Here is a 72,089-nt window from a genome sequence, read left to right as displayed (position 1 = left end):
TCTTTCCTGCTCTTTGCAAATATTGTGTGCTATAATATCTTTCTCTTAATAAATCTTGTTTTAGCCACAAGAACCGAGATTTCATTGTCATAAGGGAAAGTTAGCTAAAGTAACCCTCAACCTACATATTCTCTAGGAAGATGTTCTAAATGACCGTTATCACACAAAACCAGATGACCATCAAGATTCTTAATTGTGAGTGCCATTTTATCCCCTGTTATAATATCACCCCAACAATACCCAGGTAGCACTAGTGGGCCAAGGAATGGTCTTTCCTTCTCTGTGAAAAAATTGTTTGCACGCATCACATACTTTTTCAAACAAAATAATAATACACAAGAACAGAGCAATAAGATACCTCTTGGTCAGGTTGCAACCGACCCTAGCGCCATAAATAGTCTCGCGTATGCATTTATAAACTGACAGTTTGAAAATAACCACTTAGTAAATGCTGGATTATTTAGTTGTCGTTAATTTTTAGCGCATTTTCTCATATAACCCCAACAAAACCCAGGTAGCACTACTGGGCCAAGGAATGGTCTTTTCTGCTCTGTGCAAAAATTGTTTGCACGCATCACATACTTTTTCAAACACAATAATAATACCCGAGAAGAGAGCAATAAGATACCTCTTGGTCAAGTTGCAACCGACCCACGCGCCATAAATATTCTCTAGGACGCAGTTCTCCACTGACAGTTCGCAAAAAACCACAAATGAAATGCTGGATTATTTAGTTGTCGGTAAATTTTAGCCCATTTTCTCATATCACCCCAACAAAACCCAGGTAGCACTAGTGGGCCAAGAAAGGGTCTTTCCAGCTCTGTGCAAAAATTGTTAGAACTCATCACATACTTTTTAAAAAAAAATAAAAATACCCAAGAACAGAGCAATAAGATACCTCTTGGTCAGGTTGCAACCAACCCAAGCGCCATAAATATTATCTAGGACGCAGTTCTCACTGACAGTTTGCAAAAAAACAAAAATGAAATGCTAGATTATTTAGTGGTCGGTAAATTTTAGCCCATTTTCTCATATCACCCCAACAAAACCCAGGTAGCACTAGTGGTAGCTCGATTATTAGGTCGCGCTTAATGCCAAATAGCATTATTTTATCGTATCAAAAAATTAAAAGGAAACTGACCTTATTCATTTTCATGAACTTGCTGCTGTTCGAGAAAGGAAAGAGCAACTAGCTGCTTTGGATTGAAAGATGTCACATTTGAAGCAAAATTTGAAACAAAATTTGGCTTGTCAGGAGTGTCAAAATGTTGATGTTTGGCCAAGAAATGGCCTTTCAAATGAAGTTTCAAAAGTATTCTACTTTCGATAAGGGCAAGTCCACCTTTTTTATATTTTAAAACAGCTTTGTCACGAAGTTGATTATATTGCGCCCAATTTTGTTTGGCATCGATGGTATATGAACCGTCTTCTGAGCTTATAGGATCACTGTTTCCATTTGGTCACCCTTGGGGAAGAAATTAAAGAAACAAAGTAACATGTATTCGAGATCTTTCTTGTTGTAAAAATTTAAAATTCCTTATTTTTGTGTTTAGTGTCTTGAAACTTATAAAAGATGTTTATCAAATTTTAGTATTTTGAGTTTGTATATGTCACTGCTATGTCCAGGTTATGTGTTATAGGTTTTACTAAGAATATTTTTTTTTTTGCTTCAATTACTATGTTTTTATATAGTTTTTTTTATTTTTATAATTATTTATTCAAATAAATATACAGTCTGTTAATTCCAGATTACCAATTTCATTTTTAAAATATTAATAGATTATCAGTCAATTGGAAATCCAGGTCTGTATATAGGTATTTTTTAAGTTTGTTTCACAGACTGGAAAGGTTGAACTGATAAGATCAATCAGTCCCTGTGTAAAACCATTTGTGGCTAAATTAACATCCTGAAAATCCAAAACCTTTGACCAGTCAAATTATGTCAAACGATCAGTGAACCGGTTCATATTCACAATATTATATATACTTTTAGACGTAGGTATATTAGTTCTAGGGTGTTTAATAGTTGGTTGGACTGGTCGGGAGGGATAGATTAGAAAGTGGTCTGACATTTCAGAGAATATTATTTTGGAGGACAGGTAGTTTCCCAAGGAAGTGGCTACAAAAATGTTATCAATTACAGTAGTGGTAGACCTCATAGGATCAACTCTAGTAGGAAAAAGCATTGTCGGAAGAAGACCACTTGAGGTAAATGTTTCAAAGAAGGTATCACAATCATTATTACTGCTAACATTTAGTAAATTACAATTGAAGTTCCCAAAAACTATTGCCTTCTTTTGTGGTAAATTAATAAAACTAGAAAAGTCATCAAAAGATTACAAAAGAAAGGTGTCGGAAATGGGGGTGGTTTATAAAACAATGAAAAAATAAAAGAATTGTCGTCAACACTTATATCAACAATTATTGAATAAATGCATCTATTATTTATAGGTTGTGAGAATAAGGATTCACAGTGTAATAGCCTGGTGGATGTAAAGAGAAATGCCAAAAGAGGACTTGGTTAATTTTCTTTCAATATGAATAGCTTGAAAGCCAGGGAGGGAAAATTCATTAGTATCATCAATTTCTGAAAGCCACGTGTACGTTATTCCAATTACGTCGAAAGGGCAGTAACCGTTAATTAAAATTAAATCTTTAAAATTAGTCCACTTATCTCTTATGCTTTTGATGTTAAAGTAGATTATATTAAGTTTTGTCTCTTCCATTACCTTAGGTTTTACATTTTTTACAAAATCTAGTGTCGAGATATTCACAGTTAAAACGGCTTAAGGGGCTATCAGGGCTAGCTAAGGGGTTGTTGCGCAAATTATTTTGGTCATCGTAATAGTTAAAACAACATTATTGCACAGTGATAATTTTGTGAGAAACGTAAAATCTTGCATAGTATACATTTAAACATCCATTGTGGTCGAAGTTTCATCATTTGCTTGATTTGAATACTGAAATTCTTCTTAAGCCGACGAATTATCATTGGTGGTAATTTTGGACTGGGATGGAAAGTTTGCCGTTTTTTCTTAGATTTCTTGCCTTTGACTCGGGCAATGGCGTCGATTTGATTAGCAGTTGAGTCAACAGGCTTAACTAGCTTCGATGTGGAATCTATGTCCTTTTTGATGGAGGATAGTTGAGCTATAGCTGTTTGTAATATGTCATCACATAGGAGTTTGGTGATAGCTTTCTTCTTGAGAATATTTTTGGTTTCTCCTGGTTCATTACAAACCTCAATTAAGTGACTGACTGTGAGATAAGATGCAAATCTTTGCCATTCTTGGCAAAGACCTAGGATTGGCTGAAAAAATTAATTTACCACCCCGTACCCCATGTCGCAGTTACCCGTCTAGCGGAGCGGGCTGGGAGAAAGAGTCTTTTTTTAAATCAGTTCTTATACAGCGTGAAGTGAATACAGTAAGACCTTTTTTTATACTATGTACTCTTTTAACTTTTCAGCCTAGGTTGAGTCTAAAGAGATAGTTAGAAATCTTATAGGTAAATCTTGGCTTTTAAAAGTGGCCCTGGACCATCCGATCACGCTAGTATGAACGGAACCGTTGGAGTAACCACGGAAATCCCACTATTTTGGCCGACGAGGGATCTCCCCTCCAGTAAGTGGCATAGCAACCCCTTTGCGCCACTTTTGCCTTTAAAAGTGGTGAACCCCTTATGTTAATCCTCCAAGACCACGGGACAACTTTTTCCTAAGTCCTAAATATAGAAAATCCTTCACAGCTCAATGAGTTGATGTCATTTTAACTTTCTACTATCAATTCTAAGGGAAAAAAACATGTACATCTGATGTTTGTTTGTTTTCAGGCTTAGTCCTATCTTTGTTCGTTTTTTTACCATGTCAGGATTATATTTTAATAAGTAATAGATTCTAAGGAGCTTCCTTTAAGCATTATTTATCCAGTTCTTTTCTTCATAATTAACTACAGCAATGAAACAATAGATCCCGCGATGCTTTCAAAAGCGTGTGTCCACTTAATGAACTTTTTGGAATAAGCAGATTTAATTAATGTTGCCATATTAAGAGTTATTTGTTAACATTTAAAAATGCGTATGTTTTATCTTCTATAAAATTTGACTATAATAAATACATATCAACTTTATAATATTGCTGTTTCTTCGCTCCAATTTCTTTACTGTTTAAGTTCCACTGTTTTATTAGTCTTTAAGCTTCAATTTCTTTGTAAATGAATGAATTATAACGTACCAAGAGGTAGTTGTAATGCTAGTAATACTATTCCTTTATCTGTGCCATAAAACATAGTAAATAAAGCGAGACACTCAACCCAATTTGATTAGATTTAAATTATTTTGATGAATGCATCTACGGGCATAGGCAAACTGCCTTTTTTTAGATTCACGAATTTTTCTATTGATTATATAGCAATTCAATAAGAGCCATCTATTTTGTCAACTGTTATCGTCTTGCAAAGGGTCAAAAAGCAATATTGTATATGTTTTTTGTAGTAGGTCAACAGTAAGTGGCTTATTGACGTCAAACAATACAACCTAAATGTATTGTAAGGTATATTCAATTATGGTTAACCTTTGCAGCAATTATAATTTTGAAGTCGCACCGTCCCCAAAACAAAGTTAATATTAACTTTGGGACTCTTATAAATACGAGTTTTTCTGTGCCAAATATATCTGATAGGTCAAGAACTCATTCAGATTCAATACTAGCTGTAAGGATACTTACTTATTCAAGTTAATGCTCTCTAAATTGTTCACATAATTGCCCTAATTCTAAAAGTTGGTTGTCAAACATGTACAATACATAGCCATATTCAAAGATTCAATTTCTAGTTTGTGCTTATTTTTATTCTATGAACTGTCCATTCTTTTTTGTGTAAATTAAATTAAAAAAAAGTTTTTTCAATTGAAAATTAGGACCAGGATTAAAACTAAAATAGAAAAGGATTTATTCCATGAATAAGGGGGGTGAAACTTTGCTCTTTACCTTGCTCCTCGATACTTCTCTATTTATGAGAGTTATTTTTGGTCCTTTTAAAAGAGCTTTTTATCCTAATTAGATACGCTTTGGGTTCCTAGTCGAGTGGATTGGTGCGCTATATTTAGAATGCCTTGTCCAAAAGGGTGAGGGTTCGAATCCTAGTCTATCCAATTATTTGGTTTGGGACGGGGTTTAGTGTGGCGTGAGTCAGTAAGCTCAGTCAGAGTTGACCAAGCTCCAAAGGGGTACCTGGAGAAATCTGGGGAAGGTAAACAGGAAAGGTGTCCGAAAGCTTAGGGTGGCTGGCTTCCATCCCCCCTTGCACTTTCTGGCTGAAAGGCCTTGAGACGGAGATCAGCACCACCGGGATGGACCTTAAGGATCTAGTGCAGCATCCTTTATCTTAATTTACGTTACCCTTTGGGTTTCAGGAGTCGCTCTTAAAAAGTTGGGACAAATAGTCAAACTCACTTATATATGAAGTAATTTCCCGTTGCTTTCAGTTTAGAGCTGGTCCTTACTTTTTTTATTAAGTTTCTGATCATTTTTCAAATAATGACGGTAAATCTGGTTTTCTCTCCATGACCAATTCCCGTCATTCATAGGACCTTTGTTCTGTACCCGGGAGCTCCTGGCCACTACCCCCCCCCCCCCCCGTAAAATTCTCTCCAGACAATAATATCCTTTCAGAAAATCCCCCCTTAAAATATTTTTGGACGAGTCCCCTTGAAAAATTGTCCTAATAATGCTTTCATTTGAAAGACTTAATTTACTTAAAAATAATTTGTTTTGTGAAGCTTTAAGCAGGGATTCTAACCTTGAGAATGTTATAACAACCCAAAGCAAACCGTAGAAACAATTATAATATATCCAGGAAAGTTGACTAAGACCCAATGAACCACCCAAGGAAAAAACTGATTATACATAAGATGTAATAGGGGAGGACAAAAAGCTTTAAGTTAGATGTAGGTCGTACTTTAAGATTGGATCAGATATAGCCCTTTGATTCAGACATAGTCATCCACACTCTTATAATGTTAAACATTAAGGAATACTTTTTTTGGCATGAAAATTTGAAAGGGAGGCAACGAGATTAAACACAATTTTACAACAGAAAAAAGTGGATAAAACACGGTTTTTGAGTTACTCCAACTGTCCTTGTCATTGGTACAATAACTAAGTGTAGTTTTGCGTTATCCACCACAATGAAATCCGTCGAAGATTACGGAAACATATGATGCAGTATTAAAACATTTTTGAATTAGAAACTTCGATAGAAAGATAGAAATAAATAGCGATAAGAAAAAAATGTTTTATTTTGCTTATTAGTTAGAGTATTTAATTTGTTTATGACATTATACCATCTCAGAATGCGACAGTTTTTGCTGCGTCTCCTTTATTTTACTTTCTTAAATTTAAAATTATTTTTATTTTTATTTAAAAAGAAATAAAATGATAATATTGATTATGAGAATTTCTGTCTATACGCAGCCATTATGCCAAAATACATCTTAGTATAAAAAAAAAAAAAAAAAAAGAAACCATTTATATCTATGGGTTACTTCAGAAACATTCTGCTAAATAAAATGTATATTTTGGGGAGAGAGGGTTTTGGTTTCCATTAAAGCTCCCGTCTTTGCCTAAGTAAAAGTATATGAAAACATCAGTAGTTAATTTTTTGGAGATAGTTATAGATTCGTTGCTTAGGCTAAAGAGCAATAGAAAATTTGAGAATAATTATGATTAAGAATGTTCTGGTAATTGATTCTCCTTCAAAACGAACCACAAATTTTATTGTTTAAAACATACGAATAACAAAAAGTCCTATTGGAAAAAACAAACTACCATAATTAGGTTAGAGGTTTGTAACCATGACCCTTTTCATTTACAGTACAATCACTGTTCATTTATGTTTTGATGACCGTCGTTTATTTCATTCAAAAATCCACTCCGTTATATTGCATTCAGACTTTTACCTTATGCTATATTTAGTTTCTTATACTATTGAAGCGATTAATTAATTAATAACAATATTTTCAGGACATATGGATTCAGAAAGATCCTAGAAGAATACTGGAAAGAATGAATGAAGAACGAAATAATGCATAATAATGGATGAAGGTTTTGAATGATTGTAGTGAAATTTTATAAGTTGCACATTTTTTTAATAATGTCCTTTGCTTAGCAAAGGACTTTAAAGAAGCTGTGGCGTTTTTTTGGCCTTTTTATTTTGTGTAAATCTCTATTTTAGTTTTGACTTATTAGGTTAAAGATGAACTTTCAAAACGGATAATCAAATTAGGTAATTATAGGTTCAAAATAAATATATTTTTCATCTTAAGAAAAGTAAATTCGTTCAATGGAATAGGTTGGTTTCATGCTTTGTAAAAGATGCCATCTATAAGGGTTATTTTTCAAATATAAATACTTTTTTGGAACACATTCAGATTAGGAATCATAGGTTGAAACAAAGCAATTTAGTCCATATTTTTGCGTTTTAATTCTTGTCACATTGTGGGAATTAAAAAGAAAATATATTTTTGTATATCCCCAGTATTTAATAAAATTTACATGTGACAAAAAATTTGTTGCATTCAATAAAAATAGCCTTTTTATAAGGTAATGACGTTGAATGCCAAATTAAATGTTCCAAAATAGGTGTTCCAAAAAAAAAAACAGAATATTTTTTTTGTCACGTACTTAATTTCTCTTAATATTATTCCTTTAAATTAAAAATACATAGTTGTGACTTATTAGGCAAAGCAGAGACAAATTTTATCGTAATATTACTACTCCAATCGATATTTTCCGACTTACAAATATTCTCCGCACAATTTTTCTATAATTTTGTATTAAATAAATAAATTATTTATGAAGAAAATGAACAAGCAAGGACATGCTCTTTGGATGAAATTAACTTTAGAAACTAGTTGATAACAGCAACAACTAGCCATAAATCAGCTAAAACAGTATAATGATTCGAACCTACTGTTTTTATCTTATAAAATACCAAATTGCTAAAGATAGCTTTAAAACAGCTGTGGCAAAGGATAAGTGAGGTTTTAGCTTCACAATTAAAATTTATAAATGACTCGTTTTTATTTTTATAAATTATTTTTACATTTTATTAACTATCAGAATAAAAGAGCAAAAATTATTTAACGAAGCTAGTGCAAGAACTTCAACAATTGAAAACCATCTAAGATATTAAATGCCAAAAATGTGTTGAGAAGATTATAGTTGTAACGTTGAGAATTTGAGAATAATTACGATGACAAATGTTCTGATAATTGAATCTCCTCCAAACAAACCACGAATTTTATTGTTTAAAACCGATACGAATAACGAAAAGTCTTAATGGAAAAAAAAACTAGCATAAAAAACTTAGAGGTTTGTAAATATGACCCTTTTTATTTGCAGGACAATTCCGGTTCATTTATGTTTTGATAACCGTTGTTTATTTCATTCAAAAATCCACTTCGTTATATTCTATTCAGACTTTTACCTTATATTATATTTAGGTTTTTTTTTTACTTTATTGTAAAAAAAAATGACAAATATTTTGGTTGTAAAGAAGCTTATTACTTCCACTTAAAAACTCAGTTTTCCCCTTTTATATAATTTAATTATTTGAAAAAAACTACGTTTTCTAAAGAGTTAAAGAGGCTGAGTTACAAGGTTGAACCTTAAAACGTACAGGGATTAGGAGGCACAGTTGGGGGGCTGCCGCCCCCAAACCCTCCGCTTTCGCAGCCTTTAAATAAAAAAAAGTTTTTTAAACTCAAAATAAGGAGCGACATTAAATCTTAAAACGAAAAGAAATTATTCCGTATATGAAAGGGGCTGTGCCCTCCTCAACGCCTCGCTCTTTACGCTAAGGTTTGACGTTCTCACAACTCTTTTTTTAAACAATAAAAACTTTAGCGTAAAGAGCGAGGCGTTGAGGAGGGCACAGCCCCTTTCATATACGGAATAATTTCTGTTCGTCAACAAATGAAACAAATGTCTTTTCAACAAATGAAAAGACAACTTTTTTCAACTGAAAGTAAAGAGCAAGGTTTAAACTTAAAATGATCAGAAGTTTTGCCGTTACAGTCGCATTCTCAATCCTCGCTCTTTACTCTAATTAAATAAAAAAAACAAGTTTTTTAAACTGAAAGTAAGGAGCGACATTAAAACTTAAAACGAACAGAAATTATTCCGTATATGAAAGGGGCTGTGCCCTCCTCAACGCCTCACTCTTCACGCTAAAGTTTGACGTTCTCACAACTTTTTTTTTTAAACAATAAAAACTTTAGCGTAAAGAGCGAGGCGTTGAGGAGGGGACAACCCCTTTCATATACGGAATAATTTCTGTTCGTTTTAAGTTTTAATGTCGCTCCTTACTTTCAGTTTAAAAAACTTGTTTTTTTATTTAATTTCTGATCGTTTTTTAGTTAATGCAGCTTTGATTTTGGCTCGCCGGCATTGAATAAGTAAGCAAAATTTGCATAAAAAATTTACTTTTCTTTTGCTAAATGGCTCTCTAAATTTGGTTCTGACGTAATTTACAAATTAATTTACGTAACGAACTTCTATATTCGTATATTTTTCTTCTGGCAAAAAATACACAGTTGCAGATTTTTGCAGATATGAGCTCGAAACCTAAGTTATAGGTTTTTCTGATATGCTGAATCTAACAGTGTAATTTTCATCAAATTGTTTTTACTTTTAGGAGATATTTCACCCCTCTGTAGAAAATCAGGTAAGTTTTCTCAGGCTCGTAGCCTTTGATGAGTAATACTAAACTTAATAAAATTCATATATTTAGAATCAGCATTATAAGCCCATTCTTTTGATACATTTATTGACATCAAAGTTCCGTTTTTAAAAGTTTCGATTACTATTGAGCCGTATCGCTTCTTTTTTTTTATTGTTTTTTTTTTTATTACGTATATGATGGGGTTCTCCCCTTAGTCAATACCACGCTCTCTACGTTAAAAGTTAAAAATTTTTTAATTCACAAACCCCTGAATCACAAAGGCCGTTTAATTAGAATAGATAGCCCCTCCTCCCGCCCCCCCCCACCCGAACAAAATTCTTCCTGAAAATGTCTGTATACGTCCCAATAACCAAAAAAATATGTAAGCAATGGGCAAAGTTCATAACTTGCAGCCCTTCCCCTGGGAACTGTGGGGGATTAAGTCATCGTAAAAGACATATTTATTAGATTTTCGACTATGCTGAACAAAATGGCTATCTCAAAATTTTAAGTGGGTGACTTTGAGAAAAAAAAGAGCGTGGGAGGGGGCCTAGCTGCCCTCCCATTTTTTTTGGTCACTTAAAAAGGGGACTATAACTTTTAATTTCCATTCCAATGAGCCCTCTCACGATATTCTAGGACCACTGGGTCAATACGATCACCCCTGGAAAAAAAAAACAAATAAACACGCACCCGTGATCCTTCTTCTGGAAATAAACGAAAAATTCCACATTTTTGTAGATAGGAGCTTTAAACCTCTAAAGTAGGGTTTTCTGATACGCTAAATATGATGGTGTGAATTTCATTAAGGTTCAATTACTTTTAGGGGATCTTTCCCCGTTTTTTCGAAAACCAGCCAAATTTTCTCAGGCGCGTAACTTTTGATGAGTAATATTAAACTTGATGAAACTTATATATTTGAAATCAGAATTAAAATCTGATTCTTTTGATGTATCTACTGATACCCAAAATTCCGTTTTTCAGAGTTTCGGTTACTATTGAGCCGCGTCGCTCCTTACTTACAGTTCGTGACCACGAACTGTTTGAAAAGCAAGTTATGTAAAAATACTTCAAATTCAACAGCCCTTGTGTTCTATGACTCATTCCTAAAGGAACGAGTCATAGAACGATAAAAAAAACTGACTAGCTTAAAGAGCAAGGGTTGAGAAAGGAGCCGCTCCACTCATATTTAAAATGGCTCTTGTTTCTCTTAAGCTTAAAACTTGGTTTTATAAATGGAATTTCTGATTGTTTTTCAAATTTTGACAAGAAATCCTTTCCTGCTTTCTGTGTAAAATTTGGCTCAGAAATTTCCCTGAATCTTACCATGAAAAATTATTCCCCCGGAAGGGCGTTATACCACTCAAGGACCCCCTTCCCACCAAAAAATACCACTTCCCATTATAATTTTTTTCCTATTCTGCAATGAGAAATACTATATGTGAACGGTGGGCAAACTGCGTAACTTGTAGTTCCTTCTTCTTGGACTATAAGGGATCATTTCCTCCCCAAAGATAAATTATTGGACCTTTCTACTGTTTAAAACAAATTAATAATGCCAAATTTTGATATGTCATTATATGGGTAAAAAGAGGCGTGGAACAATTGCTAGCTACCCTCCAATTTTTGGTTATTCTCAAAGGTCAGTAATATTTGTGATTCACGATCAAATAAGCCCTCTTCTAATCTTCTAGGTTTGGTTTGCTACAATTGGGCATGGGGAACGAAACATATAAAACCGTATCTCTTCAAGGAAAAAGTACAAAATTCAAGATTTTAGATAGAAAATAGGAGTTAAAACTTCAACACTTAGGCTCTCTAATCAGAAAATAATAAAATGAAAAATAAAGTCAAAACAGGTGAGAAAACAAGGATTTTGTCAGCCAGTGGCAAACCATGATGACGAAGAAACAAGCAAATATTTCTACAAGGACCTCCCTCAAGCTGTCCTCAGTGCTAAACAAAAAAGAAAGAAGAAAGAAAACAACGAAAATTTAACCTTTCGAAGTTTACCCGACACCGACAAAACAGACACTCAAAGTGTATATGGATTTGACAGTGGAAGAAGACACAACCATGTATTTTATAAGATAATATCTTATCTAAAATAAAGTGTTTATCGATTCACCGTTACAGGCAATTTTTTTTCTATATGAATGAATACTAGATAGAACAGATACTAAAGGCTTAGCAGAAACAGAGATGAAGGTATAGAGTGAAAGGATATAAGGATAAAACAATATCTCAAGAGGGAGCTATTTAGAGGGTTAGAATCACCCTTTTCCAGTGAACATGGCCATTTAAATCCGTTTTAACAAGAGTCCCACTTGATATGAAACCAGTGATAAACAAAATTTCTTATTTGAACGAAAACCATCAAAAATTTTTAACTAAATGTTTTATACAATCTCCTTCCAAAAAATTTAATTTATACATAAAGGAAACAAATATATTTACAAATAAAATGTCTACTTTTATTTTTGTACATTCTACACCTTAGAAGTATGTATTTATAAATCCTAAGTTGAAAAGACATCCATTTTTTAAAAAGGGGTTTATCTCTCACTGCCATCTTTATTTCAAAGTACTTACTCTACCACTGAATTCCAGCAAACCCTTAATTATTCAATGCAAATGAACTTTTGCCATTGGTTTCATATTAGCTTATAGAACAAAAACCAGTTTTTTGACATGATGCCTATACGTGCCACATTTCGATAGAGTCGTGGTTGGTTTTGAATTGGCATGTCATCACCTTCGTATTAGCTTAAGAAACAAAACAAGTCTTGTGACGTCAGCTCTTAAACATGCCCCTTTTCGACAAGAATTCATTTTTGTTTCTATGGGGCATGGCCGCATAAAACCTGTTTCAAACATGCCACAAAGGTAGCACCTCCCTCTCTACTCCTATTGCATGTTTATTTGCTATGATCGTTTATTTAAATTATGTTTGTTTTGGGCTCCATTTATACTTCAATAGTAAAATATTTTTGTCAGTTTTAACCTTGATTTGCGTATTCAAGTCAAGGTTTAGTCGTTTTAAGATTTGTTTATTCATTTTAGTACCTATTGTATGTTTTTTGCTATGATTGTTTATTTAATTTCTGTCAGTTTGGGTTTCATTTATTCTTTAAAAGTATTTCGGGTCGTTATGAGTTTGAATTTTAACAGGCATTTGTATCTGCTGATCTTAAGTTTAACGTGACCTTTACTTTTCTTCGAAAAACTCCATTTTAGGAAGGTTTTCCTAATTAATATTTGTTTGTTTTTTTACTGCAAAGTTTCAATTTAAAAAAAATTCTTTAGTTCAAAATAAGATTTTTTTTTCAATATCAAAATTTCATCAAAGTATCAAAACTAGTATCAAAGTAACAATATCAAAGTACCAAAGTAAGAAAGTACAGAATGTATCTTAGAAAACAAGGTATTAATGTAAACAAAGTATCAAAGTAACAACAAGCAACTTGCATAACTTACAGCCCTTACACCGTAAATCGAAGTTACCACTTAAATCACTAAATGCATGTATCAAAATAGCAATAATTAAGTTCCTTAACTCAGAGCCATTTTCCCAAGATCGAGGTTGGAGGGCAACCCCTGAGGCATGGTTATTTGGCCTTTGATCTACTTTGAACAACAAGGCTATGTCAAAATTGTGACTGGATGCTCTTTGGGAAAGTGAGGCATGGCCTAGTTGTCCATTTATCACTTTTGACTCTTAAGAATAAGCTAGAAGTTTCAATTTCCAATTGAATGAGATCCCTCTAAATTCAAAATTACCACCCCTTCCGACTAGACATTATAAGTAGTATCCCCTTTTTGGATTTAAAATGACCGATAGGGGTTTTTTAAGTGGAGCTAATAGTCCCTCAAGACATTATTACGCGCACATGTACAATAAAAGTGCAGCCCATGGATTTTAAATGATCAAGTACCCATATAGCCTACAACTGGCCAGCTGGCAAGATTCCTACGTCACACTACTTTTTCTATGACCAAGTGTAATATGGATGACACAATCTTGTTTCCCTATTAGACAACCCTTACTTTTCCATTAAAAACCTAAGATTCTCCTTAGAACCTATATTAGCCTAATATTCCCAAATATATCAGGGCGGCCATTTTATTTGTCACAGTTCGTATCCATTTTTTTTATAGGGTGAACCGTTATAGAGTCTATTGAATTTTTGTAAGACACCCAGACCCCCTGTATGATCTTTACCTTGTCCCAAGGGCATCATAAATAGAAGTACCAAGCAATGCCTTCGAGCTCCGGGGCACTGCCAATAGAAGTCCTCATACAATTCCTTTGTGTCCGTGGGGTACTATAAATAGAAGTCCCCATGTAATTCCTTAGTGTCCAGGGCACTATAAATAGATACCGGAAATTAGATTCTACATCAGTCCTATTTCAAATTTTGAAAGTGACACATCTCTCTAAAAAAGTGAATATGTCTCGTTACCAGGAAGTAAGTTTCTTTCTACATTACTATTATTTCGAGAGTAACCCTAATTTTTCGTACCCCCTCCTCCTTCACACTTTATGATGATTATACTCATTTTTTCAGCTCATATTATCCCCTATTTAGTATATAAATACCCCAATCCTCCTTTCAGCATCTGTAAAATCAATCTATTCAGAAAAATTTATCTTTTCTCTAATAAATATCGTTATTAGAAAAAGGTGCCTTTTTGTACCACGCCTAAAGACAGTCGTTTAAACCTTAGCATAGAATCCATTAATTTTGTCAAAGCCAATTGCTTCTGTCTATAATTAACAAAACATCTGTTGTGAACAAGAGGGTGTTATTCCTAGCCGTAATTACATGGAAAAGGTCTTTTGCCTGCAAAATTGGCGCGTGATAAATCTTTTGATTAGCCTGAAGAGATGACATATTTTTTATTTGAGAGGAGGTGGATCGAAATTGAGCGTAAGGGGTGTTTCTAACAACAGCATACTAAGGTGAAGTGTAACTTATTAATGAAAGGATTTATTAAGCAAAAAATAATATATACACCTCCCCCCAAAGTTTAGTGATTGTCGGGTTTATTTCTCAAAAATTCTACTCTTTGCTTTCTTGGAAAGGGATATGGGGGATGAATTTACTGGATTGGTATTTTTAAGACACGTATTAGGCCTGTTTTATAACCATTTAAATAATTCCCTATTCTCAATTGTGGCATGAACTTCAATTTCTTGGCTTGGATTTTATCGGCTCTTTAGATGATTAATAGCATATTTTCAAAAGCTTAAGATACCTACATATAAGACTGGAGAGGGTTTTTGGCAATCTGAAAACACCAGTTCTGGCTGGGTATTTCCAAAGCACGTACCACGCCTATTTTATCCACTATTTAGATATAAAAATTCTCGGGTTTGGGTAAAAGGATTTTCTTTGGAAAAACATGTTGCTGGAGAGGGGGAAGAATTTCCGGGCAATGGCAAACGTGTTTAAATATTTATACCAAAAAAGGATCTTGCTTTTCTGTGGCTGTTGTAGGTGGTTTCTAGAAGGGAGTGAGTTAGACTCAAGAGGGGCTATTTCTAACCATATATTTCCAATAAATAATGTTTTTGTTTTATACTAAATTTTGTTTTCTTTTCTGGGATTTCCCAGCCTTTTTACCCCCAATAAAAAGGGTTAAGGTCAATGGTGCGAACCCTGTGAGGCTTTCGATCATTATGTCTACTCAAGCTCCCCCCCCCTCATCGAGCTCCCACGCTGCCTAAACAAGATCCCACTCATCGAGCTGCCGTGCTGACTATGCAAGCTCCCACCCATCGAGCTGCCGGGCTGCCTACACAAGCTCCCACAGATTAAGCTATCGTGCTGCCTAAACAAGCTCCCACCCGCCAAGCTACAAACCCCTCTGATGCCGCTGGTCTCTCAGCACAACGCTGATAATATCCTAAAACATAATCCATTCTTTTCTAGCGCTTATTCCTTAGTTCTGGATTAAAAGTTACACCCCCTTAATTATAACTCTTAACAAACAAATCTACCCTGGCGAACCAGAATTTTTACTTTCCGTGTACAACCAAGCCACAAATAAACCTTATGGATACATTTTATTGGAACTTAATTAAAACACGCCCGAAGAATTACGTGTAGTCACTGATATTTTTGATAATAAAAATATTGTATATATACCCGTGAATAGTAAAAAAGGTCGTCAGTTGCCATCTTGACGCCCAAGAAGATACATGAAAACAAACATTTATTTTCCGTCCTAGTTAATTCTAAAACAGCGGCTTAGGAAAGCTATACTCAAACATGATATTGACAATGAATTCATCAACCTCTTATCTGAACTTTGTTTAAATTTAACTGAAGGCAATGTTCAACTGTCAGAAGGTGTTAGACAACAGACAAAACAACATCGTTCACTTGTACATGCCCTAGCTTGCAAAAAGAAAAGAATAGCAAAAGAAAACCACTTGTTCAAGCAGGTGGTAGTTTCATTTTATTGTTACTACCGATAATCGCCGAACTTGTAAACACTATTCTCTAGAACTGACGAAACCCTAAAACTGACTTCAATTAAACTTGCTCTTTTACCAAAAGAGCTCTTTGAAGATAATCTTGATAAATATATTTACAATGAAACAATTGCCGATGATGAATAATTAATGTGGCTTCAAAATGCCCTTCGACCTGTCAATAAACATAAAAATTACCGTGAAAGACCGCTCAAACTAAATGTCATTAATCAACCTTCTGAAAGTTTTGAAACTTTGAAAAAGCCAAAAAAAAAAAAAAGAAGAAGAAAATTTTTTAACAAGTGCTGTAGACTTATTTCAAAGTAAAAGACTCTTGACTTATCTCGCTGAAAATGAACAAATTGACAAGAAAAAGAATGAGGTTATAATCTAGGGTAAATATTAGAATTTAATTGATTTGTTATCAGATTTCATTGCAAATCGTAAAAGACTTGAATCTTTTGATAGTCATTTATATAAACTTTTAAAATCGTCAAATTTTTCTAAAAGTCTTATTGGGAATAAATATAATATAAAACCATCAAGGGTATTTGAAGAAATATCACGAGATATATCGTTGGATAACACGCCAAGTCGGCCTAGTAAGGATGTTAAACAAATGCGTCTTTCCCCATCATTTAGTATGGAAAAGGGAAGTGGGCGCTTCATACCACTATTAAATTCAAAATTAATCAAGTTTTGGAAGGTATTTATGAAAATATTTGAGAAGTGAGAAATTTAAGTTCTCCCACTACGCTTGCTCAAGTTGTCAGAGTTGGAAAGAAACTAGCAAATGAGTATTTACAGAAGGAACCCAGTTACTCTCTTCATCAAAATCATAGGACCAGAGGTCAGGACTATTGAAGAACTAAAGCCCTTTTCCCCTTGTATATATTACAAGCAGATCTTTTGACTCTAGACGAGATTCAAAGACGTCATAGTAGACCGTCCAGATATATTTTTTTGAAGTAATTGTTTTTAGTCACTATGTTTATGCAGTTCCAATGCAGTCAAAGAAAGGTGATGAAGTTGCTAAAGCTCTTGAAAGCATTCTTGAACAAGATTCATATAGAAAAATTCAAGCAGATCGCGAAAGTGAATTTGTTAGTCAGTATATAAAAAAGGTTTTATTGAAATCTAATGCAGTACTCTATCATAGTCATAGTCCGATAAAGGTAGCATTGGCTGAACGTTTGATAAGAACCATTTGACTTTTAACTTCAAGTTATTGTACATTCAAAAATACAGCTGCTTTTATTCAATATTTAGGTAAAATCATGTTGATTTATAATCAACATCCTCATTGATCATTGTCCAATGTTAGTCCTCTTGAAGTTCATCATAGTGGCAATAAACTTAACATCTTTCTTAAACAGTATCTTAATGAAAGGCTGGGAAGTAAAAATTTAATGTTGGTGATGCTGTTCGTATCAATCGAACAAGAAATATTTTTGAAAGGGGGATTACTTGGGGTCCACTAAAAGTTTTAAAGGGTCAAAGGTCTTAGACACTAAGCCTGTAACGTGTTGTCTTTGTGATATGAAAGATGACGAGATTCTTGGCAGTTCTTATGGTTATGAATTTCAGAAAGTTAGAAGTAGTTGAATGTATCATATGAAAAAGGTATTAAAGACTCGTACTCGCAAGGGTAAGAGATAGTTGCTTGTTTGATGGCTAGGATACAACTCTGATTCTGATTTTGAAATTGCCGCTGAAGACATTCATAGTGTCTAATGATTTTTATGTGACATTAACGTCCAATGTCACTGATCGTCTTTATGACGATTCGAATAAGACGAGCAATTTTTGGACAAAACTCAGCCCCCCGACATTAAATTTTAGGGAAGGTATGAAGTTGCTCTTGTTGATTGTATTCTTAGAAATTTAATATCCTAAGAAAGGATCGTACGTTTAATACAAAAGTAAGACCCTTTGACTTCTCGGATGAGGGCGCAGTGGCAAATTTTAACTCTGATGATTAACCCTATGAAATTATATCCTATGGGGAATACAGCTACATGAGTGATTTATTTCGAGTTATAAACTAAAACATTGCATGTTGAAAAAATGGCAGATTCACATTCAACTATTCACCGGAACAGAGGAAAATTTACATTACCAATCATTTTGAGAATGAAAAATTTTCCTCAATGAGAATTTAAGTGAGTATCTTGGTTTTAAATATTTTATTAAAAAGTAGAGAATTTCAGTGGTAAACAGAATGTTATCTATGCAGACTATGCAGCCGCCTTCTCATCTTACAATTGTATATTTCTTTATGCATTCGTTGTCGAGAGATTGATAGTCGGTAAAAGCAATGTCCCCCTCCTACGTCTTCTTGAACGAAAAACTTCTACTGAACACATTCACCACTACCATAAAGAAAGAAAGATTTGAAAGAAAGAAAGATTTATTTAAAAAAAACATATCAACAAACAATTATTACGTCTTCCCCTAACAGGAAAAGCTTTTCTATAGTGGAGGTAGAGAAAATAAAATTCTTATAACAAAAAGAACACTTATGCACCAACACTACTCATACCACCATGCTAAGCAATAAACACAAATAATATCATATATTATGTTTCTCCTGGGGCTATAATATAAACAAAACCGCCACAATCAATAAATCAATCAATCAATCAAAACTCATATTCAGCAAAAAGTTCATATTCATATTCACTATTCAAACTATTCCATTTCCGTGTATCTCTATAAAAAACGGAAAAACATGAACGAGAAGATATACCTCTAGGTACACAGAAGTCGGCGCTACCCCTTGTATCACGGGAATGAACAGTAGACCTAATGGACAATAAATCATCAAAACAACGAGGCTGAACATCCTGCTGCAGTACAAAAATAAACCACAATACGTAGAACACACGAATGCCTGCAGCCTGCAAAATTTTTAAAGTTGGGTAAATTTCTCGAACAGACATACGTGGAGATATACCGGCTAAAATTCTTACGGCATGATTTTGTAGAACTCTTATTGGTTTTAGGATAGAGGAAGAAGTAGAGAGCCAAATACTCGAACAGTAAAGTATATGCGGGTGCATTAAAGAAAAACAAAGATGGCGAGGGACAGACTTGGGAAAACAATGTTTGAGTTTCTTCATTATACCGAGATTTCTTACCAGAATTTTGCTAGTTAAAGTTACATGTTCCTTAAAAGATAGAGTTTCATCTATTACAATCCCAAGGTGTTTAAAAGACGCAGTCCGTTTTATAACGCCATTGGGCATATCTAATTCCTTGATCCACGGATAAAAAATTGATGATCACGAGAAAATAATCAAATTAGACTTAGCCATGTTAATCCTTAATTGGTTTACCGTCAGCCATGCTATAATTCTATTAGCTGATTCCTTCATGGAAATCTGCAGCAGCTCCGCTGTCTTAGCTGTGCTAATGGCTGTCGTGTCATCAGCAAAAAGTGAAACTGTTTCATTAGTCAGATTTATCGTTAGTTCATTTATTCTATAGCAAAAATTATTCAGACAATTTGGTAAATCATTAATAAATATCAAGAATAATATAGGACCGCGAACTGATCCTTGCGGAACACCTATTTCAATACGATTTTTTTCGGAAGAAGAATCATATAGTTGGACATACTGATAACGATTACTTAAAAAACTTCTTAGAAAATTTAATGATTTACCCCTCAAACCATACACCTCACACTTCTTAAGTAGAAGTTCATGATCCACAGTGTCGAAAGCTTTCATCAGTCTACAAAATATAGCACCTATTTTAAAACCTTTATTTAATACCTCATTAATAATAGTTGTCAAATAAATCATCGCCTGTTCCGTTGTCCTTTTTCTACGGAACCCAAATTGTGTCTCTACCAGTAACTTATGATCCTCCAAAAAACTCATCATTCTAATACTAAAACACTTCTCTAGAACACGGGAAATAATGGGTAAAACAGATATCGGTCTATAGTTTCCTGGATCATTTTGAATACCACCCTTATGAATTGGGGTTATACGGGCAACTTTAAAACAGTCTGGGAATTTTCCTTGACGAAAACACTCATTAATTAACCCACATAAAACTTCAGCTATAACAGGAAAAATACATTTAAGTGTTTTTAGAGTATTATGATCACTACTAGATGAATTACTACGTAACCCATAAATAATTTTTTTAATTTCATCAACTGTTAGAAGTCTAAGGTGAAGAGATACAACAATTGGGTCCCTCAGTAGGGACTCGAACGTTGGATCACCACTATCAGGTACAACTGACATAGCTAAATTCAGACCAATATTCGAAAAATAACTCTGAAATTCTTTGCATATGTCCTTTTCAGAATTCAAAGTCTTTCCCATTACACTAACTAATTCATCAGGTACACTATTTATTTTTAATCCAATCACTTCTTTTATTAGTCCCCAGGTTTTCTTAGGGCATCCTTCGACCTCCTTAAACTTTTTCTCAAAATATTTCTTTTTTTCATTTCTTAAAATTGTTTTCAACCTATTTCGATAAATTTTATATAATTACTTATTTTCTTGTGTCGGGTTAATTATTTGAGCTCTAAACAATTTATCTCTTACATTTATTTGCTTCAAAATCACAGGACTAATCCAAGGTTTTTTACTTGAGTGCTTTCTATTAAACGGTTTCAATATGATTGCTTGACTTAACAAACTCTGCAACTTTTCATAAAATAAAACAAACTTTGAATTTGCGTCCTGAACTTCGCCTAGAACCTCGTACCAACTCACCTTTTCTATATCATTTTTAAGTTTTACCATCGCATTTTTACTTATCACTGGAATCCTTGATTTTTTGCCTTTAACCACCTTCATGACAGTTCTAAAGCTAGCTGAAACTCCAATGTGGTCAGATACATCATTGATAAGGACCCTGGGAAGACTCAAGGGGACATTAGAAAGGATGTAATCCAGAAGCTTAGCTGATGTTCCCGTAATTCTTGTAGGGATATTTATACAAGGATGAAACCCATTAGATAATCTTCTATTAATAAATTCAGTGCTAGCAGATGACTGATCTATAAGGTCAATATTAAAATCCCCCATAATAAAAAATGGCATAGAGTTAATAGGAAGTTCATTAATTTTTCTTCAAATAGATCCATAAAGTCTTGGAGCAGGCTCTGTGGAGGTCTATATACTACAACAATGCAAAAATTCAAATTCTCTCTAGTTATATGTAAAACAAAACACTCGCAAACTTTCTCTCTTTATATTGTAAGATCTTCTCTTATTGAAACCTTATAATCAGCCTGAACATAAGCTGCGAGGCCTCCATGTTGGTAATACTCGCGATTCCTTACATATAAATTATAACCAGGGATATGCAGTAATTACGAGTTATTATTATTTAACCACGTTTCAGTTAAAGCGATCACCTGAAAGACCCTAGTATTTGTTAATTAAGATAAAAAATTATGAACAGAATTAAATGTTTGACAATCAAAAGAAAAAATGTCTAGGGCAAAATCGTTTCAACACAATACATGTATAGTATCCATTCTGCAAAAACCCACCTTGAAGGCTCATTTGTGAAAATCTCAGTAGCATTAATATCTAAAATTCTATCTATTCTTTCATTAAACTGGCTGGAAAAATCAACCCTTCGACTTTCAAGTTGCAGGACATTGCTGTTCCCAGGAGGTAAAACGATATCTCTAACCATCGTCAATAAAAGTTAATGTATGTGACGGTAGAGGGTGGTGGTGGCGAAAAATATCATCATCTACTAAACATATATCTAGACCGAGGTAAATACAAAAAAAAATAACAAAATATATTCCGTCAAAGCGGACATAAGAAAAAAAAAATTAAACAAAACAAATAAACAAACCGGTCGATATGTATACGCATATCGACTCCCAAAATAAAATTCAGTGGGCTTAATATGGCTCACAACTTCATTTATAAGCAAACCAAAATTTAATAACCTTCATAATTAATAACTTTTTATATATTCTCTAAAAAAAACAATTTCCAAACACTATAAATAACTAGTTCAAAACCACTATTTACATTTTTAACGCTTTGAACCATTCAATCTTTTCAACGTTAACTGCAGATTTAACAGAAAGAACCGGTGGTACTACGGGTGGTATCCAGCATTCAACACCTATCTCCATCAAATATTTTATTTTCAACACCAATTCCTTTCTAATCATCACTAATAAAAACTGGTTTTCCAAACTGCAAGTCTTTTCCTCTTAATTTCTTTGCATTTTTCATTATGCCGTATTGGTCCTTATAATCAGTAATTTAGATTTTGATAAAGTCACTCGCTTCATGTACCACTGAAAACGGAGGACTATCCTTCACTTCCATTTCTCATCCCTCATTCAGCACTCTTTTAATGGTATTTTTTGCATCTGACAATGAACCAGTCCTCCCATTCCAAAACAATATGTTGTTTTTTCTTTCCGTATGCTGCAACACAAGAGACTGATTTTTAATCATGTAACTTGTGTAAATAAATCATTCACGAGTTTATCCTAATTTTCCATCTTAGACTTCAAACTATCTACCCTATTATTTGTTTCTCTTGCATCACCTTCCACACACGGGCATCTTTCTCCCAATACACGAACAGTTTTTTGTATATTTTGCGCATCAGTCTTCACATTATGAAGGGACTCTCTAATTTCTTTTATGTCTGATTGTAAAGTTTCCAACAACTCCAAAATTCTTAAAATTTTTTCTGCATTTGTTTTCTCACATTCCTGTCGTAAGCATTCTCCACTCGAATCCAGAATAGAATCTTCCGGCGAAGGCTTTTTCTTCCCTGTTAGAGTTTTTGGGGTTGACGTTAGGCTTTCATTTGATTTATAACCACTCTCATTACCACCATCAGTTTTTAATTTCTGATCATTTCTCTTTCTCCCCATTCTAATGATCGATTCCGGCAAAATAAATTTCCAAAAAAGGTAATCGTCAATCAATATATGCCACACGGTTCAAAAGTTCTTTATATTTTCATATTTACTGTGGCATTTGGTTATTATCTATCTGTTCATTTCATTGGCCACTAATAGCCCACTTCATTAACAATGTTAACAGAATGATTGCATAACCACAACCTTCAAAATACAGGTACACTCTTTTTCAAGGTCTTTCATTACTTGTGTAATCATATATAAGCTTAACATATTTCTTTCATTCCACGCAAAAATCAATAGGCTCCTGGTCGAGGTTTATCACAGGTAAACAGGTTATCCGTGAGATGTACTTTTTATTTAAGAAGTTTTTATTTAAGATGTATTAGGAGCTCTGTCAGTTAACATTAAGAAGTGAACTGGGCAAACTTCTAGGAATAACAAAAGGTTTGGCTGTGATTACACATCGTTTTTTACCCATTCTGTGAGATAGCTAATAGAACTCATTTTGTATGTCCTGATATTAATTTCTATGTTGCTGCTCCTGGACCACGACAGTTGGGTAATAGAATGGACTTTTACAAGGGTTGTTCGTCAATGTCCGTTTATGGTTTTGGCAGTTGGTTTGCTAAGCTTTTTCGCTCTACACTACCCCTGGATAAAAATGTATTACACCGGTATCCGTGGTTTTCGGCCTCTACACTACATGACTGAGGCTATGAGAAGGATTTTCAAGAAACTGTTACACAAAATCTCAGGTCCAGTGCCCGATCTCTCGTTGAGTGATTAAAATTGCGAAAAAGCGGAAAAGGCTTAAAAAGGGCAAACATGACCCCATCAGTCGTCAGCCTCAAGTAAGCCCCAAAGCGTCAAGCATCAAACAAGAAAGTAAAGATTGTTAGATCAAAAAAGGATTTCTTTTCCTAGAAATGGCATATCTACCCCACTAAGAATCTCATTCCACAGTTGATTCATATCTAAATCTTTTCAATGCAGAAGAGTAGATGTCAATATAAAACATGGTAACTATGAGCAATTCTACCCGCAACAGCCACTCTCTCGAAACATTCACTTTCAAGTTTATTCCAGTGAAGATTATTTCATAGATTTGAATTCTAAATTTTTAGGTCTGCATGTCATTGTCAGAAAATCTAATAATGAAAACCCAATTGCGGTCGATGGGTTATCCTATTAAAATTTTTTACTATACAATTCATTTAGACAAATGATTGTCTACATAAATGGAATATTGGTCAACTCGAGCAACAATATTTCAAACTATGCGAGCTATATACAATTCATGTTGATGACTCCAATGTCCTGTAAGAAATTGAGAGGTATGGCTATTGGATATAAATATCAAACGGGCACTGACACTACCAGTATACTTAAAGACGTCACAAGTGCATATTTAAACTTAATTGGTAAATTGAATCACAAGATATTTAATATACCTCAATGGTTACCTCCCAAAGTAAAAATTGATATAAAGCTACAACTCGCATCGTCCAATTTTATTTTGCGTAAAGTATATGGCACTGCACCCGATTTAATAGTCTATCTGACGTCGGCGATACTTCACTCCCAAAAACAGAAAGCTAGAAGTTCTTTTACCTTGGCACTAGAAAAATCAAGAGCCTCTGAAAATAATATAAAATTACTCGTTCCTCATGCAATCACGAATAAACGACATATTGCTACGGGTACACGTATCTGTACTGATTCATCATTTATCAATGGTGAAATCCTTTGATAAATCGTACAGGACCTTATATGAATTGACAATGCAATCCCTAGATTAAGATTCACAATTATATGAAAATGGTATAACCAAAGAAATTTTTGCGAAAACTCATGGTATTGTTGTATTGGATTTGTCCGGTACTCAAGATATGACTATTGTCCGAACGGGTACTGTACGTTTAGAGTGTACCTTTGCTGAACCGTTGACAGAGAGTATTGCATTAGTCTCGCTAAATCAATTTGAGACTAATTTGGAAATTACACCTGATGGCAGTGTTCTATTAGACTTGGCACCATGAACATGAATCAAATAATCAACGTCTTCAGTTTGGATCCTTACATGTCCAAATACAAATCCCATTGCTTGCCTTCAAATATCCTGAAGCACATTGAACACGTTAACAACACAATTATTATTGTTAACAATAGCCCATCAAGTGCAAAGACGGAGCACTGGCTATGCATCTTTTCAACAAGAAAGAATACTAAAGTTTTGGATCCCCTTGGCCTAAAGTATACGTTCTGCACGCTACACATTAACTATTTTCTTGAGCAAAGTGGGAAATCTATTATTCAAAATTGGAAGCGAGTACAAAGTTTATCAACCAAAAACTGTGATTTTCATGCACTATTATATTTTGTTTTTCGATGTTGCGGAGACACTCACAGTGAGTTAATCAACATTTATGGTGACAAACCTCGATGGAACGACTTTTTTGTTGAAAATACCCTTTCCTACCTATTTAATATAAATTTTAGTGCCCTAAGAGTGAAATGCTTGAGAAATGTATGTAAATTTGTTTATTAATAACATTTATAAGTACAAAAAAAATTTATCCTTTTAGATTTCTTCTTCTATGTATAGGTAGACATCAGAAACGATAAATAGTAGCAGATCGTCAGGATATAACTTGTATTTATCTTTGCATGCAAAGTAGGGGTTAAATTTCCAGCAGTGTATTGCAACTTCATTTTTATTGAATCTCTTTGTAAAGTTATTAATACTATTCTGATTCATATTATAAAATTCACCTTTTTCAATTTGCTTATTTGAAGCAATGTCACACAAAAAAATCTCATTTGAAGGATCACTTTCTGTTACAGCCAAACAAAAGTCTGTAGGTTTATAATCATAGTATCCGGTATCTTCAAGGCTATGATGTAAAAAATAGACTCTTTTAGTATTCCAGCAAATTAAGCGTAGACCATTTGCTTCTTCCCAAAACTGTTTAAAACCATGACGATACCAGTCTCTTAACAGTAAACTGAAATCACGTTTAGGGTTTTTTGCAATCATGCCAGGGTAAGTATTTTCTCATTGATCACATCTAACATAGTGAAAATTGAAGCATAGAAAACCTTTAGTAGAAGAGTCATAAATCCCTTCAAGACAGGTTTTACAGTCTTTAATTTGCACAGCATATACTTTATTTAATTTACATAGATTACATAATCTAAACTTTTCATTATAGTCACCAGCAAAGGTACAATTCTCACAAGATGACCAATTGCCCAATGTATACAAGCATAATAGACATGTGTAAAACATTTTTTAATGTTGACTGTCTTACTTTCAAAATGAAATTGACTCACGGTCAATAAAATGAATGTCTTCTTAGAGATGGGATGTCAGAAAACATGCTTAGACATGGTTTTATGTTGCCTTACAAAATGGCCGTCTAAGTAGTGGTTAAAAGCAAAATCACAATATTGTTTTGTCTTGTCTCAATTAATACATCTATAAATTGGGTAAATGCAGCTGGGCCACGATTTAAAACATTCATGCAATAGTCCAAAGATGGGGAATCAGTTCCCATTATATCATTAAGCATTTCCTGAGAAAATATTTTTCTTTGAAGAGATAACTTTAGAAAATCATCATCTAAAATTAAAAACTTTTCCAATTTTACTAGATTTTGTAAGATTTTTTATTTCTCAAATCCCGCCATTTTCAACCCTAACACTACCAATTATAGACTAAAAATTCTGCTGGTAACAAACTAACTTCTTTTTTATAGATTGATTCAGATTATTCTCTTCAATATATTTCTCTATTGCGTTTAATACGTTTTGCAATCTCTGCATATGCATTATATTCACTTTAGCCGCAAAACATAATTTTTCTTCTGACTTGAATTTGCTTAATGATATAACATAGCCCTGAGACATCTTATTTCATTCTAGGGTTAGTCAGCAACCCCTTGGAATTTCTACTGCTACTTTAGGAACTCTAGGTTCCATTTCGCTATTGCTGACGCTTTCAATATCCAGTAGTGCATAAGCACCCACTACAATATCTTTGATGCTGACACACTGAACTCTTTTTTAATACTGAAACAAGATTGCGTAATCCATATTACACCTTGTCATAGAAACACTGGTGTGACGTGGGAGTCTTGCCAGTTGGCCGGCTGTACAGAGTCACCTGACCATTTAAAATCCGTGGGCTGCGCTTGTATTGCGCAGCTACACGTAATAATGTCTTGAGGGACTAGTAGCTCTAATTTTCAGCCCCTATTGGCCATTTTAAATCCAAAAAGGGGATACTACTCTTATATTTTAATAATATTCAACTTACGTATATTACAATCCTTGCTCCGTGGGTTACTTACTTTACATAACTTTCGGCGGGAGCCACACGATGATCCATCCTACCCGGCACCATTAGACGATGGGATGACTGACCTAGTCCAACGTGATCTGTCAGCAGCAGCATCTCCTGCAATCTTCAGCCAGTTTTTATCCCAACGACGTCTGTGTCGTCGGAAGCCACTTCAAGGATCCAGGTCATTCTTGAATGTCTGCCAGAGATTCTTTTTTTGGCCGCCTGGTCTCCGTTTCCAAGTTGGAAGGGGCTCACGGGTGAGGACATCGCGAGATATAGTTCCAGCTGGCCGTCGTAGTGTGTGTCCCAGGAATTTCAGTCGTCGTTGTTTTATAATTACCGAGAGGGGGGCCTTCTGGGCACAACGATTTCGAACCTCAGTGTTTGAGATATGAAACCATCGGCCGACCCGTAGTATGTGTCTCATGCAGCGATCGTCGAATATTTCTAGTGAACGTGTTTCTTCGGTCTTAAAAGGTCAAGTTTCACAGGCGTACAGCAGGATCGTTTGAACAGTTGCCTTGTAGACGTTCATCTTCGTTTTGATGCCGATTTCACGTCTATTCCAAAGCGACTTTTTCATGCTTGTGATGACACCCGATGCCTTTCCTATTTGAGCTCTAACGGTAACTTCTGCACCTCCGTTCGGTGTTAGGATAGAACCAAGGTAGCAGGACTCTTCAACAGTCTCGATGGTTTTGCCCTCTAGTTGGATATCTGGGTGGTTTGGAGTGTTAGCTCATAGGCTCCTTTGAGTATCTCGGTCAGTTCTGCAGGGATACCGTCTTCCACCATGATCTTCCAAAGCTCTTTCCTGATAAGGGAGTCAAAAGTGGAAACAAAGTCGATGAAGGCGACGGAAGCAGACAGTTGAAATCTCTCGTCCTGCTGTAGGATGAGGTGGAGGGTAAGAATATGTTCTTGACAGCCCTTGCCAGGTCTGAAACCTGCTTGTTCTGGTCTGGTCAACTTGTGTCAGGCGTCCTTAAAACGATTGAGGACGATTATGCAAAAGACCTTCTCCCAAATTCGCCCATCATTCTCCCAAACGCATCCATTCAAAATTTTGAGATAGCCATTTTGTTCAGCGTAGTTGATTTTCAGATAGGAAATATGTTTTTGAGGAGGACACTCCCCCACAGCCCTCAGGAAAGGGTTTTAAGTTATGCCCTGGGGGCATATAAGGTTTTTTTAGAAGGCGTTATCGTAGAAACTTGAAAAAAGGCTCATTCAATTTGAAATTCTAAGGGCTAGTGCCCTTTTTAATAGTAGAAAGTGATTTGAGGGCAACTAGCCCCCCTCTCACGGCCACCTTTTCCCCCAAAACACCTAGTCAAAATTTGTAAATAGCCATTTTATTCAACGTAGTTGTAAGTTTTGGAAATTAGGTCTTTAAGGATGAAATCCCCTCCCCTAACAGCCCTCAGGGCAGGGTTGTAAGTTATGCCCTGGGAGCATATAAAATTTTTATTGAAAGCGTTGTCGTAGAAACTTCAAAAGGGCTCATTCAATTGGAAATTGAAAGGGCTAGTGCCTTTTTTAATAGTTGAAAGTGATTGGATAGCGACTAACGCCTTTATCACGCCCACCATTTTCCCAAACACATCCAATCTACATTTTGAGATATCCATTTTGTTCAACGTAGTTGAAAGTTCTAGAAATTAGGTCTTTTAGGATGATAACCTCCTCAGAGCCCTCAGTACAAGGGTGGCAAGTTATGCCCTGGGGGCATATAAGGTTTATATAGAAAGTTGTTATAGAAATTCAAATAAGCCTCATTTGATTGGAAATAGAAATTGCCCTTTTTAATAGTCAAAAGTGAGTGGAGAGTAATTAACCCTCCTCTTACGCCCACCATTTCCCCAAAAACATTCAATCAAGGTTTAGAGATAGCCATTTTGTTCAACGTAGTTGAAAGTTCTTAAAATTATGTACTTAAGGATGACAAATCCCCCAGAGCCCCAAGGGCAAAGGTTGTAAGTTCTGCCCTGGGGGCATATAAGGTTTTTATAGATAGAGTTGTCGTATAACTTCAAAAGGGGATCATTCAATTAGAAATTGAGAGGGCTAGTGCCTTTTGTAATAGTCAAAAATGATTGGAGGGTAACTAGCCCCCCTCTAACGCCCACCATGCCTCCAAACACATCCAATCAAAACTTTCAGATAGCCATTTTGTTCAACGAAGTTGAAATTTCTGGAAATTAGCTCTTTGACAATGACACCCCCCCCAGCACTCAAGGCAAGGGTTTAAGTTATGCCCTGGGGACATATAAGATTTTTATTGAAAATTTTGTGGTAGAAAATTCAAAAGGGCTCATTTTATTTGAAATTAGGAGGGCTAGGGCCATTTTTAATAGTTGAAAGTGATTGGAGAGCGACTACCGCCCCTCTCACGCCCATAATTTCCCAAAACACATCCAATCAAAATTTTGAGATATCCATTTTGTTTAACGTAGTTGATAGTTCTGGAAATACGGTCTTAGAGGAAGACAACCACCATAACAGACCTTAGGGTAAGTGTTGTAATTTATGCCCTGGGGGCATATAAGGTGTTTATAGAAAGCGTTGTCGTTTCCAAAAGGGCTCATTCGATTGGAAATCGAAAGGCCTAGTGCCCTTTTTGAAAGTCGAAAGTCGTTGGAATGCTTTGCATTTTAATAATAAAGATCCATGTGGGCATAATGTATTATTTTTTGTTGTTGTTGTTGTTTAGACCAGGGCACGTTGTATCGAAGGAATTGTCGTGGGAACTTCGTAAAGAGCTCATTCGATTGAAAATAGAAAGTGTTAATATTATTTGATTTATTAAAGTTATAAAAGTAAAAACATTTATATTTTTTCAGTAAAGTGCAAATTTTGTTCTGGCCTTAAGAAGGCATAGGGGTTTTGCGCCCAAATTATGTTAATTTCTGCTCGTTTTGAGTTTGACTCGGTTATTTTTTGTAATTTCTGTTCGTTTTGGGTTTCATTTATTTATCGATGCTGATTTGTGGTAGTTTCACTCTTGGTAGATTATTTGATTTTATTTTTGCTCATTTTTTGTTTAATGGAGTTCTTTACTTTTCTTTGAAAAACTTATTTTGTGGAAAAAGTTTTTTAAATTAATTCCCATAAAACACCAATAGATACAGAAGACTCAAAAATAGCGATCAATACTACGGCGTCCACGGTAGCTGACGTGGATCAGGTTCAGATGATGCCTGATTAGAGAAGTGGGCTAATCATCCCCAATAAGAAACTTAAAGTTGGTTCTTGGAATGTAAGAAATTGCAAAAACGAGTCAACTCAGATGCTCCTTGCTAATGAAATGAAAAAGTATGGTCTCAATATATGTTGCCTTTCTGAGACTAGATTGAACGACATACTGACGAAATCAATTGACCTTACGGATTCAGAAACATTTAAATTCTACAATTCTTGACCGACTGATGGGAGCGGTCCCCACGGAGTCAGATTCTTTCTGGACCCAATTGCTGCTTCATCTGTCATCTCTTGGCAACCAGTGTCAGCAAGAATCTCTACCCTAAGACTGAAACGCCGGATTAGTAACGTGACTATCTTATCCGCTAACGCACCTATCAGAGATAGCCCTGATAATGCCAAAGAGGCATTCTACTTTGAGCTGCAGATAATACTCGACTCTGTCCCAGGACGTGGCATACTAATTTTCGCTGGAGACTTTAACGCAAGGGTTAGTAAACCAGATGCAAACATCGAAGGATTGATTGGACGCCATACCATAGGAGATAGATGCTCAAAGGGCAAGAGGTTGCTACAGCTTGCCAAATACAATAACTTATGTCTAGTTAACATCCAGTTTGAGCAAATGAAGCACCATCTCGTGACCTGGAGATCTAACGACGGGGTCACCAAAGCCCAGATCGATCACTTCCTCGTCAGAAGACGTTGGAGGAGCTCATGTCTGGATGAAAGAGTCTACAGAGGCGCAGATACAGGCTCAACAAACGGCTTCCGATCACTTTCTTCTCATCTGTAAATTCAGTCAAAGACTAAGCACCCACGAAAAGAAGATAAAAGCCAACCGGTTTGATGTATCAAAACTACTCAGTCCACAGATCAAGGCTGATTTTGAGCTACAGTTTAACAACCGATTTGAGGCCCTTACTGACTACACTGACATTGAAGACCGATGGTCAAAGCTGAAAGTCCTGACGCAAGAGTTTGTTGAACAGGTTCTTGGTCACACCAAAAAGAAACAAAGGCTCTGGATCTTTGAAAAAAATTGAGCTTATGCAAAAGAAACGACCCCTTCTCAGTGGCCCTAAGGAACCCTTAAAAAATGCTTGAAGGCTGGTAAAGCAGTTTGCTCGTTGCAACAGGGAGAATTACTGGTCACCAATGGCTTCTGGTATGCAACAAGTAGCCAAATCACATAACCTAAGGAAAAAACTCAAGCTACTGAGGAAAACGACAGGAAAGTTACCCGTCTCCACAGACTCCCTGAAAGACAAAACGGGCAACCTTATTCAGACGGAAAAAGACTGCCTTGAGAGATGGAAAGAACATTTCCCCGAGCTCCTTAATTCCACAAGAGCTCCGTGTGATCTACCCGATTTTCAGAGTGTACCAAAGGAGCCCTACCAGATAGATCTACAGCCACCATCATTTGCTGATATTCTGTGGGCACTGAAAAACATGAAAAATAATAAAGCCCCCGGAGAGGATGGCAACTCAACAGAGATGTATAAGTTATCCCCCACACTATTATGTCAGCTGAAAGACTTGCTAGTTGAGGTATGGACGACAAAGAAATTTCCAAAAGATTGGAAAAGTCTCAGTACTTATACCGGTATATAAAAAGGGAGACAAGGCAGTCTGATTAAATAACGACAACACCAGAACAAGCAGGTTTCAGACCTGGCAAGGGCTGCCAAGAACATATTTTTACCCTCCACCTCATCCTACAGCAGGATGAGAGATTTCAACTGTCTGCTTCCATCGCCTTCATCGACTTTGTTTCCACTTTTGACTTCCTTATCAGGAAAGAGCTTTGGAAGATCATGGTGGAAGGCGGTATCCCAGCAGAACTGATCAAGATACTCAAAGGAGCCTATGAGTCTACAATCACAAGAGTCCAAACTGCCGACGGCGAAACCACAGAATTTGACGTTGATTCAGGGGTCAAAAAGGGGTGCCCGCTTTCGCCAGTTAGATTCAATTACATAATAGACTGGATAATGACGAATTCGCTTTGCACTCACAAAGGCTTTTTCGTGGGTTAAAGAGAAGACAACCTGATCGCTCTGACTGACCTTGACTTCGCAGACAATGTGGGTCTCATGAGTAGTTCGTCGGCTGAGCTCCAAAAGATGGTCAACGCTGTCTCCTGTGCATCAATGAAAACTGGCCTCATGATCAGCAAGTCAAAAATAAAAATCATGAAAGCTAACACTCCCAACCACCCAGATATCCAACTAGAGGGCAAAACCATCGAGACTGTTGAAGAGTCCTGCTACCTTGGTTCTATCCTAACACCGAACGGAGGTGCAGAAGTTGATGTTCGAGCTCAAATAGGAAAGGCATCGGGTGTCTTCACAAGCATGAAGAAGTCACTTTGGAATAGACGTAAAATTAGCGTCAAAACGAAGATGAACGTCTACAAGGCAACTGTTCAAACGATCCTGCTGTACGCCTGTGAAACTTGACCTTTTAAGACCGAAGAAACACGTTCACTAGAAATATTCGACGATCGCTGCATGAGACACATACTACGGGTCGGCCGATGGTTTCATATCTCAAACGCTGAGGTTCGAAATCGTTGTGCCCAGAAGGCACAACGATCTCGTTGTGCTTTCGCAGGGGTCGCAGGTCCTCACCTGCGACCCCCTTTTAACTTGGAAACGGAGACCAGGCGGCCAAAGAAAGAATCTCTGGCAGACATTGAAGAATGACCTGGATCCTTGGAGTGGCTTCCGACGACACAGACGTCGGTGGTGTAAGGTTTCCGCTTCTAACATGGCTAATATATTTGGTAGCGTGATACAAACTGATGCGTTGGGTAAGAATCGGTACTCAGAATTCAGTGACGACTGATTTTATTTATAAAATAAGATAAAAGGAAAAATATTCTAATTCTATCTATGTTGACTATTTCCAAACCTCTTCTAAGGTCAAATGATCTACTTGTTCAAATCCACCAATGTATACCGAGAAGAAAAAGATTAAGTTGATCCTAAGCTAACGAATGTTTCAACTTAAAGGGGTTACACTTGAACAGCTAGTCAAGGCTTGAGTTCTGGGTTATAAAAATCCTTTAGTTTAAGCTATTTTTGAGCTAAGCTAAGAATAACCTTACTTGCTTTTAATTCCAATTTTCATCAACCCAAACCAAGAGATTCCTTTATTATTTCCTGATAGGATTGTGTATTCCTTTGACCATTGTTAATCTTTAATTTTTGCAGGGAAACTTAATTGAAATTATCTGGACATAAAAGCTTAGAAATTCTTATGATGGTAATATTGTTCCCCTTTTTCCCTTGCCTTTCCTGTATAAATATTAAGGTTACTTTTTTATAAACAAGCAGTACGGGTTAACGAAATGAAAGAGTGATAAAAAGGGAACGGTGTTCCTCTTCGTATAAACGTCTGAGGGTTGCACAAAGGGGGGGTGTTAATTTATGTTATTGTTCGATAATTCCAATTTTGGATATAAGGTCTTTATAAAGTCAAGCTAAGCCTCAAATGACTCTAGGCTGAAAAAGGGAGAGCCCAAATGGCTCCTAGCTTTCTTTTCTTGGTTGAGGTTTCCTTCCTTCTTTAAACCCTCAGTTATTCGAAGCTTAAATTTCTGGTAAAAAATTTAATTTGGCTTATTATAACCTTAAAAAAATGCTCTTTTGTCCAAATGGCTCAAGTCTTGACTAGATGGGAATGCTAATGAAACTATAAGTCCCAAATCATCAATTTCTCTTATATATGTATTAAAATTATCTCCAAGTGACAGAAAGCCTTTTAGAGGTTTTCTTCTTATTTTAACCTTTATCTTCAAACTTTTATCCCCAAGGAGAATTTCGGACAGACAGTGGTAGCTGATCGTAATTACAAAGTAAAAACACTTACTCTTTCCTTGGTTCCGATGCAAAAACTACCCCGATTTGTCTCTCCTCCATAAGTTATATTCTTTTTGCTACTTGATCCGTTTAGCGACCTTCTCTCCCTCCTAGCCAATCAACCACCTTTTGTTAAAAGTAGTTTCTTTCCAGTCTTTCAAGGACTTGCAAAACTGTTCTAAATTAGGGCTTTACATATCACGGGTTCAAAGTTCGTTTGATTCTTGGACACAGAGTGTCACTAAAATATTTATGGCTAGTTACGCAAAGAGAAGTTATTTCAAATTCAAGCTAATTTGAAATTGTCGCTATATTTCTGGTCTATGAAGCTAAAGAGAATTCCAAGCTTTAATAAAATTGAGTTACGAAATTTACACAAAATAAGGCCTCCTTACATTGGGATAAAAACTGGCTGAATATTGCAGAAGATGCTGCTGCTGACAGATCATGTTGGAATAGGTCAGTCATCCCATCGTCTAATGGTGCCGGGTACCAAACAGGAGCAAGGGCAAGTAAGCAAGGAACTGTAAGCAAGGCTATTATAACTCAGAATGGTGAGCTCTACTCATATACAACACGTTTGAAGCCAGGCAGGCATACACAGCCCCGATCTTACTAGCATAGTTTTTCATTGCCAGGTTTACAGTTTCTTTCAGGTTTGCTCCAATAGGTGTGCCCAGGTAAGTAAGGCTGCTAGCTAAAGGAACCTCAGAGCTGGATAGACCTATTGAATTACTATTCCCTTTATAGTTGAATGGTAGAACAACTGTTTTATCAATATTAAAGATCAAACACGTGTGTTCATACTCATCTTGGAGAAGCTCAAAAGTTGAAGAGCATCCTTGGAAAGTGCAGGAAAAGTTCAGTAAGTTGTCTGCAAACGTAACTAACAAAAGATCAACTCATTTGAAGATAAATGTATAGTTCAACTTATCCTGAGCACCAGTAACACAATTATTAAACAAAACTGGAGAAGTCAGAGCTCCTTGGCGTACACCTTTCTGAATCGAAAATAGTTGACTACCATCTTTAATTCCAGCCTTCAGATTTCTATACATGTATCTTTAACAAGTGATTATCACAGCATCAGTACTTTTCAAATGGGCCTCAACCGAAACCTGCAAAAATATGTAAGAGTTAAAGGTTCTTGCAGCATTAAGTGCACACAAGACTAAGAAATCACCTCTTTCTTCAATATCCTTCAACTCATTTATAAGCAAAACTTGAGCATGCTCTCTACCTAAGCCTTGCTGGGACTCAAACTGACAAAAAGGAGCAAAACAATTTTCTTTTATCAAATGTCTTTTATCAAAAATTACCGAAAGACCTTGGAAGTAGTACACTAAACGGTAATGGGATGATAAGAACTGCACAGAGAAGGGTCTTTTTTGCCTTTTTTCAGTATGGGAGTTATTTGTCCAACACAAAATTGCAAAGGGACTTCACCACAGACAAGGATCATCTGAAATAGTAGTGCTAAATGTTGCTCCATTAAAGAGCCTGTAAGTTGCAGGTGCTTAGCTGAAATAGAATCAACACCAGAGGAAGATTTTTTCTTAATTTCAGAATCAAAGAGTGAATGCACTTGGCAATACAAACAGGAAAGATTTCGTCTTATTTGAAAGAAGAAGGTCAAACTGTTTTTCAAAAAACTCCTCCGTCCTTTGGTTGGGAGCACTGAACTCCCTCGTGAAATATTCAACCCACTTCTTTTCAGGAACACTAGCACTCTTGGCTTTGGTAGGCTTGCTATGCTTGCAGAGTTTGGAGGGGTCTTCAGCAATACGGATTATATTTTTTTGTCACCTTTATTGCAGTTAAATTGCCTATAAACATCGGATAGTCCTAATTATAATCTCACTGGTTGATCTTGACATATATATCATATAGGTCACTGCTATGAAAATATCAATAAGAAAATTCACAGTCCCAAGGGAATTCTCTCTCAAGTTGCAAAGCTTATTCAAACCATAATCCTTTGGCCTCTGAATTAATGATTTTCAAAATATTGGCTGTAGGTCAAGAAGAGATTATAATCCTTTACCAATTATTAGCGATTAGTTAAATCCAAAAAGTGGTCTTAACACCATGAACTCTGAATCTACAGATAGGTATGATCAAGGGGATAATAAGTGAAAAAAGACTCCAAAAACAAATAGAAATAGTAAAAAACAAGGAAATATGATTTAGTGATACTTGCTGCATATTATAAAGTAAGAATTATATCATTTTTTTTGTTAGTTAGAGTAGAAAAATAGAGGATCTCCCTAATGGTATTGGATCCTGTAAGTCGATTTATATCTTTCAGAAAGGGGTTAAGATATTTGTGTATGTTCAATAATAAATGATTATGAAATTATGGTAGTTTTCAGGAGGCATAGCCAATGTACATGAGGAAGAGGGTGCTTTTTGCCCAACCTCCACCAGTTATGAAAGCTGGTGTCTAAATAAGATAGATGAGGATATGTTAGGTTTCTGTATAACTTTGGTTTTCTGCCACTTGATCTTTAGTCCTACTTTCGAGGCTTCTCCTGAGAGCACCTGGAGAGCTTTGGTGACCTTTTCAATAGTGTCCGCAACTAGCGCTATGTCATCAGCAAAGTCAGCATCAGAGAGTTGCTGGTCTCCGAACTGATGGCGATTCGTCGTGTTGGTCATAACATGGTCTATGATGCAGCTGAAAAGCTCGGGAGCGGCCCGTAGTTCTGGGGTAGGCCCGTAGTTCTCAGTATCGCCAAAATGAACGGCAATCAACAGAATTGAAAGCAGCCTTAAAGTCCACAAATGCAATGTATTCTTTTTGGTGGAACTCTTGCGTCTTCTCAATCAACTGGTGCATAGTGAAAAGTTACTCTGTCGTCGACCTGACGAGCATAAACCCAGCTTGCTGGACTCTTCTCTTTCTATGCAAAAAGATGGAGCACCTGTCCAGGAGTGACATGGCAAAGAGTTTACCAGGAATGGAGAGAAGCCTGATCCCACGATAGTTGCAGCAGATTTCACAGCTGTCCTTGCATTTGCAGAGCGGCAATATGATGCCAGCACGCCAGTCATTCGGTATGCTTTCCTTCGTCCATACAGCTGAGAAGATTAGCTGGAGCACCAGAATCATTGCTGTACCCCTGTACTTGAGGAGTTCTGCAGAAATACAACAGACGCCAAGGGATCGATTGTTATTTAACCGTTTTACAGCATTTCGAATCTTTGAGGTGGTAAACGGTTGCGATACGAGGTCGGAAGTAGCCTCAAGTGTGGCCATGGCTGCTTGAATCAGATCTGGGTTGGGATGAGCAACTGCCTCAGCGTTCAAAAGCGTTGAGACTGGCTTTCTTGTCGACAAAGGTCTTCCTATCTCTGTGCAGTAGGCTATTGCACAAGCCGTTGAGTCGTCTACACTCTGGCATGTTCTTTGCTAAGCAGGCCCTTCAGTGCAGCTCGATCACGGACTGAGTCTCCTGGGATATCCAAGGTTCATTCTTGTGTCTGCTGCGGCCAATCGTATTACCAGCAAAATTGAGTTTGTTATCTTTGAAAGACTTCCATGCTACTTCAGGGTCGTCCAGAACTTGGAGGCAGCTAAACCGGTTAGAGATATTGAAAACGTACTCCTGTTGAATTTAATAAATAGTCAGACTATTAAGATCGAACTTGGGGGGCCGTCTTTCTTGTCGTTGCGCTCTCAGGAGTAGCCTCAGCATGGCGACTACTATCCTATGGTTTGTGTTTCCAAGCTCAGCCGACCTATAAGTCTGGCAATTTGTTATTGACGAGCTCCAGCGACCCGAGATCATAACATAATTGACCATCTTCTCTGTCTGGCCATCGTCACTATACCCTGTGTATTTGTGTATATCTTGTTTCTGAAAGAGCGTGTTTGATATGACCAGATTATGCATATTGCAGAGCTGGAGGAGTGTTTTTCTGTTGTCATTCAGTAGATATGGAGTCACAGGCCGAGAACATTTCACTACACACCGCGTTAAGATCTCCCAGTAGAGTGACAATGTCGTGGGATGGGACTCTAGACAGGATCGCTGAGAGCTTTGCGTAGAACTGATCCTTCACTTCTGCAGGACTTGGATTGGTGGGAACATAGCATACAATAATCCACTTGTGCTGGAGCTGAGCCATCAGTAGTCTATCTAAAATTTGTTTATATGAGAGAAGGTATCTCTTGGCTCTGGCGTTCAGCACGAGACCATATTGTCCTGCTTTTTGGATCACCAGACCAGATCATGTGATATCCTCGGACTCTCTTCCGACAAGGCGGGTTTCCGTAAGCCCAACCCCAGCTACATTGAAGCGTTTAAGCTTGAAGGAAAGAATTTATTTAGCTCCAGGAAAGTTTAATGTGAGTACGTTCCAGGTGGCGAGGTGTATTCCAACTTGGTCAAGAAGGTTCATTCGATGGTCTGAAATCGGTCCAGGGACATGCTGGGGTCGTGGAAGATAAATGAGGGGTAGGTCATAGAGCTAGGACTTGGTCTAGATATTGAGTCCCTGGGGCGGGCTCCACCCACCTCATCAGGTTGAGGCTGCCTATTAACATGGAGCGTTTAGTTAGGGGAAACCCCATATCCAGATACACATGGTCAACAGACTCAGCCACTTAATATCTGGTAAAGAAGTCTCCTGTTACTACTGTATGCTTTGAATAGTTGACTATTTGGATTATTGATATTGTAATAGCAAGCAAGGAGTCATCTCTACTAGGTGAACTGGGGCTGCAATAAACACATCCAAAAATCAAAACAGAAAATAAACTTGGAGCTGCTTTAATCAGTTAGAAATTTTAGTTTGCTATTTTCTTTGGGGCACAAGAATCTTGAATAAGATTTATTCATAATGAATTAAGTATCCAATAAATACATGGAACTAACCCCATAATGGCTGTTATTTTTCTTATTCAGTGGAACACCAACCTGACGGGGGCATGAACTAACACAGGAAGGAGAAGTTGTTGCCAACTTTGAAAATAGGGTATGACAGACACAGGCACTATTGAACCTCCTTGCAAAAAAATTCCTGCATATGTACATGCCTTGATAGGCAAATACATACTGAAGAAGTGTTAAGAATCTAGTAGTAGAAACTACTACTACTAAAAACTTACCATAGCGCCAATCCACCTGAGGCCAAAACAGCTGAACATGCTTCTCCTCCCCTGCAATCTGTTTAAAGCTTCCCTCGTTGCATGCTTCCAAAAACTTATAATTTCTTTATATCCTTTTTTATGACCTCTTTCCAACCCATTCGGGGACAACCCACTTTTCCTTTGGTCTTTGATGGTTTGTCAAAAAGGATGATCTTCAGCGATCTGTCATCTGCAGAACTTGCTCTAGCCATCTGAACCTTTCTCTCTGTATAGCCCTTAGAAAGGAGGATTGAACATTATTTTTCATACAGCTAACTGTTTAAAATACGGTCTGTCAAATGGGTACTCAAAACTATCTGTAGACAGTGGTTTTACTTTCGATAGTGAATAAAATGATTTGAAAGCGCTTTTTATGAAAGAGATAAAACAAACTGTATTTCTTTTTGCCAAGCAGAGGTTGGTCCCCTGGCACTAGATACATGAAGCAATTTAGAATATTTTCACAGTAAGAAAATAAAGTATTTAAGGATGTTATATATGGTTTGAATCTACTTAATTTGGTGTCACTTCTTCAAATTCGCCTAATTCAATAATTGGCTTTCTATTTGGTCTAAAATTGTTACTTTATTGCTATTTTGTTCACAACTATGGAGTATAACCATTTTGGTGCACAAAATACCATGGTCTTAGGGCTATAGACACAACTTCAAAATTTGCATCTTTACTTTACAATCTGCTCTGTAGGCAGTTTAAGTAGATTTCTGGAGTTTATGCTATGGTTTATTAGTTCTTGGTTTTGAGCGGTACTAGAGTGTGTCTACAATTTAAAATTTTATTTTACTAGCCAAAGGTAGACCTAGAGTGAAATCTTGGGGGGGGGCAATTTGACAAGGGTGCCAATAATTGACCAAATTGAAAAGTTTATTTATAAAAAGAGTAAAGAAAAAAACACACGAGGGCGCTGGAAAAATATGGGGGGGGGGCTATTTGGTCCCCCTGGACCTGCCCCTGTTACTAGCTATTGATACTGTGGCCGGTAACACCAGTGAATGACCTTATAAGTCATTCTACTATTTTTGTCTGCTGCAATGATTTTAAGGTTGAGTAAGTATGACAGCACTAAACCCTTAAGGTAAAAACTTTAATATTCCTTCAAACATGTGGCGATACAAAAATAGTTGAACGCAAGTTACATTTTCACAACAATTGAAGTAGAACTCATTTGCACCTCCCATCCTTGTGAAAATTTTTAGAAGAACTAAACATTTTTAATCTGTGTCCAAATAAACCCCTTCGGAATTATCTACAGCCTCTGGCTTGGCATAATCAACTCTTGGAAAAAAAGTGCAACAACAGTTTTACTATCCATGCCTTTTCTTTGCTTTAAATGGTAATAATTTGACTCCTTTTTTCACTTAAATGTTTTTTTTGTTTTTTTTAATTTTTAATTTTTAATTTTTTTAATTTTTAATATTTAATTTGAATTTTTTTTAATTTTTTTTTATGAGGAACTTTAAACCTCCTGCAAGGGTTTATGTCTTGAATTATCTTTGTCACCTAAAATTTCACCTCTTCGACAGTCTTTATTCATTAAGATTAAACAACAAAAGGTTTTTTCCTGGACCAAAACTCAAGTATAACCAATGGAGGCTATTTGAGGACTGCAAAGCTTCTTGTGGCTGACCAAGCTATTTTCTGGTCTACGGCTGAGCTTTGCAAAGCTGCGACCGTTTCAGTTCAATTTTAACAAACATACTTCAGCTTTTGTTTGTTCTCAGCAGTTGTACTCTCCAGTGTCTGCTATATTTTCGTATTATAGCATTAGCTTACAAACCCGAACCGGCTTCATATTCATTTAGGCCAATGCAGGTACCTAAATTTCCTACTGGGCAGTGGGGATTTTTTTTTTTTGGGGTGGGGGGGGGTTAATTTTAACAAACATTTAGCTTGTTTGTTCTCAGCAGTTGTACTCTAAAGTGTCTGCTATATTTCCCTATTATGGCATTAGCTTACAAATGCGAACAGGCTTCATATTCGTTGAGGCTTATGCAGGTACCTAAAGTTTCTACTGGGTCTTCCTTTGTGTGTAAAAATACATGTTTTATGGGAAAGTACCACGTTGATGACTCAGTTTTTTCCCTGAATTAGAAGGATGGTCGATTGGTAATTACTGATCTGTGTCCTTTGACATCCTGTTGACATTTCTCCTTTGAACTTGAATGACAATATTTGTGTCTTGTTGTAATGTGCCCTTTTGGTTATATCTTTGGATGTTGTTTTTTTTTTTTTGGTGCTCTGTATTTTTCTTCTATTTTATAATCGGGTTTACAATTAATTGTCATTGTTATTATTTATTGCTCATATAAAAAAAATATTGTTTTCCTTGCTGTTCAAGTTGGAGGACTGTAAGTCTCCAGTTTAGACTTTTCAACAATAGTAGTTTCAAGGGTGGACTCTTTTTATTTTGCTGACATCTTGAGGGGCTTTGAATCTTCCTTTGAGATTCGGAATCATTTATTTCAAGTTATAATTTCAAATTATTTTTCTGATGGATCTGAGTGGAACTTACCATTTCAAAAGAAGTGTTACATGGGAAACCTTTTTTATTAGACAGTTTTTATTTTTTAACCATGTTTTTAAATGTAGATGCTATGGGCTGTGATTTGCTGTCTGCTAATTTGCAGCACTTGGTGCAACTACGAAAAAGACCCCAATCTTCTTATACTGAACAACATCAACCTCAGAGGCTCTAAAAATTCCAATTGTCAAACAGGCGGACAATACCTCTGCTCATAGTAAGGAACAAGCAATGCACAGTCAATTTCACGTGAATTTCAAATTCCCAATCTCCTTAAACTGAAAAATAACAACCTCAGAGGCCCTAAAACTTCCAACTGTCATACAGGCAGACAATACCTCTGCTCAACGAACAAGCTATGCACAGTTGATTTCACGAATATACAGGTTGACATAATGACTATTTTCAAATTGCAGATTTGTCCTTCTGATGATCCTCTTGATCATCCTGATTTCAACGAAGTGGACTACATTAACAAACTTTTTCCAAATGAACAATCTCTAACGTCGATTGATGATATTATCAACAATGTCAAAAGTAGAATTTCAAATGTGGACGAAGAGATCAGGACAAGTTTACACCAGCAAAACGCGTCTGCAAAGGCTTGTTTAACTAGTATATCTTTTGAAACTTTTTAACCAAATTGGCCAGAAAAATTTGCGAAGAAGAAGATTAAGAAAAACAAAAAACGAACGGGACAAGGTAAATATAAATCCAAATATCAACACCTAATTAAAGAAAGCAGATTCTAAAAACAACTATGTGAAAGAAACAAACATTTTTAAACTATAAGATATATAATTTATTATGGGAAATTATCTATATCCGCCAAAAATATTTGGTGTTTTTCTTTCTAAATTGTCCTAGTTTTTTGACCTATTGGTCAATTGACCAAATTTCTTCAAAATTTTTCCCAATTATGACAATGGCCCAATTTTTGATCGAAAAAAATAGGCCAATCAAAAACGACCCTATTTTACTTTCTAAATTGACCCAATCCTGTTATTTTCTTATACATACTCTGGCGCTCAAGGGGGTTTGTGTCCTCCTAGAGAGCTTCAATTTCTAAATTTTTCAAATGGTACAGGGTTGCGACATCTCAGCAGCAATATTGAGTTGAAAGATATAATTCTCTAAAACGAATAACAGTTTTTGAGAAACAAACCTAGAGTATAGCAATATATATTAAAAGACCCCAATAAACAAAAAAAGGAGCACAGAATTTCTATTTATTACGTATTACAGAAGAAAATCGTTTAGTTTTGACCATTAAAACTTGAGAAACAACCTAGGCTAAAGTAATATACTAATGGAGATACCTTGGAGATGTATATCTTTTGGATTAATGGGGGATGTTGCTACCGTAAGATAAGAAAAAGAATGGAGACCAGATTCTCGTTAGTTTTCACTATTTATTTCATTCAAAAATTGCCTTGGATTTCTCTTTTTTTATATTTATTTATAAATCTATGGTTGCAACTCAGTATCAAATATCTTCTCCCTAGTTAAGTTTGTGACAAGGTTTCTTTGCTAATATCCACTATAGCTTTTTTTTGTTGAAGGAAAGGCAAGAAGCTAACAAGAGTGCTACTTTCCTCTATTTCAGCCCTTGTTTTTCTTATATAATTTGCCAAAATTTTACGGGTTATTAACTAATTCATTTAAAAGAGTAAATTAATTTTAATGTGAAATTGAAGTAAACAACTACAACATTGAAGTAAAAACACTCAAGTTACCTCAAATTTGACATTCATCTGTGCATTCATGTTAGTGTGCATAGCTTTGAATTCAAAGCCAACTAACCTAACCTAGCAAGTTGCATTATGCTTTTATATAAAACCAGTGTATTTATCTAGCAATATTTAAACTTGATCACCTGGATGCTTGGAGCCCCAGTTAAATTGCTTTCTAGGGTGCAAAATTCAGAATCGAATTATAGCTTTTTCTCTTCTTGAGAAAATTCAAAAGTGACGTAGAGCTTCTTCTCTTCTTCGGAAAAATTCAGAATCGAATAATAAATTTTTTTTTTCACTTCTTGGAGAAAATTTAGAAGTGACTTAGAAATTTTTCTCTTCTATGCGGGGAATCTCAGAACTGAAGAATAACTTTTTCCTCTTCTTTGGGACAATTCGCTTGAAACCTATGACTTAGCATATTTTGTACTTTACTTGACTTTATTCACTGAGATTTTTCATATTTGGAGAAAATATTATAAAACGTAAAAAAAACTTTCGCAAACAAAATTAGAAACTGTCTTGGTACTAATGCTTTCACCTTTCTTGAATTTTTCAGTTTCTCCCTGAATTTTATGCAAGAAATGTGGAGTCTTTGATATCTTGCCAAAATTAAGCATTTAATAATCATGTTAGTGTCCGTATATTTTTGTGCTTTAGTATTCATGGAAATTTTTCAGATTTTGAGAAAATATTTTAAAACTTAAAAAGAACTTTTGGGGACAAAATTAAAAACTGTCTCGGTAAAGGTGCTTTCACCAACCTTGAATTTTTCAGAGTTCTCCCCTGAATTTTATTAAAGAAATGTGGGGTCATGGAGATCTTACTAAAAATTTACTATTTTAATTTTCGTGTTAATATCGGTGTATTTTTGAACTATAGTATTCACGGAGGTTTTTCAGATTCGGAGAAGAAATTATAAAACTTAAAAAGAAGCAATGCGGACAAAATTGGAAACTGTCCTGGTACTAGTGCTTTCGACGTTCCTTGAATTTTTCAGAGTTTCCCTCTGAAATTTATTAAAGAAATGAAGGGTCATGGAGGTCTTGCCCCAAAAACTAATTTTCATGTTAATATCCGTATATTTTTAAAATCTAGTATTCACGGAGTTTTTTCAGATATGGAGAAAATATCATAAAACTTAAAAAGAGCTTTCGCGAACTAAATTGGAAACTTTATTGGTACTAATACTTTCATCTTCCTTGAATTTTCAGAGTTTCCCCTGAATTTTACTACAGAAATGTGGGGTCTTGGAGATCTTACCAAAAATTAATTAATTAATTTTTGTGTTAACATTCATGTATTTTTGAACTTTATTATTAATGGAGATTTTTCAGATTTGGAGAAAATATTATAAAGCTTAAAATGAAATTTTGTAGACAAAATTAAAAACTGTCTTGGTACAAGTACTTTCACCTTCCTTGAATTTTTAAGAGTTTCCCCTGAATTTTATTAAAGAAAAGCTGGGACATGGAGATCTTACCAAAAATTAATTATTTTAATTATCGTGCTGATGTCCGTGTACCTTCGAACGGTACACGGACAGTTAAAGGAATGAAGGGTCATGGAGGTCTTGCCCCAAAAACTAATTTTCACGTTAATATTCGCATATTTTTTAGATTTAGTATTCACGACGTTTTTTCACATATGGAGAAAATATTATAAAACTAAAAAAGAACTTTTGAGAACTAAATTGAAAACAGTCTTGGTACTAATACTTTCATCTTCCTTGAATTTTCAGTTTTCCCCTGAATAATATTAAAGAAATGTGGAGTCTTTGAGATCTTGCCAAAAATTTATCATCTACTTATCGTGGTAATATCAATGTGTTTTTAAACTTTAGGATTCACGGAATTTTGTCAGATTTGGAGAATATGTTATAAAGCTTAAAAATTAATCTGACAGGCCAAGTTTAAAACTGCCTTGGTAAAGGTGCTAAAACCTTCTTGAATTTTCAGAGTTTCCCCCTTAACTTTATTAAAGAAAAGTTGGGTTATGAAGATCTCACCAAAAATTAATTATTTTAGTTATCTAGTTGATGTCTGTGTACCTTTGAACGGACGTGTACCTTTGGAAATCTCCGTATTCACGGCGATTTTTCAGATTTTGAGAAAATATTATGAAACTTGAAAAAGAACTTGTGGACAAAATTGGAAACTGTCCTGGTACTAATGCTTTTACCTTCCTTGAGTTTTTCAGAGATTCCCCTGAATTTTATTAAAAAAAATAGAGCCATGGAGATCTTGCCAAAAATTAATCATCTAATTATTATGTTAATGTCCGAGTACTTTTGAACATGGAGATTTTTCAGATTTGGAGAAAATATAAGAATTAAAAAGAACTTTTTTGGACAAAATTGGATACTGTCTTAGTACTAGTGCTTTAAAGTTAACCTACACAGAATATGATAGTTAAGTTAGGATAGATGACCCCTCGAACCTAACTTAACCTAACCTAGCCTGTGTAGGTTAATTTAATTTTTCTCCAAATCTGAAAAATCTCTGTGAATACAAAAATATCCTTATTCATACGATTCAAACGAATTGTTTCAAAAAAGAGAACAAAAAAAGTTACACTTCAGTTCTGAGTTTCCCCGCATAGAAGAGGAAAGTTCTACGTCACTTATATCTAGTGCCTATGATCAAAACTTCATAGTTTTAAGAAGATTCAGAGAAAATATAACTTAGAAAATCATGTTTGTTTCGGATATGACATTTCATTTGGAAGTCATAGCTTTCTCGTGTGACAGTGGCCAGTTTCTTAGATTGTACTATCGCTATTATTAGTTGATATATCTATTTCCTCCATTAATGTGTTTCGATGTGGTAGCGTGTGTTAGGGAATACGGTCAATTAAGCATTGTACATTTGTGGGCCTTTATAAACCTCTTATGCCAGGTGAACATGTTTAAAAATTTCTATACAAATGCCCTAGTTTCATATAAAAGAATAATGCAACATGCTAGGTTAGGTTAGTTGGCATTGAATTCGAAGATATGCACACTAACATGAATGCACAGATGAATGTCCAATTTGACGCAAGTTGATTGTTTTTACCTCAATGTTGTAGTGGCGAATGTGTTCACGAGAGCTTTTTCCTTCATTAATACGTAGAAGGGGGGGGGGGCATTGTTATTACCATTTCTCGTTCCATTTTGCGCTTTACACACTTTTCTTAGCACTCTATTGCGCGCCTCATAGCAATCCTTTGCTTTTTTTTATTTAGTCACCATCGGAACCTCCGTACCATATTGAGACACATTTGGAACCAAGTCAATTGAATATTGACTTGAATATTGAAAAAAAGAGTTTTTTCTCCGGGTTTGTCCATAACAGAGCACAAGACGCAATGAACTTCTCCTTTGAAACAATGAAAGGTAGGCCATATTCTTAGGGTTAAAAAAATGAAGATTAATTGAGGGAGGGTTTTGTCTTTGGCGCTTTTAAAATGGCTTGAAATTTTTTAGATATGATATTAAGTTTATTTCTTTTATAGGAAACTCCCGACGATGTGACAAAGGGCAGAGCTTATCTGACAAGTGGGCGTTCACGGAGTCTGAAGAGACTCCGTGATAAATTGAGCCTTTTCTTTGTATAATTCCTTTGTATAAATTCAGCTAAGAAGGTGGATGAGGTGCATGAGGTATATTATACTGATGATTGACTTTCGTATACATCATAGCACTTAGTGCACTGTTGTCCTGGGAAATGTATGCATCGAGGATGATGAGCGTTTGCTTGATAATCTCCCCCCCCTCTGAGGAACATAGGAATAGCCAAGGATGACGATAATGATGATATTACAGTGATAGAGCAAGATGTAGTATATTAGAAATGTAGAACAGTTGTGATCGTCGATTAGACAATGAAGTAGTTTTTCGAATAGAATTCTTGTTTTATATCTGCTCGATTACATCTTTAAGGACAATCATGGGGTAAGTGAGCCCTCTCAAGTTTTTAAGAGGAAATGTAGGTTTTTTAGGTTTTTCGGAGGATTCTTGGGGGTAGGGGAGCCCTCATATCTTTTAAATAGAAATGTAGGTTTTTTAAATGGAAATATAGGTTTTTAGGGAAATTCTTGGGGGTAAAGGTACGCTCACTGGTTTTTAAGTGGAAATGTAGGTTTTGTAAAGAGAAAAGAGGGTTATTAAGAAAATTTTTTGGGAAAGAGGAGCCTTCACTTATTTTTTAAGGAGAATCTTATGTTTTTAGGGAGAAAGAAGGTTTTTAGGGAAATTCTTGGGGGTAAGGGAGCCCTCACTGGTTTTTAAATTGAAATGTAGGTTTTTCAAAGAGGAAAATGGCTTTTAAGGAAAGTTTTGGGGGTAAGGAGCCCTCTCAAGTTTTTTAAAAGATAATCTTAGGTTTTTCTAATACTGCAGCAAGGTTGCACAAGATTGCGTCATCCTCTATTACATAACACTTCACAATTTAAAACAGGGCATTTGTCGTATTGCAGGGGTGTGTCTTCCCAAAAGTAAACATTGACTTAACACAAGCATATCTTAGTCCTCCCTGTGACGTTACTAACACCTGCCTGCTCCCAAGAAAACAGGGCTGTCATGAGAATCCAAACTTAGCCAGCCTTTACTAACTGGATTACATGAAGTAATGATAAAAAACGAGCTCTAGCCTATACTAACTGATTACATAAAGTTATAATAAAGAGCCAACTCTAACCTATATTAACTTAAATATTTAGTATAAAGAGCAACTTCAGAGATTGATATTATAATAAAGAACTAACTCTATCCCATAATGTCTTGAATATTAAAATAAATTATCATATATCCATGATGATAACACATAAACTGCTTAAAACTATAAAAAATCAGAACGCAAACAACTATAATATAAATTATAGTGCTATAAACTGTAACACAAATAATGCTAACAACTATGAGACATGAAAATGCTAACAACTATAATATAAATTTTAGTGCTAACAACTATAATACAACTATAACACATATAAAAGAAAACACATAAAAATGCCAAAAACAATAACAAATAAAAATAACAACTATAAATGTTACAATTCTATGTAACACAAATATTACTAACATCTATAACACACAAAATTGCTAACAAATATAACATATAAAAATCCTAACAAGTATGATGTAAATGATAGAGCTAAGAAGTATAACACAAATAAACCTATCAATTATAACACAAAAAATGCTAACAACTATAACACATAAAAATGTCAACAGCTAGAGCACATAAAAATAAAAACTATAAATGATACAATTCTTCAGCACAAACAATGCTAACGACCATAACACATAATAATGCCAACAACTATTAGTCAGGTCATACTAAGACACGCTACCAAAGTTTAATTACCTTAGGGCCATAGTTTATCTCCCCTATAAAGGGAGAATAAAGGCAACAAGCAGATCCTCACCTTAATACCATAATTATTTGAAAAAAACTACGTTTTCTAAAGAGTTAAAGAGGCTGAGTTACAAGGTCGAACCTTAAAACGTATAGGGATTAGGAGGCACAGTTGGGGGCTGCTGCCCCCCAAACCTCCCGCTTTCGCAGCCTGTAAGTAAAAAAAAAAGTTTTTTAAAGTGAAAGTAAGGAGTGACATTAAATCTTAAAACGATCAGAAATTATTCCGTATATGAAAGGGGCTGTGCCCTCCTCAACGCCTCGCTCTTTACGCTAAAGTTTGACTTTCTCACAACTCTTTTTTTTAAACAATATTTAAAAAAAAAAATTAAAATTTATTTGTGGGTTGTGGTGGGAAAAATTAACATGGGCTAATATAGGAAAACAAGGTTTTTCGTAAATGTAAATTCGGGGGATAATTTTTTCGGTCTGATAATATCAAAAGGCCCTAACAGGTCGAATTCTGCTTCGAATGAGTCCTCATTCAACCGGATCCGTTGCCAACTGTGGCCTGTAAGCGTGGCTAAGAAAAAAAAATATGAATTTTAAGTGGCGATATTTGTTTTTTTGAAAACCGGGAAGGAGTGATCGGATTGAGCTGAAATTTCGAGGATAAGCTCCCAGTCCCAGGGAAAGCTTAACCTCTAAATTTCAGCCCAATCGGACAACGTTAAAGGGGGGCTCTGGTGTGAGGGTCCAAACTTCCGGCCCAGTTTACCCCATGAAGATAAAGTCGGAGGAGGATGAAATTTTGCAAGTTTCTTAGTTTGAGCTTGGGCTACAAAATGCGATTACCGCCGTCTCTCTGCGACCGCTAGGACCTGAAATCGCTTAACATTGTGGTGGGTCGCCTTTTTATAGAGGCACAAGTGTGCCTCCTTGAAAACCACCTTGCCACATTTACCCTCTTCAACCATGCTCTCACCGGCTAAAAAGAAACACGATAAAACCACCCAAAGCAGCTAAAAGATAACAAATAACAAAAAATAGGGATAAACTAAGAAGCAGCAATTTATTTTTATGTAGGTAATTTTCGAACCTTTTAAAACAACCTCTGGTGAAAAGGTGTTTTTCAGCGCATGGCGCTTTTGATGAACCCTCACTTTTCACTGAATTCTGCTTGCAACAGGATTCTGGATAATTGGTTTCGTTAAAGACGTCATTTAATTTCCAGAAAGGAAGGAAAGCGTTTTCTGGAAGGAGAGCAGGATAATCTAGACCACAGCATTCCAACGACGTGTGTAAAGTATCAACAATTGCGTTGTAGCCCAATAAACCTACCGGATTATACCAAACGAATTTCTTATCATAGTTAATCACTGCTTCCTTGTATATAAGGTTGAAAACTGTCTCTCTTGACTCTGAGCTGATAATAAGTGTTCCCATGAGAAATGCTGATCCAAATAAAAGACTGCAAACAAACAAAATGCTAGCTCTGTTTGTGATAAAAGCATAGAAGAATAGAAGGCCAAACAACAAGAATAAAAGAAACACCAGCAAAATTATACTGGGTAAAGTTGGATTTATTTTTGCTTGGATGCAGGTAACTATAAAGAATATCATAATACCAAAAATTGGAATACAGCTAAAAACAAGGCAAAAATTTCTCCAGTTTCTTGTCATATATCTATCTGAAATATTTATTTCCCAATTCTTATCAAATATCATTTGTAATTACTTGTTAATACCCATAAAACCCCGTGTCAAGTGTCAAAAACCTATCAAAAATTGAATCAAATTTTTAAATTTCCAGGTATTTTTCTATTTTTAATTAAAAAATTAAAATTATTGCTCAGACACCATAAATATTTTTGCAGTTTACAAAATAACTTTATTAATCCATGAATTAAAATTATTTTATTTCAAAATTTCAGGAAATACTCCAGTTTCAGTTCACCAATCAGATCTGTAGTTAAAACTCTAGAGGAATTAATGTATTTTATCTAACTATATCTCCATGCTTTTGATTATGGTAAAAATACTATTTTGATCTTCATATTCAAGACGATGCTATTACACTTGCTATTACAGTATTGCACAAAAATGAAGTTTTTGTAAAAAGAATCGATTCTATTTATTACTCCAAATTGAAATATTTAACATGCCTGAAAATTTCAAAATAAATTTTATTTAATTCAGTTTTCAGTTCATTCTAAGAGTTATTATGTAAAATGCAAAAATATTCTTATAGTGTCTTAGTAAAAGTTATAATTTTTAATTAAAGGAAGAAAAATACCAAAATTTTTTTTTTCGTGTATGCTATGAGTGACTTGATACTACATTTTAAGGACGAATAATTAATAAGTTACAATGGTTAATACGACATGTATCAAAACGAGTGGCGAATTTGTTTTGATTCAGAAACACAAGAGAATTTGATAAGTGCTTGCAATTGCAGAGGAAGTATAAAATATGTCCACAGAAGCTGCATGATCAACTGGCTAAAAATATCAAATCTGGATTACTGTAATATTTGTCAGTTTCACTTATGTGATCTGGAAAGTCTTAGTACAATCAAGCATAATGGAAATGAAATATTGGTTTGGAATGATATTTGTCCCAAATTAGAAATTGTAAGGGGTGTCATATTAGAGGCTGCCAAAGTAAATGGTGTCTTTGGTGGTTTTATGAACGAATCAGAGCATCAAGAGAATCAAGAGAATCAAGCAGCAATATGAACTCATTTGGGAGCAATATGAACGACTCAGAGTTTGGGTTTATTTTTAAAGGTTTTTAAATTCTTGATATCCCTTGTTAGAATATAAACAAATATGTTTGCATTTACCAGTTTTTGCTCTTTAAGCAATTAAATGTTTTTTCATTCTACTGTCTATTCAAAGACATTTGATTATTACAGCAAGTACGATTTCTAACAACGATTTCTACTAAGCTTTTGCTCTTTTCGAAATTCAATGTCTTTTTATACTGCAGTCTATTCAAAGATAAATGATTGTTAAAGCAAGTCTGATTTCTTACAGAGATTTCTACTAAGCTTCAAACTTTTGGTTTGCTTTTCTAAGGTTTTGGAATTGTTGTAATTTCTTGCTAAAATATATACAAATATTTGTGCAATTACCAGGTTCTTATTCTTTAGGCAATTAAATGTCTTTTCATACTGAATCTATTCATAAATACAAAGAACAGTTTGATTATGTAAACCCTGATTACAAGCAGGAAAAAGCCAAAGGCTTTTTCTTCTTTGGAAGAGTAAGATACGAACCTCAAAGATCTGGCAGCTAACTAAGTCCAAAATAGGTAATGGTTTGCTCTTCTAATGATTGTCCTTTAATATAATTTTCTATTCACGCCATAGTTCTAATAAAACCATGACGGCATTCATTATTTATCTAGTAGGGTTTCAGACAAGGTGGTTCTAATGAGGTACTTTTGTTTTGATCTATTCTTAGGAGTTTTGGGTTTTTATATTTCTTAGTATTGGGTGTGATCGTCTCTTAATAGGTTGCTAGCTACTGCTGCAGCCCGGATTCACATAGATAGTCATGAGTGGCAGCATGGCCGAGTGGTCCATGATGCTGGTGTTAGCCACCAGTTTCTTCGGAGGCGCGGGTTAAAATCCCACCGCTGGTATACGATTATGACGTCATTCATCAATCTTTAATATGAAATATGCAGTTTTTCGTAAGAAAGTTGTTTGTATTTTAAAGATAATTAGTTTTAATTACAAAAGACTTTTAACCCCATTAATTTCCTTTAAAATGAGCCATTCAACAACTCTCTATGATGTTCCAGTGCCAAGCTATCTGTGGAATTACTAACCTATACTATAATTAAGTGGGGTATAAAATTTAGTATAGGCAAAACCACCATTAGATAACCCTAGTCCAAAAACCCTTTATAGGATTTACTATAAATAGCAAAATACACCTGATTACAAACAGTAAAAAGCCTACGGCTTTTTTTCTTTGAAATAGTAAGAGACGAACCTCAAGTAATCAAGTAGCTAACTAAGTCGAATGTGTGCAATGGTTTATTATTCTAATGATCGTCTTTTAATGCAAAATGGATTATTTCAGTTAGCATGGTCATGTCGTTCTTTAATGTAATTCAAATATCTTTGAAAAGACTGCAGTATGAAAATACATCAAAAATGCAATTTTTTTGAAAAAATTGATTCCACTTTAAAAAGTATTTTATTTTTAATTACAAAAGGCACTAGATGTTGCAATTGCCTTTAAAATGAGCTATTATACAGCTCTCTATGATTTTCCAGTGCCCAGCTAGCTGAGGAGGGAAAAAAGCGGAAAGAAAAAAATATCCCGTTTGTGGAGAATAACGTGGTAAAAGTCAATTTTCTTGATTTTCAAGCCAATATATTTTCTTTGTTATTCAAGCCAAAGGGCGGTAAATTTCCTTTATAGAGCTTTCGGATAAGGCGGTTCTAGTGGTCTAATTTTTGTTTTGATCTGACTCTTTTTTTTTAGGAGTTGGGGGGTTTTATATTTCTTAATATTGGAGGTGATCGTCTCTTACTAGGTTGCTAGCTACCGCTGCAACCCAGATCATCTTGTAATTTAACTTTAATATGAAATATGCAGTTTTTTGTAAGAAAAAACTGATTCTATTTTAAAAATAATTTGTTTTAATTTCAAAAGGTTTTTAACCCCATTAATTTCCCTTAAATGAGCCATTAAACAACTCTCTACGATGTTTCAGTGCCAAGCTATCTGTGGAATTACTAACCTATACTATAATTAAGTTGTGTATAAAATTTAGTATAGGAAAGAGGTCGTGTTTTGTTATAAAAACCGATTTATGGATTTTTGGGAGTTATGGATTTTTATATTTCTTAACATTGAACGTGATCGTCTCTTACTAGGTTGCTAGCTACCGCTGCAACCCGGGTATACTATGGGGCGTGATCGTCTCTTACTACGTTGCTAGCTACCGCTATAACCCGGATAGTGAAATGTTATTCCAATGATCGTATTTTAATGTAGAATCAAATGTAACCTTTTATGACGTAATATATACCACAGACCTCTTTTCTTTTTCCCGTTGCATTAGTTACTATGAGATAGACTTCGGTCCTTACTGTAATGTGATAACACTCCTTGATCTTTTGTATAGCCTGCTCAATTCTTGCTTTTCTGTAATATTCATCATTATCATACTGTTCCTTGCTCTTTTGTCTAGCCTGCTCAATTGTTGCTTCTCTGTAATCTTCATCATTACCATACCGTTCCTTGATCTTTTGTTTGGCTGTCTCAATTTTTGCATGTCTATAATCTTCATCATTGTGATAACACATCTTGCTGTTTTGTTTTGCTCTCTCAATTATTACTTCTCGATACGCCTAGTCGGTTGAATACCTTTGCTTTTTTCTTTTCAAGTTACTATCTCTGTTGTTTGTGTAGTACTGTTTTTTCAATTTTCGTGCAGCTTGCTTGATTGAAACCATTATGTAATTATGAATGAGAACATTAACAGTTCTGACGCTTCTTGTATACTAATTATGACGTCACGGCGTAATGATTTTATTTCATGATGACGCCATGGCACAATGATATTATTTCATGACGTCTTCAGAAACCACAACATAATATCGTGTTTTTCTATTCACGTCATAGCTCTAATATAAAGCTATGACGACATTCATTATTTACCTAGTAGGGTTTCAGACAAGGTAATTCTAATGATGTACTTTTGTTTTGATCTGACTCTATTTTTAGGAGTTTTGTTATATTTATTAGCATTGGACTGATCGTCTCTTACTAGGTTGCTAGCTACTGCTGCAACCCAGATTCACATATATATTATTTATGAGAGGCAGCCTGGCCGAGTGGTCCAAGGCACTGGTGTTAGCCACCAGTACTTCGGAGGCGTGGGTTCAAATCTTACCGCTGGTATACGATTATGTTTGAAATACTGCAGTGTGAAAAGACATCAAAAATGCAGTTTTTGGTGGAAAAATTTATTCACTTTTAGAAATAATTTATTTTAGTTACAAAAGTTTTTTAATCCAATTAATTTCCTTTAAAATGAGCCATTTAACAACTCTCTACGATGTTCCAGTGCCAAGCTATCTCTGGATGCAAAAGAAAAAAAGAAAAAAAGAAAAAAATATCCCGTTTAGGCAGAATGTTGTAGTAGCTGCCACTTTTCTTGATTTTCAAGCCAATATATTCCCCTTGCTGTTCAAGCCAAGGGACAGAAAGTTTCCTATAAAGGGGTTTCGGACAAGGCGGTTCTAATGGTGTACTTTTTGTTTTGATCTGACTCCTGTGTTAGGAACTATGGGTTTTTATATTTCTTAACATTGGACGTGATCGTCTCTTACTAGGTTGCTAGCTACCGCTGCAACCCGGATTATAGTCTTAATTTAGTTATTATGGGGTGGAAGTTTGTTCTTTACTGTAAAATTTTCAACTCAACTGAGTGAAATATGAAGTGGTGCTGGCAGAAGAGAAAGGAGGTGGTGGAACTTTCCGTGAAGCTGGTGGAGCTTTTGGGAATTTTATTAAGAGTTATGGGTTCTATATTTCTTAACATTGGGCGTTATCGTCTCTTCCTAGGTTGTTAGCAACCGCTGCAACCTGGATTACAGTTATCGTGGGCTAGGTGTCGTTCTTTATTGTAATACTATAGATTTTTAACCCAATTAATTCCCTTTAAAATGAGCTATTGAACAACCCTCTACGATGTTCCAGTGCCAAGCTATGTCTGGATACAAAAAAAGAAAAGAGAAAAAAATATCCTGTTTGGGGAGAATAACGTGGTTAAAGTCAATTTTCTTGATTTTCAAGCCAATATATTTCCCTTGCTGTTCAAGCCAAGGGACAGAAAGTTTCCTATATAGGGGTTTCGGACAAGGCGGTTCTAATGGTGTACTTTTTGTTTTGATCTAACTCCTTTTTTAGGAGCTATGGGTTTTTTTATTTTTTAACATTGGACGTGATCGTCTCTTACTAGGTTGCTAGCTACCGCTGCAACCCGGATATTTGAAATTTTCAGGAAATACTCGAGTTTCAATTCAACAATCAGATTTTTTGTTAAAACTTTAAAGGACCTACTATATTTAATATAACTATATCTACATGCTTTTGATTATGTTAAAAATACTATTTTGGTCCTCGTATGTAAGATGATGTTAATACCATTTGCTGTAACAATGTTGTAAAGTGTTGTATCCTTAAAGAAAAAATCTAGTTAAAATTTTACATTTAAAAGTTTACAGTAAAGAGCAAACTTGATTCCATAGGAACTAATCCATGTGGTTCATTCATAATATTTTCATTATTTTAGCTAGGAGGTAACTTAAACGTGAATCTTGTTAGAATTTTAAATTTAATAGGTATTGTTTCAAATTAAATAGTTTCATAGTATTCCAAGTATCCAAGGATTCTGTACCAACTGGAGTTTTTTTATCACCTCGACTCTCTTTTATTTTACACTCATTCCCATTATAGTCAGAGTTATGTGTAGCATTGTCGAGCTATTCATTCAATTTAGAGTAGACAGAAAGTAGTGTGCCATATAGACAGCAAAAAAAAATGTGAAGGTAGAATAGCCCCAACCTTGTTGGAAATGTAAAAATAATCAGTGCTAGATGTAGAAAAAAAAATATTTAGTATAGAAGCTAGCCTAGAACCATGAATAATCTTAGTCCGGTCGATGAATTTCAGATAGGAATGTAGAATAAAATAAGAAAAGTAATAGAAAAATTTTTTAAGCACTCCTGATTAAGCCGTAACATAAATATAAAATAATTATGTAGAAGAAATAGTTAATAAATTGCGAACATTTCAAAAGCCAAAAGGCAAGCAAGTCATAATGACGGGACGTCATTAAATAATGGGAAGGGTAATATGTACCGTGAGCAAAATGCGATATATTTAAAATACAAAGATTCTTTCCTTCTAATGATAATTCCAAATTCCTCTAATTAAGCTTAAATCCCCTTTCCAAGCGTCTAAATTCTTAATCAGCAAAAAGAAAAACTGCCTTTTAGATTCAGCCAAACATCGGTGCTAATCACGGGAGACGGCTTTAAATTTCGCCGAGAAGAGTGGTAATAAAAAAAAGTACAAAATACAATGTTTTCGCAGGAAGTCTTAAGTGATAAGAGTGTGTGAACGTCTAAATCATCAGAAATAATTAAGACAGATTATTGAACGAAGCGTTCGCATCCTTGGGGCACTCGAGCCAATTGTGAGCCAGTTCCTACAGTGCAGGACAAAAAAAAACTACGTTTGATAGTGGGGTAAAAGTGCTTTTTGAAAGATATTCGTAAATCAGAATCAGGACCATTCAGATAGAATTATTTCGCCATTCAAGCGTGGCGATTCTTTCATTGTTGTATCTCAGTCACCGTTATTGTCATTTGAAGTGACCCATTGCTGTTCACCCAAATATGTAAGTTTCAATAAATCTATTGCTTTTTTACCTGTGTTTATTTCATTTTATATGTCTGTAGCCAGCCTAATAGCAGGTAATTAGTTCGCAAATTTCCAAGGACGTTCCCAGGGAATCTGATCTCCAGACAGCTCAAGGAAAGAGGTTACATCTATATTTCTACACATTTTAATTTCTCTCAATAATTTAGGGCGGCGCGGTCATAAAGTTACTTCACTTCCCATTGCTGTGGCGCGAGGCTTGTTGGCACAATCTGTAGCAATATAAGCGGCGCTATCAGAGAACTTATAAGGTGTAAGTTCACGACCTTTGGGCATAATATTACCTTTGACGCGGTCAATTTTTATGACCACAATTAAGCCTATTCCCTTTCTTTTATAGCCACACTTTCTTTATAACCACATAAAAATTTTCATCGCTACAAGTATAAGAGAAGAGAAAAAGAAGAGAGAAAGACGGAAGATGACAGTAAAACAAGATTAAAATTCATAAAATAGGCACACGTGCACAATAATTACCAAAATAATTACACAATACGCTAACACACAATAAAAAACGCGATGCATTTACTGTTTAAAAGTTTCAAGATTCATTTAGTTAAAAACAGCTTTCATAGTATTGGCAAAAGCCTCAACTAAATTACGCTATTTCTTCCAACATAGGAAAAAAAAACTAAGCAGGATTTACCAATACATGAAAAACAAAAGACTAAGCGTGATTAATGACACAAAACGAAATAAAAGAATTGCTTTTCGGCCATTGCTGAACATCTACGTCTTGACTTTGACTTCAAGTAGGGAATGAAATCTTTTCAGCAGGTGGGCTTTGAGTTTAACGAAGATAGATGGCGTTGCAACCAAGTAAAAGGTATTAACCTTGTGCAATGCGGCTTTTTCATATTGGATCGTCATGATAAATGCACTTAATGAAGCTAGGAGGGCTAGTTCTTCGATTACTTGCACTATTTCACAGAAAATCACTGGAATTAATGCGCAAAAATCTAAAATTGGGAGTGGCGCCGCCCGTCAGCTTCAATAGCGTTGCAAGGGAACGCCATGGATATCCATTAATTCCGTTATTGTAAGCTTCAGTGCATCTGCCGATGACAGCATTAGACTCGATAATACCGTATTTCCTATTGGCCCAAGAATTACTTCATCAGGGGGTACGGGAGACCGAGAAGATATTCACCATACCGGTAATAAATTTGTTGGAGTTGCTTTGATTCCATTGCCGAGAGGGTACGCCAAAAAGGTGCAAGGTATAGACGCGATATCTTTACTATTTTAAAAGGGAACACCATGGCTGTCCATCCATTGATTCCGTTATTTTAAGCTTCAATGCATCTGCTGATTGCGTTAGGGTCAATAATACCTCATCTTCTATTAGCCCAGGAATTACTTGCCCAAGGTGGGGGATGAGGAGATATTTAGCATACCAGTAGTAAATCCATTGCCGAAAAGGTTGAAGGGCTTAGGTTCAAAGAAGGTGCAACCTGCCTACCTTTCTACTCAAAATTTGGCAGTGTGGTTCAGTTGAGGCATGTAAATTAAGCGACAGGAGGTTGAAAGAGTCGTGATACCCGAAATATAGAGTTGGTTGAAAAAACACAGAATACCTCAAAATCAGGGCTGTATCGTGGGAGGAGGAGTAACCGCCTTAAATATCTCCTACTCCTTTAATGAAATATTTCTTCAATTCGTCAATTGGTCATAAAAATGCAGGATGAACTCTTATTTGAGACTGTTTGCAATCTCGACAAGAGGCAAACACCTTTTTCTTCACTGTTTTGGTACCTTTCTTGTGGTACGGAAGATTGGAGGTTCCTTTTTATAAATCTGACTATAATTAGTTTTCTTTCTAAATACTAGGAAGGTCAAGAAGCGTTAATTGAATCCCAGCGTGAGATTCAGCAGCTGTTCAACAAGATCAAAGTTACAAAATCACTTCCTGAAGAATCGGAGTCGAATGTCTGCGAAATTACAAGGGATATAAAACAACTGGATTGTGCTAAGAGGACTTTAACTAGCGCCATTACTACTTTGAATCATCTGAATATGTTTGTGGATGGTATTGAAAGCCTTCAGTAAGTATTCGGTTTGCATGATGATTTATTAAGCTCATCTGCAGCTATGGATTATCAGGCATACAGGGCTGTTTGAATTTAAATTCTCTGCCAAAACATGAAACAAAAAAATGAAATCACTTAGTAGGCTATCCAGAAAATAATGACCGAAAAAGAAGAATAACACTGGAGAACTACAAAACACTGAAAAAGGTGGTTTTGCTTATCTTCGAACATGTTAAAATTGCTGAAATCTGTTTTGTTTTTGGTAAATGTACAGATGAGTGGGACCGTTCGAGGGAAACCCTAAGAAATTCTCAAAACAGCTTGAAAACAATCGTAAATACTAAATTTTCATTTCTAAAGGTACATTGCTCATTTTACACTCCCCTTCACCCCCACCCCCCTGATGGATGAACATACAGGCCACTTTATATAAACCAATTATTTTGAGTGAAGCTATAGACATTTATGAATGAGATAAAAAGTATATACGATTATTTAAAATTACCTGAGACTTTTTTAGAGCGTCTTTGAAATGGTCTCCTCATATGCTCCTTTACCTTGTTTTATTAAACAATAAAATTTATTTTTCAGGAGGAATGTTAAAATGTAGGTAGTGTTGTCTTTTGCTTTAGGGAGGGGGTGCTGTTTACCCTGTATATTCTGCTCCTCTTAGATAAAAAAAATGAATTTTTCTAGCTTAGTTTCATATTAAATATCCTTTTTGATTATTTCAATGAAGAACCTGCCAAAAAACGACAAGTTCCCCTCCCTCTAGGCATTGAAATATACATTTTGATCCCCCAGCTTATTTTTGCGAATTGACCCCGCTGAATGTAGACCTTTTCAATGCATTCAGTGCCACATTGCGATTGACGCTATATTAAGATTCAGGGTTTTTTCCTGATTTTGATGTTAAAAATAACATTCAAAAAGGCAATTGAGCGCAAGTTTGTCACAAATTATATTTTCTCGCATTGATAGTATCTTGTGTAAAGGTAAAAAATCTTGCCCCGCGTTCATTATAGCTTATATTAACTATATGTTTATATTATATTAAAATTAAAAATAAAATGATTATATTATATTAACTAATTGCAAGTATTAACTGAATAATTGCAAATATTATGCTCTTTTGAACTTGGTTTGTACAACAAAGTTTAATTCACGCGAGTAATTTTGAAAAGTTTTTAAAATGCTTTTAAGAAAGGGATCTTGTTTTGTCTCTTATTTCTAAAAATTCTTCATATTCTGCAATTACTTTTCTTGTCAAAATTCTGAGATGATGTCTAGTTTGTTTGAAATTTTCTAGTTTATCTGGGGATAAACAGCTTTTATAAATTGTCCATGTTCTCTTCTTTTTGTTGATATCTTTTTGTACAAGTTTGGAGATAAATGGAAGTGTTCTTGTTTTTTCTCACAAATTTCACTGATTTATGTTTCTCAACTGTTTCTAGCAATAAATATCACTCCATTTATTTACAACGTCTTCTTTTTTAATAAAGGACCAGTCAGAATTTGTTAAATCTTTGCTTACTTTGAAGTAGTTCACAAACACATGTCTAACAAAATTATGTTTTAGCTGATTTTACAATTAAATCTAGGAGGTATGATTCCTAGTTTGCTCAGTATCTTATATTGAAGTTAGCCACCTGACACAAATCATTTTCATGTAAACACCTCAGGAGAGAATTATAGGGTCCTGCCAAGGGTTTGGCATAGAGAATGATGAGACCAGGTGCCTCCAGGTTGACCTATTGCTTGCCAGGCTTGCAGCTTCTTCCACTGGGATGTGGGATTGGGAAAGGAATTCATCAGCTTTATCTTTCCACCTAGTGGGTGGGGGGCGTCCTCTGGGTTGCTTCCATCAGTGTAGGGTGGGGGTGAATGTGACCTGTGCTGGGGCGTTGCAAGACATGCAAAAGAGGTGGCCGTACCACCAAACAGTACATTGGGTGAGCTGCGCCAAGGAAGGAGTTTGTGCTCTACGTGAAAGCAAGGTCTGGTTGGTAACAAAGTCAGTCCAGTGAAGTCCCTCGATTCTTCAGAGATATTTCGTCTGTGTGACATTGACGGCGATGAGGATAGATTTTGCAGCTGGCAACCTCTCTGTTCCATACAGCAACACAGCGCTGACTGACGCATTTTAAATGCGCATTTTGGTAAAGCGGCTTATGTTTGGCCTTTGCCAGATGCTGCTGAGCCTCGCAACAAGTGCTGACCATTTTGCTATTTGAGATGCAAGCTCTTTTGTGATCTCGTCATCCCTAGACATAATAGATCCCAGGTAAGTTAAGTCTTTAACGACATCTACCTGGTTGCTTCTGATGTTGACTTCCTTTACGGTAGAATGGGATGTGGGGGCCCAAGGAGCATAACTTTGGTTTTCTGCCACTTGATCTTTAGTCCAACTTTCGAGGCTTCTCCTGAGAGCAGTGGTATACTCAATTTATTTTTAAGTCAATAATATGATTTGGTAAAAATTTACCACACTCCCTTCCCTTTAGGGCCTCATATATGGCTATAGTTGACAAATTTATCCACTGGGTAAAGTTTTAGAATGGCAGCTTTTCATAAGAGGACATGTTAGAACAAAAAGAGAGAAACTTTTGGATGGCTTTTAAGTTTGTTTGGTAAATTTTTTTGTAATTCATATTATTGACTTATGAATAAAGTGAACATACCACTTGATGCCTTTTTTTATGCTCTTTACAAATATACTAATTGTTTCTATTGCAAATACAAATTTACCCAGCACCCCTCACTAATGTGCAAATATATATTCTGAATTGGAATATACAATGAATTATTGATGGCAAAGTTTCAAATCACAAAATTCATTGCTATTTTTGTTGATGGCATTCGAAAAACTTGAAACAGTAGGAAAACATTTTATATTTGAGTTGTCTAATAGATGAGGTTTCAGTTGTTATAAATAAGTATTTTTGGAATATGTTACTCTTCAACAACTTGTTTATAAGCTAATGTTATTTTTATAACCACTTTTCAATAGCTTAACTAGTATTGATAACTTCTTTGCATGGTTACAATTCAGAGTATATATTTGAACAGTAGGGGGATGGGGGTGGGAGTAGGTAAATTTGAATTTGCAATAGAAGCAATTATTACATTTATAAAGAACATGAAAAAGGCATCAAATGGTATGTTCACTTTACTTATTAGTCAACAATATGAACTACTAAAAAAATTACCATTTTTTTTTTTTTTGTTGTTTATGTTTTTGACAATTTATCCACAGGCTCCTTCCTAATGATCTAATATAGCCCTAGGATATGTGGCCCTAAATATAGCCCTAGGAAAGCTAACATAATAATTCCTTAACTCACACTTCAGATCGAAATAAGATCCAGTGTTGAATTTTTTCAGCTCTGTTGTTGAGATGATGGTTAAAACACTTTACATAAAATAAAAAAAAATAGGGGTATGACTGTGTTTACAGCACAGTGACATGCCTTTTGACTTAGGGAGAGCTGGGACAGATGCAATTTAAGTCCACTTGGTAATAGTGACCAAAGATCATCAATCATTTTATTTATAATCCATCACAAAAATCTGGGCAGAGCCCAGAAAAGACAGAGTAAAAATCAAGAAAAACAAAAAAAGAAATAACAGAAATAAAAACACACAGAACTACAAACAAGGGATAAACAGAAATGACCAAAGATGTGAAGACTTCTGGCATTCAGTAGAGAAATCACAAATGTGCTTCTCAATACCAATTGATACTTTCTTTGCAGTAAAGAGTTACTTGTCCAAGTTAGAAGTTCCATTAAATACTTTGTAAATTTAAAATAGAGGTGATGAACTTGCTTTCTCTTACCAGAATTAAAAAAAGACCAAACAGGAGCAAGGGCAAGTAAGCAAGGAACTGTAAGCAAGGCTATTATAACTCAGAATGGTGAGCTCTACTCATATACAACACGTTTGAAGCCAGGGAGGCATACACAGCCCAGATCTTACTAGCATAGTTTTTCATTGCCAGGTTTACAGTTTCTTTCAGGCTTGCTCCAATAGGTGTGCCCAGGTAAGTAAGGCTGCTAGCTAAAGGAACCTCAGAGCTGGATGGACCTATTGAATTTCTATTCCCTTTATAGTTGAATGGCAGAACAACTGTTTTATCAATATTAAAGATCAAACCAGTGTGTTCATACTCATCTTGGAGAAGCTCAAAAGTTGAAGAGCATCCTTGGAAAGTGCAGGAAAAGTTCAGCAAGTTGTCTGCGAATGTAACTAACAAAATATCAACTCATTTGAAGATAAATATACAGTTCAACTTATCCTGAGCACCAGTAACACAATTATTACACAAAACTGGAGAAGTCAGAGCTCCTTGTCGTACACCTTTTTGAATTGGAAATAGTTGACTATCATCTTTAATTCCAGCCTTCAGATTTCTATACATGTATCTTTAACAAGTGATTATCACAGCATCAGTACCTTTCAAATGGGCTTTAACCAAAACCTGCAAAAATATGTAAGAGTTAAAGGTTCTTGCAGCATTAAGTGCACACAAGACTAAGAAATCACCTCTTTCTTCAATATCCTTCAGCACATTTATAAGCAGAACGTGAGAATGCTCTCTACCTAAGCCTTGCTGGTACTCAAACTGACAAAGAGGGGCAAAACAATTTTCTTCAATGTCTTTTATCAAAAATTACTGAAAGAGCTTGGAAGTAGTACACTAAACGGTAATGGGATGATAAGAACTGCACAGAGAAGGGTCTTTTTTGCCTTTTTTCAGTATGGGAGTTATTTGTCCAACACAAAATTGCAAAGGGACTTCACCACAGACAAGGATCATCTGAAATAGTAGTGCTAAATGTTGCTCCATTAAAGAGCCTGTAAGTTGCAGGTGCCTAGCTGAAATAGAATCAACAGCAGAGGAAGATCTTTTCTTTAATTTCAGAATCAAAGAGTGAATGCACTTGGCAACACAAGCAGGAAAGATTCCGTCTTATTTGAAAGAAGAAGGTCAAACAGTTTTTCAAAAAAACTCCGTGATTTTGTTGGGAGCACTGGCATCTCTCACCAACTATTCCACCCACTTCTTTTTAGGCACAGTAATATTTTGAGCTTTGGCAGGCCTGCTTTGCTTCCAAAGTTTGGAGTGGTCTCCAGCAATACGGATTACATTTTTTTTTGTCACCTTTATTGCAGTGTAATTGCCAATAAACATCGGATAGTCCTAATTATAATCTCACTGGTTGATCTTGACAAATATATATCATATAGGGCACTGCTATGAAAACATCAATAAGAAAATTCACAGTCCCAAGGGAATTCTCTCTCAAGTTGCAAAGCTTATTCAAACCATAATCCTTTGGCCTCTGAATTAATGATTTTCAAAATATTGGCTGTAGGTCAAGAAGAGATTATAATCCTTTACCAATTATTAGCGATTAGTTAAATCCAAAAAGTGGTCTTAACACCATGAACTCTGAATCAACAGATAGGTATGATCAAGGGGATAATAAGTGAAAAAAGACTCCAAAAACAAATAGAAAAAGTAAAAAACAAGGAAATATGATTCAGTGATACTTGCTGCATATTATAAAGTAATAATTATATCATTTTTTTGTTAGTTAGAGCACCAAAATAGAGGATCTCCCTAATGGTATTGGATCCTGTAAGTCGATTTAGATCTTTCAGAAAGGAGTTAAGATATTTGTGTATGTTCAATAATAAATGATTATGAAATTATGGTGGTTTTCAGGGGGCATAGCCAATGAGCCTGAGGAAGAGGGTGCTCTTTTGCCCAACCTTAGCCAGTTATGAAAGCTGGTGTCTAAATAGGATAGATGAGGATATGTTAGGTTTCTGTATAACTTTGGTTTTCTGCCACTTGATCTTTAGTGCTACTTTCGAGGCTTCTTCTGAGAGCACCTGGAGAGCTTTGGTGACCTTTTCGATAGTGTCTGCAACTAGCGCTATGTCATCAGCGAAGTCAGCATCAGAGAGTTGCTGGTCTCCAAACTGATGGTGATTGGTCGTGCTGGCCATAACATGGTCTATGATGCAGCGGAAATGCTCGGGAGTGGCCCGTAGTTCTGGGGTAGGCCCGAAGTTCTCAGTATCAGCCAAAATGAACGGAGATCAACAGAATCGAAGGCAGCCTTAAAGTCCACAAATGCAATGTATTCTTTTTGGTGGAACTCTTGCGTCTTCTCGATCAACTGGTGCATAGTGAAAAGTTACTCCGTCGTCGACCTACCGGGCATGAACCCAGCTTGCTGGACTCTTCTCTTTCTATGCAAAAAGATGGAGCACCTGTCCAGGAGTGACATGGCAAAGAGTTTACCAGGAATGGAGAGAAGCCTGATCCCACGATAGTTGGAGCAGATTTCACAGCTGTCCTTGCGTTTCCAGAGCGGCAATTTGATGCCAGCACGCCAGTCATTCGGTATGCTTTCCTTCATCCATACAGCTGAGAAGATTAGCTGGAGCACCAGAATCATTGCTGCACCCCTGTACTTGAGGAGTTCTGCAGAAATACAACAGACGCCAGGGGATCGATTGTTATTTAACCGTTTTACAGAATTTCGAATCTCTGAGGTGGTAAACGGTTGTGATACGAGGTCGGAAGTAGCCTCAGTTGTGGCCTTGGCTGCTTGAATCAGATCTGGGTTGGGATGAGCAACTGCCTCAGCGTTCAGAAGCGTTGAGACTGGCTTTCTTGTCGACAAAGGTCTTCCTATCTCTGTGCAGTAGGCTATTGCGCAGGCCGTTGAGTCTTCTGTACTCTGGCATTTTCTTTGGTAAGCGGGCCTTCCAGTGCAGCTCGATCAAGGACAGAGTCACCTGGGATACCCAGGGTTCATTCTTGTGTCTGCTGCGGCCAATGGTATTGCCAGCAAAATCGAGTATGTTATCTTTGAAAGACTTCCATGCTACTTCAGGGTCGTCCAGAACTTGGAGGCAGCTAAACCGGTTAGAGATATCGAGAGCATACTTCTGTTGCATCTCAGATGTAGCCAGACTACTCAGATCGAACTTGGGAGGCCGTCTTTCTTGTCGTTGCGCTCTCAGAAGTAGCCTCAGCATGGCGACTACTATCCTATGGTTTGTGTTTCCAAGCTCAGCCGACCTATAAGTCTGGCAATTTGTTATTGACGAGCTCCAGCGACCCGAGATCATAACATAATCGACCATCTTCTCTGTCTGGCCGTCGTCACTATACCAAATATATTTGTGTATATCTTTTTCTGAAAGAGCGTGTTTGAAATGACCAGATTAGTCTTTTTCTGTTGTCATTCAGTAGATCTGGAGTCACAGACCGAGAACATTTCTCTACACGCCCTCCCTGTCATTTACTGTCGCGTTAAGGTCTCTCAGTAGAGTGACAATGTCGTGAGATGGGACTCTTGACAGGATCGCTGAGAGCTTTGCGTAGAACTGATCCTTCACTTCTGCAGGACTTGGATTGGTGGGAATATAGCATACAATAATCCACTTGTGCTGGAGCTGAGCCATCAGTAGTCTATCTGAAATTTGTTTATATGAGAGAAGGCATCTTCTCTTGGCTCTGGCGCTCAGCACGAGACCTACACCATATTGCCTTGCTTTTTGGATCACCAGACCAGATCAGGTGATATCCTCGGACTCTCTTCCGACAAGGCGGGTTTCCGTAAGCCCAACCTCAGTTACATTGAAGCGTTTAAGCTTGAAGGAAAGAATTGATTTAGATCCAGGAGAGTTGAATGTGAGTACGTTCCAGGTGGCGAGGTGTATTCCAACTTGGTCAAGAAGGCTCATTCGACGGTCTGAAATCGGTCCAGGGACATGCTTGGGTCGTGGAAGATAAATGAGGGGTAGGTCATAGAGCTAGGACTTGTCTAGATATTGAGAGTCCCTGGGGCGGGCTCCACCCACCTCATCAGGTTGAGGTTGCCCATTAACATGGAGCGTTTAGTTAGGAGAAACCCCATATCCAGATGCACGTGGTCAACAGACTCAGCCACTTAATATCTGGTAAAGAAGTCTCCTGTTACTGCTGTATGCTTTGAATAGTTGACTTTTTGGATTATTGACATTGTAATAGCAAGCCAGGAATCATCACTACTAGGTGAACTAGGGCTGCAATAAACACATCCAAATATCAAATCAGAAAACATACTTGGAGCTGCTTTAATCAGTTAAAAATTTTAGTTTACTATTTTCTTTGGGGCACAAGAATCTTGAATAAGATTTATTCATAATGAATTAAGTATCCAATAAATACATGGAACTAACCCCATAATGGCTGTTATTTTTCTTATTCAGTGGAACACCAACCTGACTTTGAAACTTTGAAAATAGGGTATGACAGACACAGGCACTATTGAACCTCCTTGCAAAAGAATTCCTGCATATGTACATGCCTTGATAGGCAAATACATACTGATGAAGTGTTAAGAATCTAGTAGTAGAAACTACTACTACTAAAAACTTACCATAGCGCCAATCCACATGAGGCCAAAAATGCTGAACACGCTCCTCCTCCCCTGCAATCTGTTTAAAGCTTCCCTCGTTACACACTTCCAAAAACTTCTAATTTCTTTATATCCTTTTTTATGACCTCTTTCCAACCCATTCGGGGACAATCCGCTTTTCATTTGGTCTTAAATGGTTTGCCAAAAAGGATGATCTTCAGCGATCTGTCATCTGCAGAACTTGCTCTAACCATCTGAACCTTTCTCTCTGTATAGCCCCTAGAAAGGAGGACTGAACCACATTTTTCATACAGCTAACTGTTTAAAATACGGTCTGTCAAATGGGTACTCAAAACTATCTGTAGACAGTGGTTTTACTTTCGATAGTGAATAAAATGAAATGAAAGCGCTTTTTGTGAAAGAGATAAAACAAGCTGTCTTTCTTTTTGCCAAGCAGAGCTTGGTCCCCTGGCACTAGATACATGAAGCAATTTAGAATATTTTCATAGTAAGAATATAAAGTATTTAAGGATGTTGTATATGGTTTGAATCTACTTAATTTGGTGTCACTTCTGCAAATTCGCCTAATTCAATAATTGGCTTTCTATTTGGTCTAAAATTGTTACTTTATTGTTATTTTGTTGACAGCTCTGGAGTATAACCATTTTGGTGCACAAAATACCGTGGTCTTAGGACTATAGACACAACTTCAAAATTTGCATCTTTACTTTACAATCTGCTCTGTAGGCAGTTTAAGTAGATTTCTGGAGTTGATGCTATGGTTTATTAGTTCTTGGTTTTGAGTGGTACTAGAGTGTGTCTACAATTTAAAATTTTATGTTACTAGCCAAAGGTAGACCTAGAGTGAAATCTTGGGGGGGGGGGGCAATTTGCCAAGGGTGCCAATAATTGACCAAATTGAAAAGTTTATTTATAAAAAGAGTAAAGAAAAAAAAACACATGAGGGCACCGGAAAAATATGGGGGGGGGGGCTTTTTGGTCCCCCTGAACCTTCCCCTGTTACTAGCTATTGATACTGTGACCGGTAACACCAGTGAATGGCCTTATAAGTCATTCTATTATTTTTGTCTGCTGTAATGATTTTAAGGTTGAGTAAGTATGACAGCACTAGACCCTTAAGGTCAAAACTAGCGGTGATGATCTCCGTTTCGAGGTCTTTCAGCCAGAAAGTGCAATGGGGGCTTGGGGTCAGCCATCATGTGCTTTTGAACTCCCTTTCTGCTTACCTTCACCAGATTTCTCCAGGTACCAATTTAGAGCTGGGTCGACTCTGGCTGAGCTTACAGAGTCACGCCACTGACCCCCTCTCAAACCAAATAACCAGCCGCGCCTGGAATGGAACCCATGCCTTTTGGACGAATGATTCCAAACACAGCGCGCCAACCACTTAGTTAGGACGGCTCATTTTAAGGTTACTAAATGAAAATTAATTCTTTGTGTAAGTTTTTTAGTATAGTTTAAATTATTTATTAAAAGTTATTGATATTATGACTAGTGAAAACCACGGAGAGCCCAATAGAGTAGTCTGTTATTTTTTGAAGGCCTATGTAATGACTTTTTGGCTGCTAAAACAATATTCTTATTTTTTTGCTTGGGTTTATTTTCAGTAAAGTGCTAGTTTTTATATTCCTTCAAACATGTGGCGATACAAAAATAGTTGAACGCAAGTTACATTTTCACAACAATTGCAGTAGAACTCATGTGCACCTCCCATCCTTGTGAAAATTTTTAGAAGAACTAAACATTTTTAATCTCTGTCCAAATAAACCCCTTCGGGATTATCTACAGCCTCTGGCTTGGCATAATCAACTCTTGGAAAAAAAGTGCAACAACAGTTTTACTATCCATGCCTTTTCTTTGCTTTAAATGGTTATAATTTGACTCCTTTTTTCACTTAAATGTTTTTTTGTTGTTTTTTTTATGAGGAACTTTAAACCTCCTGCAAGGATTTATATCTCGAATTATCTTTGTCACCTAAAACTTCACTTCTTCGACAGTCTTTATTCATTAAGATTGAGGAACAAATGGGATGGTCTACTGGTAATTACTGATCTGTGTCCTTTGACATCCTGTTGACATTTCTCCTTTGAACTTGAATGACAATATTTGTGTCTTGTTGTAATGTGCCCTTTTGGTTATATCTTTGGATGTTGTTTGTTTTTTTGTTTTTTTTGCTGCTCTGTTTTTTTCTTCTATTTTATAATCGGGTTTACAATTAATTGTCATTGTTATTATTTATTGCTCATATAAAAAAAATATTGTTTTCCTTGCTGTTCAAGTTGGAGGACTGTAAGTCTCCAGTTTAGACTTTTCAACAATAGTAGTTTCAAGGGTGGACTCTTTTTATTTTGCTGACATCTTGAGGGGCTTTGAATCTTCCTTTGAGATTCGGAATAATTAATTTCAAGTTATAATTTCAAATTATTTTTCTGATGGATCTGAGTGGAAATTACCATTTCGAAAGAAGTGTTACATGGGAAGCCTTTTTTATTGGACAGTTTTTATTTTTTAACCATGTTTTTAAATGTAGATGATATGGGCTGTGATTTGCTGTCTGCTAAATTGCAGCAACTGCTGCAACTATGATAAAGACCCAAATCTTCTTATACTGAACAACATCAACCTCAGAGGCTCTAAAAATTCCAATTGTCAAACAGGGAGACAATATCTCTGCTCATAGTAAGGAATAAGCAATGCACAGTCAATTTCACGTGAATTTCAAATTCCCACTCTCCTTAAACTGAAAAATAACAACCTCAGAGGCCCTAAAACTTCCAACTGTCATACAGGCAGACAATACCTCTGCTCATACCAACGAACAAGCTGTGCACAGTTGATTTCACGAATATACAGGTTGACATAATGACTATTTTCAAATTGCAGATTTGTCCTTCTGATGATCCTCTTGATCATCCTGATTTCAACGAAGTGGACTACATTAACAATTTTTTTCCAAATGAACAATCTCTAACGTCGATTGATGATATTATCAACAATGTCAAAAGTAGAATTTCAAATGTGGACGAAGAGATCAGGACAAGTTTACACCAGCAAAACGCGTCTGCAAAGGCTTGTTTAACTAGTATATCTTTTGAAACTTTTTAACCAAATTGGCCAGAAAAATTTGCGAAGAAGAAGATCAAGAAAAAAAAAACGAACGGGACAAGGTAAATAAAAATCCTAATTAAAGAAAGCAGATTCTAAAAACAACTATGTGAAAGAAACAAACATTTTGTAACTATAAGATATATAATTTATTATGGGAAATTTTCTATATCAGCCAAAAATATCTGGTGTTTTCTTTCTAAATTGTCCTAGTTGTTTGACCTATTGGTCAATTGACCAAATTTCTTCACCAATTTTTCCCAATTATGACAATGGCCCAATTTTTGATCTAAAAAAATTGGCAAAAAAAAAACGACCCTATTTTACTTTCTAAATTGACCCAATCCTGTTATTTTTTTTTATACATACTCTGGCGCTCAAGTGGGTTTGTGTCCTCCTAGAGAGCTTTAATTTCTAAATTTTTCAAATGGTACAGGGTTGTGACATCTCAGCAGCAATATTGAGTTGAAAGATATAATTCTCTAAAACGAATAACAGTTTTTGAGAAACAAACCTAGAGTATAGCAATATATAAAAGGAGCACAGAATTTGTATTTATTACGTATTACAGAAGAAAATCGTTTAGTTTTGACCAGTAAAACTTGCAAAATAGCTAGGCTAAAGTAAAATTCTAATGGAGATACCTTGGAGATGTATATCTTTTCGATTAATGGGGGATGTTGCTACCATATGATAAGAAAAAGAATGGAGACCAGATTTTCGTTAGTTTTCACTATTTATTTCATTCAAAAATTGCCTTGGATTTCTCTTTTCTTATATTTATAAATCT

The sequence above is a fragment of the Artemia sp. Qi Xiang Cuo genome, chromosome 10 (assembly GCF_049724085.1).
Source record: "Artemia sp. Qi Xiang Cuo chromosome 10, ASM4972408v1, whole genome shotgun sequence".
NCBI classification, from domain to species: Eukaryota; Metazoa; Arthropoda; class Branchiopoda; order Anostraca; family Artemiidae; genus Artemia; species Artemia sp. Qi Xiang Cuo.
The sequence above is the reverse complement of the archived record's forward strand: the minus strand, read 5'-3'. Positions refer to the sequence as shown.